The sequence below is a fragment of the Oryza sativa genome, chromosome 9 (assembly GCF_034140825.1).
Source record: "Oryza sativa Japonica Group chromosome 9, ASM3414082v1".
Lineage (NCBI taxonomy): Eukaryota > Viridiplantae > Streptophyta > Magnoliopsida > Poales > Poaceae > Oryza > Oryza sativa.
Window position 1 is genome coordinate 15,686,690 of NC_089043.1, and position 60,948 is coordinate 15,747,637.

Sequence of the window (60,948 nt, forward strand, 5' to 3'; positions counted from 1 at the left end):
CACGCTGCCGCCCGCCCGCACGGCCACACCACCGCTCGCCAGCGCGGCCACGCCGCCGCTCTCCCATCCGCCGCCGCCAGCCCGCCCTCCGCACGGCCCGCCGACTCCAGCTGCCCTCCCATCCGCCGCCGCCCGCCCGCCCTCCGCGCGGCCTGCTGCGCCAGCCGCCGCCACCCGGACTCAGCCGCCTGGAGAGGAGGAGGCGGTGAGGGGTAGGAGAGGTGAAGGGGAAGGAAGAAGGGAGATGACTGAGATGGAGAGAGGAGAGGCCGTGTTAATTTAATGCATGAGAGGGGAGAGGAAGGGGGAGGGGATAAGATCGATGACGACGCCTATCGACCGAGACAGTGGCGCGTGGCTCGGGGTGAAGTTTAGTCCCGGTTGTTTATACCAACCGGGACTAAAGATAATTGGGGCCCTAACTTGTCCCGATATTTTGTTGAACCGGGACTAAAAATGATCTTTAGTCCCGGTTCAAAATTTTTTTAACCGGCACTAAAAATGATCTTTAGTCCCGGGTCCTATTCGAACCGGGACTATTGTGGATTTTAGGCGACCGACCAAAGATGGTTTCTCCAGTAATGTCTGTTCATGTAGGTACACAAATACTACTCAATAACATTATAAGAAACTATCCACCATGCAAACAAGTTTGGCGATATAAATCACTTTTTAAGGGTGTCGACGAACTTTTCCCCTTGGCGACGCAATGCTTTTAACTGGCCCTTGTAATACTCCGACCTATTGGTCGCATGATATCTTTGCTCGCCGAGCTCCGGTAGTGGCTTCACCACTCCAGCGATGCACGCGTCCTGGAACACCACGACGGTAACCCGGTCCTTGTCGGTGTCAACGACCACCCTGTGGAACACGCTCTTGTAGTAGCCATTGGTGAGAACCTCGAGGATCTCGCCGACGTTAATGACGAAGGCACCCGGCAGCGGCCGCACAGGTCGCCACCGGCCGTCCTTGCTAACCTGCAGGCCCGGCGTGTCATTGACTTGCAGCAACAGCGTCAGCCCGAAGCCGTCGGAGTGCGGCGCAATGCCCATCACCTTCTCCGGATGGCGGCAAGGAGGGTAGCGCTGCAGGGCCATCCTCTGCCGCCAGGGGCGGATCTAGAAATAAAAAATTGGGGTTGGGGTTGGGGGGCTCAATTACACAGTTTCGTCAACCTCTAGTTATTTAGGGACTTTTAGTTTATCATTCATAATGAAAAAATTGAAAGGGTGCTATGGAAGGTATCCATGGGTCTTATGGGTGCAGGGGGGACTCGAGTTGGATCCGCCACTGTCTGCCGCTTCCCGCGGAAGGCAGCAAGCAGTGTTTCCTGCTCAATTAACTCCCAGGTCTCTGGCCATGAAGCCGAGTAGTCGCATTGCCAGACACATCTCCATTGCGTATTTGTTAACTGAATTCCTGAACAATCCATAGTAAAAGAAGAACTGATGAATTTGTGAAACTAAATTATTTAAGCTGGAAATTTATAACTAAACAAGGACGGAAGAGGGACCTCAATGTGGGTGGGTTACTAGGCCAAAATTCGAGATTTATTCCCACGACTGGCTGCGTTCTAATGATCAAGTTCTCTGTCCAATCCAGTTTATCGGTTGATGATCTGAAGTGATGGCCGAATCCTTCAACGCCGCCAGGACGGACAGCCACCGCGTTCATGTCCTCCAGGGGTAGCTCGAAGAACTGTACCGTGTTATCTTTCATTTTCTGTATCACTGCTTCATCAACTCCATGGTTTACGAGCTGTAGAAAAGTTGCAAGATTTGATGCAAGAAGTACATTCAGATTTGTTTAAAATTCCAGGAAATAATTTATGATTTTTTAAATATTTCAAATGACTTAAGGCGATGAGCTTTTAATTTGCACATTAGTTTTAACTTGTTGAACGAAATTATACATAAAGATATGCACCATCATATTGAACTAATTATGTATATATATTTATTTATTTCAATTTATTTTATAATTAAGTCGCACACCTAATTCAAGAAAATCTTAAATCAAGGGGGGAAGAAACCTTTACACTCATTTGGTGCAGCCCATAAGTTTGAAAACGTTGGGAATTTTCCAAAATAGACAAAATTAGTGTTTCGCTCATAATTGGTGGATTGGGTTAGCTACTTAGCTTAGCTAATAACCTGGAAGAAACCCCAGCTCCGACACGCAGAGCCAAGCCAAGCGATCTCCTCCTCCCTGTGCTCAGGATCGAGCAGCCTCGCCATGTCTACCACCGGCAGCTCGAGGCTCTCGTCGTCGGCGCCGCCAACGACTTCGCCGGCCGGGACCTCGCCGGCGCGGACGTAGCTGTCCGGGATCTGCAGGTGGGGATCCGCGAACGCCATGGCTGTGGCCTCCGTGATGATGTCCCTGTTGATGATCTTGAAGCCTTCCATTGATATGTCAGCGACCAATCGCTTGACTGATCGTCTACAAGTCTACAACAGCTAATCAAGGTCCTCCAAAGCTAATGGCTAGTTCCGAGATCACGGCTACTATAAATATATAATAAAGCGTAAAGAGTAGTACATAAGCGGGGGAAAATATATAGTGAAAACTTAGAAACTACCATTGGATCGAGAAATGGACGTCCGAGATTCATCCACGTCACCATGAGTTAAAATTTAACTCCACTAAAATTTTAATCATGAGTGAATATGCGAGTTAAATTTTAACTCATGGTGATGTAGACGAATCTCGTACGTCCATTTCTCGATCCAACGGTACTTTCCAGGTTTACACTATATATTTGTTAAATAGTTCCACATTGGTTGTGAAAGGACAAAGGACCTAAGATATAAGTGGGGAAGCCCCTCACCTCAATGGCTCGCTTTTGGGGTGGGAAATGCCCTTTACGATCCTACAATTGGTATCAGAGGCCCGTATACCTGATGGACCGTGGGCCTATCCTGTGGGGCCCGTATACGGTGAAGGGGCGGTGAAGAGCTGAGGGACACTAATGTGTGAAGTGGGAGATTGTTGAATAGTCCCACATTGGTTGTGGAAGGGCAAAGTACATAAGATATAAATGAGGAGTCCCTCACCTCAATGGCTAGCTTTTGGGGTGGGAAATGCCCTTTACGATCCTACAATTCATCTGAAGTGTGTAAAATCAAAGGTGTTTTTTATTATTATTCTGTGATGAACAATTGGAATTAGAAATTATTGGTTTTGATATTTGGAATTTATTTGCGAAGTGGTTTTGGAGATGATTGGAATTTGCAGGTTAATAGGAACTGCTGTATGTGATTTGGTCCAGTCAGACCGGGCTGTGTATGCCGGTCAGACTGGCGGTGATAGAGTGGTCAGACCGTGGATGACGGTGATCGAGCGGTCAGACCGGCCAGCCCACGGTCTGACCGGCCGACGCTGTGTCGGTTTTGGTTTTGGGTTGTTTATTTAGATATCCGTGATTGTCTCATATTTATGGTGTCTAGATGGATACTATGTGTATGTAATACTATTGTTTGCTACTAATGAGTCAAGTTGGAGATAGCTTGGTCTTAACGTATGGTTTCTTTGTTTCATGTGTAGGTGACTTGATGCCTCGGGATAGTATTGCCGGTGATGGATCGAGAGTCGACTTGGTAGTAAGGCGATGTCCGTGATGGTCAGATATCATGCGGGATACTTAGGCTAGAGTTCAATGCATGTGATTGGTGAAGATTCCATATGGCATACGATGGAGGTATCGTGTGCGTATGGGATGCGGAGTCGAATTTAGAAGGAGTCCAAATTTAGTATGATTGGTTATGTAAAGTTTGTTTATTGTACGAGAAGGTTTCCTATGGGGATTAGGACTTTAGTATGAGTTTGGTTCGTGGCTTTAGGCTGCCTACCAGAAGTATAAATAGAGGGAGCGTGAGGCTTCCCGATATCGCTTTTGAGAGCAATTGTGTTGATAGTTTAGTTAGGGTTTCGAGTTTAGTCGAGATTTTTGTAAGGAGTGTTGTTTGTTGCACTTTGTAAACACAGAGAGAAGCAATAAGGTTGTTATCTACTTTGAGAATTTCTTCGATTTGTGTTTTATCATGTTTAGCGGTCTAACCGGCGACATACCAGCGGTCAGACCGGCGGACACACGGCGGTCAGACCAGCGACAGTGACGACAGGGAGCCGAGGCGACTCCCGGGCGGTCGGACCGATCAATCTACACCGGTCAGACCAGCGGCACAGGCGCGATCAGACCGACAGATCAACCTCAGTCAAACCGACCTACATCGAAATTGAGGGTAACTTTTTATTCCACAAAAAGATTGAGTTTTTTGGTATACCAATCATTCACCCCCTCTGGTTGGCTTAGTTCTTGTGTTTCGATCCTACAATATTTTCCCCATAAGCGGGCTGACCCGCAAACCTACTTATAACTTAAATAAGTGGTAGCAAACGAATTTTCTTGTTGTGACTCGGCTTGCCGCGTTTAGAGATGCAATTGGATCGACTCATAAACTCATTGATACATCAAATAGTATATAACCCACGAGTCGATTCGCCGGTTACCCGTTAATTTTACGTGTAAGCGGGTTCACGAATTGGCCCACTTGCTTCTCTGGTCAGGAGGCAGGACATCAACTCAATTCTTTATTTACTCTGAAAATTTATGTACAGGTATATATATATGATGAAAGGTCGATAGAACCGGCGTGATGCATGTTTCCCACGGCAGGAAGGAACCATATTCGATTTTAAAAACTGATTGCATGGAAGATGTAGACGCTTACAAATCATGCAGCACTACATAATACTAATATATCCCGCGTATACGTTCTCTTTTAGAACTTGTTCGATTAGAATCTGATGCACAATAGAAAATCTATGAATATCATTAAACTTATGGTAAAGTTTTATATAGAACATTTCCGAGTGTAAAACTTTATAATCCATCGAAAAACAATTCTTGCCAAATATCCTAATTCCATTTCAAGTGGCTATAGTTATTTAAATTCTTTCCTAGACAGCGTTACTAATCTGTCATGAAAGGTAGATCAACCTAACTAGGTTTGGATTGCTTTCTGCCATAGTGATGAGCTGTAAACGTCTATTTTTATTTTTCAGAAACATACACTACTACAGGATATTATCCTGGATGCCGCCCCTTTTGTTTCCTTGCAACCCGCATGAGATAATAGGGGGGACGGTACTAATAAGGATTATCCCGTGCGGTCGCCTTAAGATGACCGCATGGAAAAATCGATTTTGGCGTACGGGCTTTTTAAGTGGACTGCACAGGAAAACTCTTCCCTCCTTACCCTCCCAACCACTTCAAATTTTTTACATCCTCTCTCTTCCTTTTTTTCCTCTTTTATTATTCCTCAACCACTCCCCTCTCTCTACCTTATCTCCTCCCGGCTTCCCACCTCCTCCCCACCTTAATTAACTCCTACCGGCTTCCCCTCCGATCCTCCTCCCCATCCCCTCCTCCGTCAACAGCTGGTGTCGGCCACGGACCCTTCCGCGCGCGCAGCGAGGCGGAGGCGTTGTCGGCCGTTCATCGTGCACGTTGGAGGCGGAGGCGTCGTCGGCCGTTCATCGTGCACGTCGTCAAGGCGGCGGCGGCGAGCGGGCGGAACCTCTTCCTGGTCATCATCCTCGTTGTGTATGTCATCGCTCGGCTCCCTCGATGACGACATTGTCATCGCGTGCGACGTCAAGGCAGCGGCGGCGAGAGGGGGGCGGCGAGCGGGCGGGCCCCGCCTCGATCCGGTGGCGGCGGCCGTTCCCCGCCTGGATCTAGCAACGGCGGCCGTTCCACGCTCGGATCTGGCGGCGGTGGCGGCCGACACGACTGTGGCAGTGGCAGCCAACGCGACTATGGCGGTAGCAACCGACGCGACTGTGGCGGTGGATGGCGGGCTTGACGGCGACGACGGTCACGGGCTCAGCGGCGGCCGGGGGCGTGCGGTCAGGCAGGCGGCGGCGATTTTCATATTTTCTTTTTATTTTTGGTTTTTCTAGTTCCGTGCGGGTGGTATAATTTGACCGCACGGGATAATCGATTATTCCATGCGGTTGGGCCACCCGCACATGAAAATATTGATTTTTCCAGACCCCTGGTTCCGGACGGGGAAAACCTCCACACGGAAAAATCAATTTGACCGCAGGAAAAATCTGTCCTGTAGTAGTGATAATTTTCTTAATGTTCTTAATTCAGGGAAATTGATACTCTCATGTTTTAAGTTTGCCCATGGCAACTAGGATTTTCAATTTCGATTTTGCCATTTCGGGATTTTTGGCATTTTTTGGACTACAATTTTAACACGATTTAAGTGAACTAGAAAGGTAGCCCGCGCACATGCGTAGGCACCTTCTTATATAATGTGAGTGAAATTTTATTACGAATATTTTTATGCGGGTGGATTTTTATTAAAATATCTTGTATTATGTCGTAAAATAAAATTAAACTTATTTTATGTGCTTTTGACACTGGTTATTCTTTTTATAATTATCCTTGCAAATTCTAAAATAAAATTATTTAAGATCATGCGGTTTTGAATTGATGAGAAAATGTTATGTCAAAACATTGGAGGTGGTTCCTATGAGAAAATTTAGGGTATTTTAACTCGTCAGAAGGATATCATATAACCCCAAAAGAAATCGAATAATATCTTTTTTTTGTTTGATTGTATTTTAAAATTATATATATATATATATATATATATATATATATATATATATATATATATATATATATATATATATATATATATATATATATATATATATATATATATATATATATATTCATTCTAACAGTCCTTGTAAAATATTTGAATTTTTTTATTAAATATGGGTTTTAAATTCAGCAACATTTGTTCAATTTTCAATTTATTTTATGTCCATTTTTATTTTCTTTTCCTTTAGATACTTTCATTCTATGAATCATCCTTGAAATGATTTGATATTTGCAATTTGCGATGGAAATATTAGTGCATATAACTTGGCATGGGGTAAAGGCATACGTTCTAAATTTTCTCTCATAAAATATTGAAGTAATGGTCATAGTATATTTAGCTAATCATCACTAAAGTGGATTGTCTTATAACGAATACATGTTTCTAGATTGTTCTACGTCAAAACTTTACAATGTACTATAGCAAGTTTAACAAAAAAAATTAAAAAAAATGGACATGGTCTTTAATTCCTATATGGAACTGACTTGATTTATTGCTAAGGCCACTGTAATGTTGTTCTACTGTCAAGATTCCTAGGTACAACCCACATGCTTATCACTATGATGTTTAACCAATCACACTTTTCAACCTGTTGAATATATTGCTAGATGAATACCTGCTATGATTAGTGACTTCATAGATCATATGTGTAATTTGGAAACTATTTGGAAACTATGATTGTCTTTCTTAAAAGTATTTATTTATCTCCTAAAAAGATCATCTAAAAGTATCAAGGTTAATTTGTATAGGTATGTAGCCCTCATATGCATGTTAAGAGAAATTAGTTAAGTTGGCACAAAGTCGTTAGATGCCTAACAGGATATAAGTAATAGATGGAGGTCCATTTGTGTTTTTTTGCCCATATGAATAATTTTAATTGTCAAGGAGATAAAAACAGAGAGAAAAGAATGGTGCACGTTGTACACAGGTAGGGAGGGAGGGAGGTTTGGGATGTTTTTCTAAATGATTAATCTAACAACCTAAAATAATGTGTCGGATGTTTATGTCGAAACCGATGGTTGGATGTTTTGTTTTCTTAAGAGCATATATAAGATGTGTAATGAACTTTTAACACCGCATGCCGCAAAGAAGGAGGGAGGGAAGGAGATTTAGGGTGTTCTTTTTAAAAATATATATCTAATGACCTAAAATAATGTGTCAATCCATTGAAAATAATGTATCCATCGATTTATGTCAAATACGATGGTTGGAAGTTTTTTCCCCCAAAATTTCTAAGATTTTTCTTTAATTTAAGAACGTCATATAGCATCTTAAAAGTATTTATAAGATGTTTAATAGATTTTAACACTGCATGGAGGTGGGAGGGAGGGAGGGAGGTTTGGATTGTTTTCTTATTAAAAAAACAAATGGATACCGAATGCTTTGTTTGTTTTTAAGATTTTCTTGTATTTTCTTTAATTTAATAGTACCATGTAGCAGCTTAGAAGCATTCGTAGTATGTTTAGAGTGACAAAGCGAGAGCTGCTAGACCTAATAGGTGGAGGTCTATTTGTGGTTTTCTTAATGTCAAAATAATTTTGATTTTAATTTGTCATGAAGATAGCTTGTTGATACCTACGTGATGGGGAGATTCCGGATGTGTGCTTTTTTTCAGAAAAAAAGATCTAACCTTCTAAACTAAAATAATGGATCGCCGATTTAAATAAAAATTGATGGTCAGATTAGAGTGCCACTTGACAACCTAGGAGTGCTTGTAAGGTGCCACTTGGCGGCTTAGTCGTATTTGTAGGATATTCAATGAACTTTTATTATATAATAGTCTTTTTTTTTGAAATTGCTAAGATTTTATTTAATTTAAGTATGTCAAATAGTAGCTTAAAGGTGTTTATAAAATGTGTAATGGTTTTTAACACTGCAGCTGGGTCGGGAGGGAGGGAGGGAGAGATGTTAGGGATTTTTTTTATTAAAAAAATCTAACAACCTAAAGCCATCAATTTAAGAAGAAATTGAATGTCGGCTGCTTTATATTTTTTGAAGATTTTCTAAGTAGAAATTGAATGTCTGTTGCTTTGTATTTATTAAGATTTTCTACTGTTTTATCTATTTTAATAGCACCACGTAGCGATTTAGAAGTGTTCGTAGGATATTTAAAGTGCCGGAGGGATAGCTGCTAGACCGTCTATTTGTAATTTTTTTTTTTGCCTATAAGAATAGTTTTGATTTTGGTTTCTCATGAAATAGAAAAATAGCGAAGGAAAGACAGAAGGGAAGTACGTACAGTACATACGTACGTTTGTACGTTGGTACCGTATATGTTGGTTTCGGATGTTTTTTTACAAAATAGATCTAATCATAAAAATAATAAGTCCACCAATTTAAGTAAAAATATATGGTTGTATTTCTTTTTATTTATTAGAGTGCCACTTGGCAACTTGAGAGCATTTATAGGATGCCACTTGGCGGTTTGAGAGTGTTTATAGGAAGTTTAATAGACTTTTAGTATATAATAATAGATAGATAGAAGATCTGACTAAACTTTGATCAAATTCACAAAAATTTGAGAAAAATAAAAAATTTCAGTTGAGATAGTGACTAGTCGTGGGGTCCGAAATTACCGAAAATGCAATCAGTGGTTGCAACACGTGGTTTTTTTTTTGCTAACAATAGTTATTATTGAAAAAATACGTAATTTTCCGATTGTGCACAACACGGTTTCGTCCGTCTTCTGCAGCCCGCTCACTACCCGTCGCCTTCGCGAGCGGTCCGTCTGCCAAGAAGAAGCGTGGCTTCCGCATCCGATTCTTCCCACTTACATCGTCAAGCGATTCCCCGTGTACATCGTCCGCGCATTTGCGCACGACTGTGTCCTAGTATTCTCCGAATATATATATAAACTGAACAATCAAACATCTCTGAGTCGATGCAATAAACAGATGAGAGAGCTATAGCTAGAAATTAGGCAGTGGTCATTGGAGAATTCCTCTCAGTGGAACGAATGCCAAGCTTTAATTTGGTGCAGCCATACGTGCAGGTGCATATTCGATAGCGAAGTATAGAGACTGTAAAGCTGATTCTCTTCTCTTTGTACAATTGATGCAAAAAAAAATGCTCTGTCATTTTTAATTTTACTTTGTCTTGTTAACTGTTGATTTTGTTTTCTTGCTTCAAATGCATATATTGGTGCTAACGATAAGGCTGCGATCAAATGCAGTGGCAAATTGGAAACACAGAATATATGACAGGGAACTACCTACTGAGTACGTCCGCTCGATGCTGCCTAATTAAGGTAACAGCGTTCTGAATCTGATTGATTACGTTTCTCTTTAGTCTGTAACTACTTAAACTAGCTACTAGCTGATTAACTAAGCCCTGGATGGATTTCATTAAAGCGGGATTAGATTGAGAATATTTATTTCTGGCATGAGCTGATGTGGATACGAAGCTAATCATATCACATCCAGCTTCACAAAAGAGCAGCTTGGTGCCGGTTGGGAAACTAGGCACCTTTACAGTGTTCTCAAAGGTGCCGGTTTAGAAACCGGCAACTTTGAGGTTACACGATCCAGAAAAAATAGTTCGATGCATCGGCTCGAATCGAGCTAATGCATTGAACCAGCTCTCCATCATCATCAACACCTGTCAACATCATCGCCACCAACCAAACGCAATCAAAATCATCCAAACGCAATAAAAAAAATCACAATCATTGAAATCCCCCGGCCTCCCCATCGTCACGTCTTCGATCTAGCTCCCCACCGTCACGGTGGCCAGCGGCGGAGAGGAGGCTGAGCCCAACTGCGGTGGGGAGGAGAGAGCCGTGGTGGGGCGCCAGGTGAGAGGGAGACGAGGCGAGGGGCGGAGAGGATGAGAATCACCGTCGTGGGAAACCCGCCACCTTCCCTCTCGCCTGATCTGGCGGGAGGGGACAGAGGGAAGGGTGTGGCCGCTACTGCTACCTCTGTCGGCCACCCGCTGGCCGTGGGAGCCCGCTGCCTCCCCTCTCGCTGGATCTGTAAGATGGGTGCCTTCGCCGAGCAGCCGCCGGCCACACGAGCCTGCCGCCTCCCCTCCTGCCGGATCTAGCGGATGGGAGGGCACAGCCGCCGCTGCCGCCTCTACCAGCAACCGCCTATAGAGAGAGGGGAGGGAGAGAGACACGAGGGCGGGAGGCAGAGAGACGCGAGAGATAGAGATAGAGAGAGAGGGGAGGGCGAGAGACGCGAGGGTAAGGACGCGAGCGTCAGGCGGGAGTATAAGTGCTGGTTCTTTTAAAAAACCGGCACCGGTAGTATATTCCATATAAGTACCGGTTCTTCTAAAAAACCTCCTTTAAACGGTTTGATTGAGTTTATGATATACATTTCTGATTTTGTGGTTAAGGGATCAATCTCGCTATGAAGTTGAGCGACCTCTGGTGAACTTATTCCTTTTTTAAAAAGTTCCCTTACATGCATGTTTGTGCCAGTGGGCATATTCAGTGGGCAATGGGCCTCACTCCCAGCCCAGCTAGCCCAACTGACCGATTACCATCCATCTAGCGTCAGCCCAGCCTGGCCCAACCACTCGTTGAGATCCATCCACGGCCGACGCTTTCCCTAGTTCCTCCGGCCGCCGGCGACGGCGAGGCGGCGGCGTCCCAACTGCCTCTTTCCTCGCCGGAGGTCTCCCGTGGCTCCGTTCCAGCCATCACTTGCCCGGTGGTAAGTTTTCACGGCCTTTACCTCGTCGATCTGTGCGTTTCGTATATGCAGTTTCTTGATTTCATTCTTAGCATTTTTCCTCAGTATTTTCGTCTTCTGTTGGTGGCACTTTTATCTAAGAAAAATAAATTGTTTTGTTGTTCTTGCAGATTTATCGAGCTACCCAGAAGGTTTACTGCGCTGATCTGTGCAGGGCGAGAAACACAACAGTTAACAGTTAATGATTGGTAATCAATTTTTAGCTGCATCTAAAGCATCGGCAACAAGGCTGAATTTTGAGAAATTTACGTACCAACATTTGGGTAGACAAACTCAGCACATATATGTAATAGGAGTAATTCCCGTGTACCAGAGATAATTTCCACAACACTGGACAGGATTGTACACAACCTATGCTTATCGAGTTACTGTGTGAAGCATGAACAAAATTACTTATCTGCATCACAATTCACAAACACTTGACCACACTCATGCTCATCAAACAATCAATTTGGAATCCCCTATCCAGTACACGAAATGAAGCAACAAACTCAATCCCTTTATGCTGGAGTTAACACTTATTTGGCAATTCACGAAGGAGTAATCGTATCCATTCCAGTAAATCCAGCGTCAGCAATTTCAGGCTTTGCTTTTGCCTGTATGTCATATTTAGATCTTTTCCTCTGTTCTTGTTCAAATATATCTCTTCTACATTTTGATTTCTATATTAATTATAGGATTCTTTCAATGGAAGTACTGTATAATAAATTTTACCATTACCTGCAGAATTTTCCAGACAGAATGCTATTGTGCGGAACTGTGGATCTATTTGACCCAGGGGCGGATCTACAATTATAGGACCGGTGTCAGGCGACACCGACGACTTTTAGCAAAACCTATAGCGAAACTGATTATTCATATGCTATAACACCATAATCTAAGTATAATTAGCATACTATGACACCGATAGATGCGTTTTGACACCAACGAATCGAATTTCTGGATCCGCCACTGATTTGACCCGATGTTTATCCAGAAGCAAGCAACCAAGCAAACCAACTAAACAAGCAACAGGTATTTAGTTATCTGCACTTACTTGCATATTGGTCCTATCAATGTGCATAAGATAACTTCTATTTAAGTACTGCGAATCATTATTTAGAATTTTCAAGGAACATGCTTATTCATTTAGTTCGAAATGTTCCTCTATTACACTTGCGCATAACCCAACTAAGATGAATTCTCATTTGTCCGAAACCTTCACAATCATAAGACACAGAACACAGCATATGTAGTATGATACATGCAACGAAAAGCAAGCAGTATATCATAGATGCAACCCAACAGAATAGTTGGAGAACATGACTTCAAAATAAGTTGGCCAGTCTTTAATCATCTAGCCAATGGTCCCCAGTTGGCTGATAAATCTGGCTTAATGCTGCCTTGACCATTATCTCTGTGGCCATCGATATGGCGAGCTTCTTCCAATGCCAAGGCATGTTTCAGCTGCTCCACCACTTCTGTCATTGTTGGTCTATCATCAGACACCTCCCTTGTGCACAGCAGTGCTATGTCCACGACCTTCCAGACCGAACCTATGTCATATGCATCTTCAAGACGTGGGTCAACAATCGCACTGATGTCGCCATCGCTAACCTTCTGTTTCACACGCTGCACGACATGCCCAACGCCTGGCACAATGGGTGGTTCACCTGTTACAGTCTCTAGCAAAACCACTCCAAAGCTGAACACGTCACTTCTCATGGTGAGCCTGCTGCTGAAGTAGTACCTAAACAAGAAAAATATGGTTGATTTGAGTATTTAGCCAGTGGTATGGGAAACTAATATTCCATCATGTGCAACTAGTGTTGAACACATAGGAATGTGAAGAATTGTGAAATCATCAGGTCATTTCTCTTTATGATAAAGAAATTGAAAGGTTTTGTTTTATCAGTTTCAATGAAAAAACTTACAGACTGAAGATTTCTTGCTTTATTTTTGTTAGTTAGTTCAAACAGTACTAAAAGGTAAGTAGTTGTGCTTGGTGACAAACTCTGGATCAATGTAGCCTATGGTGCCAGCAGCAGTGACTGATATATGAGTTTGTGCTTCATTAATGTAAGACTTGGACAAGCCAAAATCAGAGATCTTGGCATGCATATCTTCACCCAGTAGAATGTTGTGTGACTTCACATCTCTGTGTATTATAGGCAGTACACACCCTGAATGCAGGTAGTTCAGACCTATATAGAGACTTATACTGTCAAAAAGAGATGAAATATAGCACAATATATATGTTTCAAAGGCATGTTAAAGATAAAATACAACGAAACACTTTCGACCTAACCTTGTGCAGCTTCATGCACAATTCTTGCGCGCTGTAGCCAACTCATTGTTTGAACATTAGCCTTTTTACCTAAAAATAATTATGATTTGTTACTACAGTGATATATGATATAAACAATACCTCTATCTATAGTCTCATGTAAAACAGGAATAGTAATACCATGAATATATAATTGCATGTTAACTCTGTCCATTTATCATTAGAGTTTCATTTTAAAGTTTATATATAAAAATGCACAGCTTTAAAACGCAAGGAGTGCAAACCTCTTATATGATCAAACAGACTTCCATTCGGCATGTACTCGTAAATGAGGGCTAAATGATTCTTGTTTGTGCAGTATCCAATCAACATTACTAGATATTTGTAGTGTACTGTTTTCAAGCTGTCAACCTACAACATGAGACAATCATGTAAGACAACGCTGATCACGCCTGATTCCTATAGTAAGATTTCAAATATATAGTTTAAAGTGAAGCTAAATTTATTGTGCCAATCATCGTACTCTCAACTGCCTTTATGATAATAGTTAAACTAGTAATAGCCCACAAAATACCTGAGATCACTCTGAAAGCTCAAGTTATAGTTACTCGTTGAAAGAACATTAATTAAGTACCTCTGCTAAAAATTCTTTTATTCCTTGCCCATGTACCGATTTTCGTGAACACATCTTGACAGCAACCTGAATACTGCGTTGTAGCTGACCAAGGTAGACAGGCCCAAAACCTCCTTCACCAATGCACTCCGAGAAATTGTTTGTTATCTTCACCAGCTCCTCATATGTGAATTCATGGTCATCGGACATCAGTACGTGACCTTTTATGTCAACATGGCTTACTGAATTTGATATTCCAGTAGGCTGCACACTATATTGGTGGACCAAACCTTCATGACAGGAGAAATATTGACAAATTTCATGTCTTTCTGTTACGAGCAGTGACTAAAACAGATATGCAAACATGACGAGAAAAGTATCCACATATATACCTAGAGTCATTTGTTGCTTTCTTTTCTTGTGGCAGAAACAAAAGATCAGTATGGCAGATACCAATAACACTGCCGCTATGGGAGTCACTATAGCTACTGTTAGGACAGAAATATTTTTCTTCTTTGGTGATTTCCCATTGCATAGATCACCATCGTTGGTGTCATATCTGAAAACAATGTAGCAATTAGTGATATAGACTGGATGGAAGGACTATGCAGATTCTTTTAGAACTTCCTATGAAATAACACATATAAAGATCAAAGTTATTGCTCCCAAAAGGACCATATGCATGTAATGAAAGAAATGACTTTTGGTATCATGATGGTTTATTAGAAGCAGAAGGAACTGTGTTAGTGGAGATCATCCAACAAACCTCAAGTTCAATGACTCTTTTGTGCATAATGCTTGAGGGATTGTACCATCAAAATGATTTCCTGATAAGTCTCTGAAGAAAACAATTATCCCAAATTATATGCACTTATACTAGGTTGTTCTGTCGATGATCAAAAAACAAATACTTACAGAAGAATAAGGGATGATAAGCTTGTTAAAGAATGAGGTACTGATCCATTCAAATTGTTGTATGACAAATTCCTGAAATATAAGTCTTGGTGTTTCCAGGTAAACAATATAATTAGGGTAACCAAATAAGTTAGAATATGATTTATTGTACTCACAAGTATCGGAGTGACTGTAACAAAGAAAAATCAGCAGATATTGCACCATGTAAATTACTGTAAGACAGGTCTCTGTGAAAGTCTATGTTAGTACTTTTAGAAAAAAACAAACTATTCAATTAAAGATTTCAAAATCAAGACAATGAAGTTATCAATATATATTAAACTTACAAGGATATTATTTTGGATTCAACCCCGTCTTGCCTACATTGCAATCCAGTCCATATAGATTCCTTGGGTAGACATGGGTCACCCATCCAGTTCTTCTTCACTTGATATTGAGTTTTAATGGCCATTATGGCATCAACTAGACATGAAATCAATCATTTATATTCCATTCCATTTTGTATATGAGCATATTCCATTATCCAAATATCGTCCAATTATATTTTGGGACGGAGGTAATACATGAGTATGGGATATTAATTCATTGTGGGATATTAATTTATTGGTGTTCGGTGTTCGGTGACGGTGATGCATACACATTTGTTTCCTGCTCCTCATAAATAGTTTTTGTTTTTCAAACACTTTTTTGTTTTTCAAACACTTCTGATCTAACTAACTGTCATCATATTTCAAACTCAAATTTTATCTCAGAAAGAATACATGACATAAATTAGTTAGTTGCTTATGTTTGTGATTATATAGAACCAAATAGAATCTGTGAATACATGACCATCTGCAATTACAGAGAAGTTACAAGCTTGAACATTGAAAGGACAAAGTTAGGTTTTAGAGGGGCATTTTTTTATCCCTTTGACGGCCAAAATTTTTCCCTTTTACAGTAACTTTTATAACTTGTTTATTTGACTTACTTTCTACATATATGATATGCTTGTTAATAAGAGTAGGTTTCTGATCACGGTTAAAAATTTCAAAATGAAATCGAAATTGTTCGCCCTGTTTCTTATTTTAAAGATGAGGGTGTAGTAACATGTGTACCATCGTCTGGAGAGGTGATGGTATCATCATGTGGGATACTGTAGTAGATCTCGATGGCGTTGAGCAATGGTGGCAGCACGGAGTCGTTGGTGGCGACGAGCGAGACGTTGGACAACATGTAAAGACCGCTTGAGCTGTAACTTGGCTGCATGCTGTACAACTCGTAGACCGATATGTTGTTCTGTTTTTTCCACTTGACCTTGCCGGAGTATATTTCGAACTGACGCTGCTGCTGCTCGAAGCTGGCGAAGTGCAGGAAGTGGAAGTACGCCCGCTCGGTTGGAGGCGGCAACTGACCGACAGAAGCTGCATGAACAGTGATGTTCAGATGTACAGAAGTGGCAGACGTCGTGATCGCGGTCCGGAGGACGTCTCTCGGAACCCGGATGTGGTCATCGGAGTAGTAACCCATGAAAGTGCCGTTTGTAGAGATGTTGAGCCACTCCGTGCTGTACACTGGTGTCCACCAGAAGCGGTCAAACACATCGTTTGGGTACCTGAGAAATATTTAATTTGTCAGTACACTGCCAGAATCTTGTGTGTTCTTTGTCTTTTTTTTTCTTTACTTGTTTTTTTTAGAAAATACTACTCCCTCCGTCTGAGGATATAAGTATAGATGGCCAGAAAGCCCGAAGCCCGACGGCCCGGTCCATGGCACGGCGTTTTGGCCCGGGCCAAGCACCGGGCCGTGCCTGGGCCTCTCCCTCGGCACGTTGGGCTGGCCCAACACGGCACGATGGGCCGCAGGACAGGCCCGACACATAAACACTAGGGAGTAAAAATAGACATATTATATGCCACGGTCGAAAGAATAGGGACGTAAGACTTATTTTGGCTATATATATGTCAGCCCAAAGAGGAGGGATGGAAAATAGACTTATTTTCACTATATATATATATATATATATATATATATATATATATATATATATATATATATATATATATATGTCACAACCCAAAGTGGAGGGACGAAAAATAGACTTATTTTCGCTATATATATATATATATATATATATATATATATATATATATATATATATATATATATATATATATATATATATATATATATATATATATATATATATATATATATATATATATATATATATATATATATATATATATATATATATATATATGTCACAGCCCAAAGAGGAGGGACGGAAAATAGACTTATTTAAAAAAGGCACAATGGGCCACCCGCGCCTTCGGGCCGGCCCGGCATGGCCCGACGGCTGGTGGGCCATGCCTGGGCGGGAGGCACAGCCCGTGGGCCGGCACGGCCTGCACGAAGTGCCGATCGGGCCATGCCAGGCGTGCCTTCTGGCCATCTATAGATATAAGACGTTTTGACCGAACTTCTTTAAGTTTGACCAAATTTATAGAAAACAGTAGTAATTTTTTTAACTCAAGAAAACTTTATTATGAAAATATATTTAATTATTGATTTGATGACACTAATTTATTATTATAAATATTACTATATTTGTCTATAAAACTTAGTTAAATTTGAAACAATTTGACTTTCATCAAAGTCAAAATGTCTTATAACATGAAACGAAGGGAATAAGTAATTTCAAAAACAAATCCCCTAATAACATATTTGTAGAATATACGTGGAAGAAATTTATGCCCTTCCATCCACACTACCTGATCCACTAAAAACAGCTGATGGACTAGATACTTGCATCCTGTTTGAGCCTCAAACTACGCTTCCAATAAGGTCAGATTGTTCTCAAAAAAAATAAGGTCAGATTATTGAGGACGATGATTGACAAAGATCGAGTTCGCCCACTCGCTCAACCAGGACTCTAACTGATAGGAGTATCTACCAAGAATAAGTCCACGAGTCTGATCCTAGAAAACGAGGGGACATAGGGGTATATAAATACCTTGTCTCCAGAGTCCGGAGGCGGGATGGGGAAGGAACCTAACAGAACAACGGAACAACATCCAACTATGCCCCACCGAGATCTAAGCCTTCAGCCTACTGAGGCCATTCCCAACCCAATAACTAGAATGGTGTCCATAACATTAAATAAGCTGCCACATATGATAAAAAATGATATGGCAAATGAATAAATGAGAAAAAAGATCGTGTGAGATCTTGCATGAGACATGGTTTTTACATAATATCCAAGACATCGTGTGAGATAAGTAGCATTAAATTTAAGTATGGATTAGTTGTGTTTGCATCGAAAGAGTAGTATCTAGTTCTAGTTTCTTGATGATGTAGAGCATATAGAAACTGTCTAGTATCCTGGGTTGGGAATGGCCTGAGAAGCTTTGCAATCCAGCTTCCACACATGCAACCACCATTTTATCGGGACTCTCGACGAGAGTAGTAGATAGGCTTGAGATAGACACACACACTTCCTTTATACAGTGGCGAAAGCCAGGATTTTTTTTCGCCGGGAAGGCCGAAGTAGGCTATCCGAATGTATTGAAGAAGAAAAAAGTTACAACAAAAACATGACAATGCACCAAAGTGCACGTCCAAGCACCACACCTTAACCACACAAACACAAACAATTGAGAGTGGAACCTAGCTAGCACCAAAACAACCTTCGCTAAGTGTGGTCGATCGCCGCCAGGCCTACGATAATACCACAATGATGAGACTCCGAAAGCGATGCCCCCACGAGGGTCACGACATCAAGGACACCGCCATCGCCTATCTAAGAAAGATGTGGTTTTCACCCAGAGAAACTCGCCAAGGAAAGGAAGAGGGTACCCTCAACAACGCCCCAAGGGGTTACGATGCCCAATGACGTAGCCGCTGCTGGCCCGATGAACCACTGAGCTAGGCTTACGCCTGGAATCCCCATAACCTTCGCTTGTAGTTCGCCGCCTACCAGCTCAGAAACCACCGCACAGGCAATGGCAGCATGTGGCCTCCACCACACCGTATCGGCACCCCTCCGTCGGCCGACTACTAGACTTGCTGCTGCATCCTACCGCCATCCCTGAGAGCTAACCTAGGCCCCCTCCATCCCACCACCTCCACCTGCCGGCCTTCTTGCTAGATTTGGCAGAAGAAGAACCCGGGACTGGATGGCATCGCTTCCCCCGTTGACGAGCTGCCGCCTTAACCCAATCTAGAAACTCCCCACGAAGAAGGGGAGGAGCCCTAGGAAGGGAGGGGATGTTGACTGGTAACAAGGAAGACGACCTTCCACCGCCAGGTCCTTTTCCACAGCCTTTGCTTCCAGCCGCGCTGCCTCTGCGCCTGCCAGTCGCATCGGCACTGGCGCCACCACCGCCGTCCAGGCGACCGGCTGCCTCCGCGCTGCGCCACGCCAGTCCCGGGCCACCACGCCGCCACCGGCCGCCTCTGCGCCGTGCCGCACATTCGGGCCTCCTTCGCCGCAAGACCGGTCGAGCCATGCGGCACCGGGTCCAGGGCCGCCGCCGCACCCTGGCTCTATCGGCCCCCTCTGCGCCACGCAAGACAACCGGTCGTGCCAATCCAGGACCACCATCATGCCATGGCAACCGCGCCAGCCTGATCCGACCTCAGAGGCGCCAGATCCCCTCTCCCCCTCCCCCCCATGCCAACTCACCGCCTCCACCTCTAGCAGCGTTGGTTCGCCAGCAGCTTCACTCCCTCCTCCTCACGCCGAGAAGGGCTTCGCCAAGCTCTTTGGCCTAGGCGAAGCCAGGATTTAAGGTTAGGGGGTGTGGGGTTGGGATAAGCCATAAGACCGAATAACCAATATCAACAGCAAAGGAAGGCCAAATAGTCACCGTCAATAACAATCAATGCATAAACTAGTTCTTTAGAAAAACTTGAATTTTAGCTCTTTAATAACATCATTGAAAGTTTGGAACTAGTCTTTATTGTTAAATCCTTTGAATGTGAACTACTTAATAATCTCACAAATATGTATTTTCTATTTTACTTTGGAAAAAGATGAGAAATCACTAACTAATTTTGTAGATCATGTTTCTTGCTAATATTTGTATTCAAATATGGAGTTTCTTTGTTGTTCATGTGTAGGTGTTGCTTGAGGCCATGGGAGTATAGCCAGTGATGGATCGGGACTAGGCTTGGGAGAAGTTGAGGTTAGGATATAACATGGGATGCTCAGGCTAGAGAATAATGCACGTGGAGGTGAATGTTTCCATATGGCAAACAAATGATGTTGTGTGCATATGGAAGAGAAGTCAAATTTGGATTGGAGTCCAAGTTTAGGAAGTGTGGAGTTTGGAGTTGTATGGGTATGTTTCCCTAGTTTGATAGGTTTCCTATGTGATTAGGAGTCATAGTTCTTGTTGGATTCATGTTTAGGGGCAGCCACGTTGTGGGTATAAATAGATGAGAGGTTGAGAGTAAAAGATATCGACTTTTTGGAAGAGAAAACATAGTGTCTGCTTCAAGGTTTCAATTCTAGTTCGAGAGTTGAGAGAGGAGTGCTTTAGATGCACTTTCTAAACACATATTGATGCAATAAAGTTGATCTACCACTACTACTGGATTGATTTTCCTGGACGCTGCCCCTTTTTGTTTCCATGCGGTTCGTAAGTGGAACCGCACGGAAAAATAGGGGACCGGCGCCGGGCTGTCTCCCGCATGAGAAAATCGATTTTTTCGTGCTGTCCTCTTAAATAGACCGCACGGGAAAATAAGCCGATTTTCCCGTGCGGACCTATTAACAGAGTCGCACGCGAAAAAAAATAGTACTATCTCTTTTCCCTCCTACCCACTTCAAAATTTCCTCTTTTTACGCGTGCCTCGGTCCCCCCTCTCTTTTATCCGGCCGGTTCTCTTAGACCATTCAACTTTTCTCTCTTCTCTCTCCTCAGCTGATTCTCCTCTCCTTACTCCCAAAGTCTTCTCTCTCTCTTCTCTCTCCTCTCTCCTCTCAGCCGATTCTCCTATCCTCACTCACTGCCTCTCGGCGGCGGCGGCGGCGTGGCGGTGGAGGCGCGGGATCCGGCAGGCGGCGGCCATCCCCACATAGATCTGGCGGTGGCGGAGGCGCAACGCAGCGACAGCGACAACGGCGTAGGATCGGGCGGCGACGGCCGTCCCCGCACGGATCCGGTGGCGGCGGTGGTGGAGGTGCGGCACGGCGACAGCGACGATGGCGCGGCGGTGGAGGCGTAGGATCCGACGGGCAGCAGCCTTTTGCTCACGGATCCACTAGCCGGCGGGAGGCTAGTGGTGCGGACGGGAGGCGGCGCCGATGGGAGGTGGCATCGACGGGCGCCGACGATGACGAGGCGGGTGCATGCGGGCTGCCCTCCCGCACGCGAAAATTGTTTGACCGCACAGGAAAATGGGTATTGTAGTAGTGTACTTTGCAAACTTTCATCGATATATACATGTTTTTTTTGGATCCTGATGGTTCGACCGAAATACCACGGGTGGTCTAACCGTCTAACCGGCGAGAAAGTGGTGGTCTAACCGGTAGCAGGCAAGCGGTCAGACCAATGGCGGCGAGGAACAGCAGGTGGGGAGGCGGTGGTCAGACCGGCTGGAGTGGATGATACGGGTTAGACCGGCTGCGAGGTTACGGTCTAATTACCGGTGTGCACGCGGTGGTAAGACCGGCTATACCGACGACTTTATCAAGTTTGAGGGTAACTTTTATTTTCACTAAAAGTTTTTAGTTTTTATTATTCTTACCATTCACTCTCCCTCTAGGTTTGTTTGGTTTTATTCGATCCTATGTAGATTTCGCTGAGTATATTTGCGACTTTGAGTTTGATTTTCATACAGCGTAGTCAAAGGCATATGCTCTTTATTGGCTTTGACTTTGGGACCTTACTACAAAGGAAAAGGTTTGAGGATGTTTAACGATAATCGTTTTGATGGTAAACTTTGTAATAATTGAATGATAGCTTCTTCGTAGTAAAGACCGGAATAAATTTATAATCTACTACTACTTAAAAAATAAGAGGTGCTTCCATCGTCCGTCAAAAAAACCGGGTGAAAAAAAACCGGGCGAAAAAAACCAGTTTGTCCGATCCAAAAAAAACCGGTAAAAAACCGGGTGAAAAAAAACCGGGCGAAAAAAACCAGTTTGTCCGATAAAAAAAACCGGTAAAGAAATTTCCGTTTTTAATTATAAAAAAATTACCCACAAAAATAGTTTCTGTCCGATTCCAAATAAAAAAAATTCCGAGCGACAAAAGAGTTTCCATCTTCCTACAAAAGGAAAGAATAGTGCGAAAAAAAAAGTTTCTATCCGAAGGGAAACACGCGTGAATAAATACCTAATTAAAAATAAATATCTATCTCTAAAAAACCTTCTGTCGTAAAAAAAGGAAAAAAAGGACCGACTCCCGTAGAGAAAAAAAAAGTCCGACTCGTGAAAAAGAGGTTTTCTCGTCCGTAATAAAAAAAAAGAAAAAAAACATCTAACTCAAACTCCGTAAAAAGAAAAGGAGGAAAAAACGACCCGACCAAATTTAAAGTCGCCCCTTGTTATCCGTATATATCTCTTTAACTCTAATCTAATCTATCAATCCAATCTAACTTTTTAGAAAGAGAAGTTTCCATCATCCGTTAAAAAGGAAAAAAATGCGCAAGAAAAAAATAATTTCCAAAAAAATGCGCGGGAAAAATACGGTTTCCTTCATCTGAAAAAAACAAAAAAAATGCTATTAAAAACTATCAGAAAGAAATACACCATTTCTAAAAAAATGGTTTCAAAAAACCACACAAGAAAAAAAAACTGTTTATAAAAAAAAGCCGCTCTGAAAAAACTAACCGATGAAACACTGTTTATAAAATAACAGATCCAAAAAAAACAAACGGACTCAACACGCGAAAAAAACCGATGTTTCAAAATAAGGTTCGAGAAAACCGTCCGACTTAATGCGAGAAAAAAACCATCATTTCGAAAAAAAAAATAGAGGAAACCATCCAACTCAATGCGAGAAAAAAACCGCCGTTTATAAAAAGAACCGCTCCGAGAAACCGTCCGACTCAGAGCGAGATAAAATTGATGGACGCTTGGGTCGGATAAGATCCATCGATATTTTTCCATCTCCTACACATCATTTCCTACACATCATTTGTTTCCTCATCTAATCCCTGCACTTTTTGTATGCAATTATCATTATCAGACTTTTTTTAATAACATATTATATGAAAATAGTATTAAAAATAAACATATTTTTAATTGTTATTTAGAGAAGAGTGCACGGTGACTATTTTGTGTAGACTTGATCCTGAGTGTAGGATTTGATTAACCTATTATTGGTTGCAAGAATAATATTGAAAGAATATTTTTTTATTATATGTATATTGTTATATGAATAATCCAATTATTTTAGTTAAAGCAAGCATTGGTAAAAAGATTGCCATCATCGAGTTTGGGTTATTACATAAAGATGCTCTAATTTTCTAATTGTGTTAGCTACAACGATCCATAGAAACATTATCATTGATATGGGTACGCTTGAAAAATGTCTATTGTCATTGGATTATTTTTTTTACCCGTTGCAACGCACGGGCATTTTTGCTAGTATCTAAAAAAATACAGGACAGAGGCAGACCTGAGGAAGTTGTTTGCGCCCATGTTCCAGCGCCCGAACAGCCCAAGAGATCGGTTCGCCACAGCGCCGGGGTACATGTCGATGCCGATCGGCCTCAGCTCCAGCGACGAGATGAACGGAGTCCCATGTCCGGTGTCCAGCAGGCACACCGACAGCGAGCTGGCCACGGCGACGGCGATCGCCTCTAACGCGTACGTCGACGCGGCGTCGGAGACGGTCACCTCGTACCAGAAGTCGAGGCCGATGTTCAGGTTGAACCTCACCGGCCTCACCGCGAGGCTCTTCCCGCCGCCGTCGTAGTCGCCGTGCATGAACCACGCCCTGACGAGGTACTTGCGGCCTTTTGCGGCGGCGGCGACGGCGTAGCAGTTGCGGCCGCCGGAAGGGAAGCTCCTCAGGCTAAGGCCTGACGTGTATAGCGCTCGGCTTTTGTATTCCGATGAAATCTCGTGCTTCTCTCCGGTTGCTATGTACGCGTCGTCGGAGATGTAGGAAATGTTCGTGCGATCGTCCACGTAGGAAGGCCCACTTAGCCCGCAGTCGATGCTCACGAACCCTGCAGATAGATTCAGAGTTAAACCACGTACGTACGTGAATATACAGTGAGATTATATATACTGGTTTAACTCTGTATCATAAGATATATAGATATTAGATCTCTATATATGCACGTACGTACCTAGATTATCAGGCTCTGCATGTACGTACACATGCAGCAGTAGAAAAGGATGAACAAGCAGCAAGAACTTCAGTAAGAACCTCATTAATTCTACTCGATCGAGATATATTTCTTCTTTCCTTGTTCTGATCGGGAAATATATAGCCGGGCTCGACAACAACCAACCGATCTTATTCTATACGTAGTACTTATGGATATGTTATTTGTGTTTGTCGTCATGTCTATGGTTGTCAACTTAGGATAATTAATACTATATACCACCCTAGCTACTTGATTTCGACTCAATTGACAATAGATTTACCCCTTGATGCTACGTACGTTCAAAATGGTTAGGTCCTGGTTATAAGAGACTCAGTAGCACCTTATGTCCTAGGTTTGACTCCTCATGGAAGCGAATTTTCCAGGATATAACGGTGTTGTGCTTTTAGTGGTAGACGACGTAACCGTCGACAGCGAGGCGTCTGTGATGACTTCGTGAATCTCAAGGATTTACCGGCCCAGTCTTCGAAGATGCTCATGATGCGTCTGTGATGACTTCGTTAATCTCAAGGATTTGTCGGCTCAGTCTTCGAAGATGCTCATTGGGGTAGGGTTTGCGTGTGTTTATAGGAGTGAGTGCGCGTGCGTTGTGAGTGTCTGCACTGTACTGTGTAATTCGAAAAAAAAGTTAGGCCAGGGAGATCACGACACATCAATTTTTTTTTAATTTGGTATCGCGAAAGTTGAAACATTGGGCGCTGTTCGATCACACATTCTTCGTCACTCTACGTAAGTGCACATCATCAATGTACCTGTCAAAGGTATGGCTAGCTTGTGCTGGGTATATACAGCATGAAAAAGACGTGATTCCGTCAGTTCTTACAATTATATCTCCCTGGCCTGGTTTCAACCATATTTATCTACTAGAGCCTAGGTATAGATGGCCTTTTGGCTCGCCCGGCACGGCCCGGCCCAGGCACGGCCAGGCACGGCCCACCAGACATCGGGCCGGCACGGCCTGATTGGCACTTCGTGCCGGGCCGTGCCGGCCCATGGGCTACGCCTCCCGCCCAGACACGGCCCACCAGCCGTCGGGCCGTGCCGGGCCGGCCCGAAGGCGCGGGTGGTCCATCGTGCCTTTTTATAAGTCTATATTCCATCCCTCCTCTTTGGGCCGTGAAATATATATAGCGAAAATAAGTCTATTTTCCGTCCCTCTTCTTTGGGCTGTGGCATATATATAGTGAAAATAAGTCTATTTTCTGTCCCTCTTTGGGTTGACATATATATAGCTAAAATAAGTCTATTTTACGTCCCTATTCTTTCGACCATGGCATATAATATGTCTATTTTTACTCCCTGTTGTTTATGTGTCGGGCCTAGCCTGAGGCCCATCGTGCCGTGCCGGCCCGGCACGGCCGGGCCGGGCCCAACGTGCCAATGGAGAGGCCCAGGCACGGCCCGGTAGTCGGGCCAGGCCGGCACGGGCCCGACCCCTGACGGGCCGTGCCGTGCTTGGGCCGGGCCAAAACGCCGTGCCGTGGGCCGGGCCATCGGGCCTCGGGCCTTTTGGCCATCTATAAGCTTAGGGCGCGCCAATGGCGTGCCGCCTGTAGGCAATGATGGCGAAAATGTAGTTGACAATCAGGATAGGTTAGTAGATTGTGAAACAAAAGGAGATACTTGCATGCCTCAATGGTAGGTATTGTTATCTCAAGTTGGCTGAGGACGAATACAATGGTTCGATTACACATTATACTCACATAAACTGCCGAGTGATTATACACTACGAGGCAAAATTAGCAAAAGTAACAATCAATTTATGAGCCGTCTATCCTTTGTAAAAGAAAAAAAAACTCTTTTAATGTCAAAACATTTAGCGACTCGCTATCTACTGGATCATCTGTAGAGCAAAACAAAAGCAATCGTTAATTTAAGTAAGGGAAAACACATGAACACTATAAATGTAACCCAACAAAAAATATATCGTTCAATAGCATCTTGAGACACGACAAGAATTGAAACAAAGCAAAGAGGAAGTTCTCTGTCCATAATAGCACGCCAACAGAAATGAATTGGCAACATCTGGACAAAACGATCGATTTACCAGCACCATAATACTAACGCAAAATTTTATTCGGTAAAAAGTCTTGCGATTAATCAAAGGAATTTTTAAAACAAGTCTCTAGAGATATAAAATTAATGCGTAAAAACACCGATAACTATACTCATATGGGTCCGTACAATAAATCGCAGTGATTATCACAATGATCAGTAAAAGAAGAACACAAAGTCGCTATCATGCACTAAACAAGTCGTCTTATCGAAGAATAAAACACCAACCTAGCATCTTGAGTTGATTAGCCGATCTATGCCAAGCTGCAGCTGAAAACGCATTGCCAGTTTGCCAGTAGTATGCCAGTGCCTTGAGTGGTAATAGAGACCAGTCCATATAATGAGAAATGGCCACCATACCCCTATAATTTTTGTTGTATTTTAATATTAGCAGGGTTCTTTCAAAATTGAGTTAATTGCAATGGTGATGCAAGCCACTGGACAATCTCCTTCATGTACTTTCCTTTCTAGCTAGTTAGGTTAACTTTGAAATGTTTCTCCAATTTTCACAAATAGCAGCCACACATGAGTCCATTCTCAAGAAATACAACAACCTGACAATTCAGTATTATGCCATGGCAACTCTGTAAGAGCATAATCTTTTCATGTTAAAACACGTTCTAGATCCTGAGATGTAAATGTCATGATAATTCAGTATGGTCAAATTAATGGCAAGCATGCTATGCGTATAGATCGAAGGCTCATGTACCAGATGCTAACATCCCATAGGAGTATATATATAACTATTATTTAGCCCAAACTGAATATAAGGATAAATTGCACTGCAAGGAAATACTACCAATATAGGCATGGAAAGGAACTGAAGTTGAGACTAATAGAATAAACCCACCATTTGTGGGAAACAACAATAAATATATGCTATGGTACAACTGATTGTAAATACAAAAGGTTTGTTAAGATCAAACTTTTCATAGTTGTGGTAAATTGATTATATTTACAAACTTTTCATAGGAGGTGCCGACCTCCTCTACGTCCTCAGCCTCCTCCGCAACTTCCGCGGAGGCCTCGACGGCTTCCTCCTCATCATCATCATCCGCTGCCTCCTCCTCAGCCTCCGGTGCGTACCCCTCCTCCTGGTAAGACTCCTCCGGCATGTCGGACTCCTCGGCGGCGCCGGGCTCAGCGAAGTCGAGCGCGGCGGCAGAGGATGAAGAGGATTCGAAGGAGTCGGATGTGGCGAGCGGCGCGAGTGGGAGGCGGCGGGTGGAGCGGATGTGGAGGCCGGGGTGGACAGGGAGAGGAGGAGGAATGGGGCGGAGGAGGAGGGGGAGGGCTTGGGGAGGAAGGAGTAGCCGAGGAGGGCGAGGCTGCGCGCGAGACTGGGCTGGGCTTAGTGCGGCTAGGGTTTTGTCTCGTCATCTGCTCAAAAACGATCTGGAGTGTCCAATATGCTTTCGCCGATCGTATGGCTCACGAAGAGCAGCCACATGAACGGCCGGATCGATCTTATCCCCGCGATCGAGTGGATGATATTAACTCAAACCTAACCGTGATTAACAGCAAAAGAAGGTGTTTTCTAGAAAAATAAATGACGTGGCATGGCTACCTCTCCACCATTCCCATAGCTTTTAAGTAAACCTATATTTCCAAATTTTATATTTCCATTGTTTGGGTTGTTTGGGAATGGGATATGCAATCCTGCTAGATTGAGGGGTGGATAGAGTGCTAGGTGAAATTACCAGATGGCAGATTGCCCTCACCATTTTGACCCATTTAATCCATTGATTCATCTATCGCTTATTGCAAGGAGGGGTAATTTGGGTATTAGTCTAGAAACTTCCATTTCCCATCCATCAAACCAAACATGGGATATAATTTCCCTTCATATAATCTACCATCTCATTCTATCAGGATACCATTTTCATTTCCCAATGGGCATAACCCATTAGCCAAACGAAGCCTAAAGTATAACATTGTAGCTGTGTATGGCACGATAATTACTACTCTCCCCATTTCATATTATTAAGTCGTTTTCACTTTTTTCCTAGTCATAACTTTTAAAATTTGATTGTGTTTATAGAAAAATATAGCAATATTTCGAACACAAAAGAAACATATTATAAAAATATATTAAATGATAGATTTAATAAAACTAATTTGGTGTTTGCAGATGTTGCTAAATTTCTCTATAAATTAGATTTAATAAAACTAAATTTTTGACTAGAAAAAAGTCAAAATGACTTACAGTATGAAATGGAGGGAGTATAACTCTAAACCCTAAAATCATTCTATGGCTATAGTGATTTTGTGTGGTGCTGTGGAATCGGTACATATAACATGACACTTCAAATCACGACTATAAATTAGCTGCCCCTATTTGTTGCTCTCTATCGTACGGAGTAGTCACATGCTACACTATATAGATCCCATACGGATCCACTCAATCTTACGTGCTTTCTCCACATCGACATCACATCGTTCTTATTATTTTTAATTTTTTTGAAACACACATCGTTCTTATTCTTTTATTCTTTAATTAGTTCAGACAGAGATGACTTAACTTAGAGCTCTTTTTCCTATTTTTATATTCCCTCCGAATTGATAATACTTGTTATTTTAGACAAGAGCACGGTCTCAAAAAAACAACTTTGACTATTTTTCTATTATAATATGTATAAAAGTGTTAACAAATATATGATTTTATTAAAATATTATTTTAAGACTAATCTATACACGTAGTCACCATATTTGAAAGACAAATATTTTAAAAATGATTCATAATCAAATATTCTAAAGTTTGACACCACCCTAATCTAAAACATAAGTATTATCTACCCGGAGGAAGTATCTATAAATGGAAGCGGATCACTTATTGTTCTGTGTTTTAGGATTAGTTGTATGAATTAAAATATTCCAATATTGGCCATGTTAATTTTCTTTACACGTTGGCCATGTTAATTTAATACTAAGCATTCATGTTTTATTCCTATCAACCATCCCAAAAAACCATTCCCGAGTTTCTCTTATCCCTTATTTTGCACACGCATTCATATGCAACTCCTAATTCATGTGATTTAGAAATCCATCGAAACGAAGTCCTTGGTCAGTGAGTCTAGCTAGGAGGAGGGTAACCACATGTATTGTGTCGATGTATGCACCGAGGCAAGGATTACGCCATTGATGTCAATGTCATCATGTCTAGCGACGTGTAACGCCATTACTTTATAGGCAGGCACATTGACTTTCTTGTTTATGCGCCTTCAAAGCTTTCGCTACCGACTGAAGCGGCGAAACCAGAAACACTAAAATTAATTTGTTAGACACGGGACCAATCATTTAAAATTTTATATAAGCTGCAGTAGATATTGCGCGATTTTAAAAAGATTGAGGGAGGCCAGAGGGCAGAGGCCCTGTTCCCCCCTTCCGGGTTCTGCCCCTACTAACATCACCGATCATCCCCGCTAAGGCCTAATAACTGAATTGTTGTTGTGTTTGCGCTTTCTCAGCGTCACAGACATAGTGGTCCCCATATTGTCTACAGTAACAGTACCATGGCGGGAGGTCGAGCCCACCCTCTTGCCCACCATGGAACATCCCATCGCCGTTTTTTAATATATAACACCGTTAACTTTTATTACAGTATTTGATCATTTGTTTTATTCAAAAATTTTGTGTAAATCTTAAAAATATAAATAATGCTTAAATTTTATTTAGTGATAAATAAAAAAAAGGCATTTACTTAATTTTCTTTAAATAAGATGAATTGTCAAATATATATAAAAAATCAACGACACCATATATTAGGGAGTAGCTAATTCAAAGGAAAAAAAAGAAAGACAGAAGCTAGAAAGCTTACAAGAATCCCCACCTACCGTGACACTATCACTATCGATGGGCAATATCCAACATAACCAAATACGGAGAACATTGTGTTCATTGGTGGCGGTTTAAGTCTATAATCTTGTTTGTTTTCTTCTCTACATTCTCTCAAAAACAAGTCTTTTTTATGTTAAGTTGGAGCCCCCCAGAGGTAACAACCATACTCCTGCCATTTTGGATTACTGAGCGAGAAAAATCAACACACTCTCCGGGCAACCCTTACTACCCGATTCATTCAAAAGAGAAAATAGAAAGTATTGTGCATAATCATGACTTCCTATACCTTAGTTGTGAAAGAGGAGTGAAACTTTGGAAAAATAGGATAAGAATATTATTAATGAAACACATTGGATTGGATTAATTAAAACCTAAAGTTTGGTCCCTAACTCTTGTGGGTCATGTAGCATAGTGATTGTAGTGATATGATTAGTACCCTCTAGGGCCTGAGTTTAAATTTTTATAAGAGCGAATTTTAGATTGGGTTATGTGAGGGCTATGTTTCCTATTTGATAGGCTAAGTTCCTAATTTAAAAAGTATACATATATACCAGGTAGAAAATACACTTCTCTAGAAAAATTAAATAAAACTATCATCCGGTTGGATGTGGAGAGGCCGGGTAAAAAATAAAAAAAATCTTTCGTGGGTCACCTATACCTTCTTAAAAAAATAAAGAAAACTTTCGTGGGTCATGTACAGTCAGGCGCCCTACACCTGCCAATATACTGACTTAAATTATCCCAAATATTAAAGGAGCATGAGACAATGAATTCTAAAATGGCAAATGCCAAAAAATAGAATATAATAAGCATTACAGCTTGCTAGTTAAGGCCATGTTTGGAACACATAATTTTCACATAAGTTAGTTAAATTCCCATAGGAATCAAGAAAAACATCCATGAAATTGAGGGGAGACCTGGTCAAAAAAAAAAATTGAGTGGAGGCCTAACTGTGTCCTATAGGTAGATTTACCCGTGACTATTCACAAATAAAAATGTGAGGATGTACACGACTATGTTTAGTTACATGACAAATTCAAGAATATATATTTTCTAGCAAGGAAAGTTCGATGGTTTATTGAACTTGTTCACTTCTGTTTGCTTTTCAATAACGAAACTTTTTCGTTTTTCTTAAATTTATTCTACCACATTGTCGAAACAATATTTCAGCAATATAAAGGGATAGCGCACGAGACCTGAAAATGGATGGATGCGAAAACAAAAGATTTAGACAGGTTCAGGCCCTCTCAATGAGAGGTAATACCCTACTCCTGTTTGGGGATTTGAATCCGCCGGGTGTATTATAGATCTGACGATCTGATTGTGTGTCATACCCCTAGGGGGACTCCTGCCCACACTACTAGAAAAAGCATTTTTCCCAACGTAGGGGTCTTTTTTTCGCAGGCGGACATGACACTTATAGCCAAATGACCGCCTACAAAAATATAAATCGGGGTGAAGTTCGCTGTTCGCAGGCTAACTACTTAAGCAGCGCCTGCGTAAATAGATTTTCGCAGGCGAACCTTATGTGGTCCGCCTGCAAAAATCGTACCTACCCAAAAAAGAAAGCCACCCTTATCTTCTCCTCCCACCCCTCCACCACTCAACTATCTCTCTCTCTCCCTCTCCCTCCACTGACTCAGTCTCCTCTCCTCTTCTCTCCCTCACTGATTCTCCTCTCCTCTCCTCTCCGGCAGCGCGGCGGGGCCGGCGGCGACGCGCGCAGGGCGGCCGACAGCGTCTCCCCTCGCCCCCTCCCTCCCAGATCTGGCCGGAGGGGGAAGGGGGGAGGCCGGCGGGGGCGACGACGGCGCGGGGCGACGGCGGCGTCTCCCCTCGCCCCCTCCCTCCCGGATCTGGCCGGAGCAGGGAGTGGGGAGGCCGGTGGGGGCGACGGCGGCGACGACGGCGCGGGGCGGCGTGGAGCGGCGGCGGCGACGATGACGGCAGCGATGGCGCGGGCCGGCCAACGGCGTCTCCCCTCCCTCCCTCCCTCGCAGATCTGGCCGGAGGAGGGAGGGGGGAAGCCGGCGGCGGCAACGACGGCGTGGAGTAGCGGCGGCGGCGGCGGCTCCCCTCCCCTCCCCTCTCAGATCCGGCCGGGGGAGGGGGGCAGCGGCGAGGCGCGTGGCGGCAGCGGTGCAGCAATTTTTTTTTGTTCGCTTTTTTGCATTTTCACAGGCTGGCCGTTGCCCCGACTGTGAAAATCATCGATTTTCGCAATCGTTGTGTTGCAGGCGGACCTCCCTCCCACCTGCGAAAATTAGTTTTGGCCGCTTGGGAAAATTGGTTTTCTAGTAGTGCCACCTTATATAGGATGGGAACATGATTACAAGATAGAAACCTTAACCAATATATTATCGGTTTCCTAAATCTACTTTACAATATTATCAAACCAGGACTTTAGGCTGTTCCATAATATACAAGAAAACGTAATACCCAAGTCATGATCTGTTACATATTCCATAGATATAAGTTATCCCCTATAGTTAGTCGGATAACCATGCCGTGTAGGTATGGGGTACCCATAATCTCCACTTTAGCCCCTGAGACCTTCACAGTCGAAAAGATAATCTTCTCTCGAACTATATTACTCCAAAGCCGAGTGCTTCAATCATCTTCGCCATGACGTCCCAAGTACTTTTACCAAATCAGAAGACTGTGGAGGGCTGAAAAATAATTGAATACATACTTAGGTGCATCGACTAGATGCACCTAATAGGTGTAGCTCCCGACTATGTCGTTAGTTGAACAAACTGAACATATAGTCAATTAGTAAATAATCCAACCAACTGAGTGGTTTCTGATAATTATAGTCAAACAAGTGACTTGATATTAATATATAGCATATGCAGTGTGAATCCCAGAATAACATGATCCAAGTGATATACCGACTGCTTTATAAAAATATGATGCGTGCAACCTAAAGTTGACTACATCATTTAAAATTCACATAACAAAACAGCTATAAAAAAGCTTGTATGTTGTGAATAAAGAAATTTCCAAAGTATTGGACATACACCTTGCGCACACTGCTTTAACAAATGTGCTTAAGTCCCTAAAAGACACATGGTTTCACCACACTTGGAAATATATGGCATATGTGGTATAAAATCCGAGTAAATAAACTCATAAAGAATTTACCAATCGCTAGAAAAATGACCAAAATATATAATCAGCCCAAGCCATAATATTGGTCAATAAAAGATGCACACTTATATGGCAAAAAAGCAACGATATTGTATCCAATCGATTGCTTTATAAACCCAAACAGTGCCTTGACTATATAAAAAAGTCAGCGGGGCAGCTATGAAAAACTTCACTGCTTGGCACCTTTTAAAATGCATTGTACCAACTCCTAAAAAATTGAGCAACTGCAGTATAAAAGGATTTTAAGATATTGGGCACTTAATCATGCGCACTTTTGCCTAAGCAAAAAATGCCTAAGTCCCTAAGAGAACGTGATAGGCCACACCTGAAAATATGGGCTGCAGACATTTTAGGCCTAGACCTAAAGTATGTCTACCGATGCCCTTAAAATATGACGTATAGAACACACCAATTAATATGATCCTGAGTGATAAATATCCTGGGTGATGTAGATCAAGCATATCTCATCTGAATGGCTTATGATCTGAGTAATTATCCCTCATTGAGAATACCAAAGTAGATGTGATAATTGAATCCTGACTGGCGCGGCCCTTGTGGGGAATAATAAATAGTCCAGTCTTTGAGCATAGGAAATCAACTCATGACTATAAATTCATGTTGCATGTATCCGGAACAAGTCCAAATTGAAGATATAATCCTCGCTCTTGTGTTGATGAGCCCCTAAGCATGTAGCTTATCCTTCTGTTGTAGTCACAATTGTCCATTGATAGTAGCTGACGCAGTCGGCATGGAGACGAAATGACCAACATGAAGATGATATCAGCCATCAAAGTTGACGAAGATGTTGGTGGTGGTAAAGACAATGACACCAATCAAAGATGATGAAGTCGCATAGTCATGGAGGCGAAGAAACCAGTCGACAGCAGACAATTCAGCTAGCAGTAAAGACGAAGGTGCCCAGCAACGGTGATAGAGTTATGCAGCCATGGCTGCAAAATAATCAATTGCTGACAGACGAGGCAGTTGGTGAAGAAGATGAAGACGCCCATTAGCGGTGGCATAATAAGCCAGCCGTGAAGGCGAGGATACCAGTCGGTGGCGACGAAAGCAAGCTGACGATGAAGACGTAGACGCGCATCAACAACTATGACGAAATCCACCAATCATGAAGACGAAGAAAACTAGTCGGCGATGGCAAAAGCAACCGACGGTAATGACGATTAGCAGCAACAGAGATGATCGACTATAATGACGAAGTTGCCCATCAATAGCAGTAGAGTAGGCTATGTTGAAGAGGCATGGTAGGATGTTGATGAAGATGATGGTATTGTTGATCCAGTCAATAGCAGTGTAGCAATCAATGATAACGATGAAGTTTCCCATTGGCAGTTGCGTAGCAGGCCAACCGTGAAGACGAAATAACAAGTCGGCGATGAAAGTCGGTGATGATAGAAGCAACTGAAGGTGAAGACGTCAGGACCGATGAAGTAGAGGTGCTGATGATGATGTCAGTGACAATAATTCATCAAACTGTTGAGAAGATATCGAAGCTCGAGTAGTTTCCTTGACGCTAGCGTGTTGCATAATGTAAATTGATGGAACGCCTCTTGATTTATGAAGATGACAGTAGAACTTGGTGTTATAGCTGTTGCATATGCTTCACTTAGAGGAAAGTAGATGATGTTGTCCAACTCGTTGAATCGGTGAAATAATTGGAGTTGATGAAGTAGAAAGCTTGCTCTGGAGCAAAGACAAAACTTATGACTCCCGAAGTAGATTCCATAGAACTCGTTGGCTGATTAGTTGATTGCTTCATCTTGACATAAAGCTTGTCGAATTTTGAGAGTCTTGTATTTGCGTAGCCCCCGACTCTTTGGTTAGTTGGGAAACAACTGAACATAGAGTCAAAGACTGTAGCTTGTCGTCGAGTAGCCATTGCTTGAATGAAGATACGTGTTGAAGATGTCCGAGTAGAATTCTTGAAAATTAGAGAACCACTTGTAGTAGTAGATTAGCACGACGTCAAATTTCATGACGCATGCCGAGATGTCGAGGCTCATGTAGACGTCGTGGTTGGTGAAGTAGCAAAACTTGCAAAGTAGCGGCAATAGAGTTTGCCGGTGCCAAAGATAATAAAGATGAAGTCACTCCACCATGGTGACAAAGTTGCATAGCCGTGATGAAGTGAACACGAGTCAGCAGCAACAGAAGCAAACCGGTAGAGAAGACGCGTAGTTGTGAAGATAAAAACACCGGTCGACGGCGGCATAACCAGTCAGCGATGGAAGAAGTAGAATGATAACGAAAACGAAGATGTCCTCTAACGGTGGCAAAATATGCCAGCCATGAAAGTGAAGACACCATGGCCGGCGGCGAAGGCAAGCCGGCGATGACGATGACGCTAGTCAATGATGACGAAGACGCGCAGCCGTGGAGGTGAACAAGCCAGTCGGCGTCAGACAAGGCGGCCAACAATAAAGACATTGATGTCCATCAGTAGTGGTAGTGGTATAAACCAGCCATAGAGGCAAGGGCACTAGTCAGCAGCAGAGGAGACGACTGGTGGTGAAGACGATAAGGCCAATCAACACTGGCAGAATCATGCAGTCATGGAAGTGAAGAAACCAGTCGACAGCAGACGTAGACAGCTTGCGTTGAATATGATGACGCCTATTAGCGGTGGCGGTGACGTGGCCAGCCGTGAAGACGATAGCACCAGTTGGCGTCATACGAAGCGGCCGGTTGGTGAAGATGTAGACGTCCAACAACGGCAGCATAATAGGCCAGGCGTGCAGGCGGAGACATCAGTCGGCGGCGGCGAAGGCAAGCCGGCGGTGAAGACGTAAATGCCCAACAACGGTGGTGTGACCAACCAACCATATAGGCGAAAACACCAGTCGGTGGTGTATGAGGCGGTCGGTTGGTGAAGGCGTAGACGCCCAACAATGGCAGCAGAATAGGCCAGCCATGCAGGCGAAGACACCAGTCGGCGGCAACGAAGGCAAGCCGATGGTGAAGACATAGACGCCCAACAACGGTGGCATAATAGGCCAGCCATGCAGGCGGCGACACCAGTCGGTGGCGGCGAAGGCAAGCCAGCGGTGAAGACGTAGACGCCCAACAACGGTGGTGTGACCAACCAACCATATAGGCGAAGACACCAGTCGGCGAACAAGGTGGCCGGTCGGTGAAGACAACGACGCCCAACAACAGCGGTGTGACCACCCGACCGTGTAGGCGAGGATACCAGTCGGCGGCGACGACAGCAAGCCGGTGGTGATGTTCTGACTGATCCATTCCTGGAGCGTAGGAGATAAGCTTAAAGCCATGAATCCCTTTTATGCATATCTGGATCTGGATCCTGCAGAACAAACATATAGGATGAGTAGTATCTGATGTAAATATAATACTCGAGGAAAATTTAAGTATTTTAAAATGTTTATAAATATGTATTTCTCCTCTTGTCAATTTTGATTTCCCCGAGCAGATGACTCCTTACGTTTAAACACTCTACCCGACTAGTCATAGCCCCCAAGCACCGGGAGTCGGCCTAGGCACTTCTCAAACATGTATATGAGTGACATGAGTTCGTCATTAATGGAACAAAGTTTCACGAATCAGAATTTATTACTCGGGTACTTTTGCAATTGTTAAGAGCAGAAAATAAATTTATCTTATCTCTATGCTTTTGATTTATTTCGAATAATACTTAGCACCTTGCATTACTCGGTTCATCCAATGAGCCCCCGGGTGCTAGGAATCGGCTCAAAGACGACTATCCATCGACAAACCAAATGGAAAACATAGGAAGATAGAACTCCATAACTCGATAGGCACTTTATTTTTACTCGGATTATTTCGCAAGCAACCAAGATAGATATTATAAAAAATTATTATTGAAAAAAATATGATATAGCATATGTAGCCCCCGACTCACTACTCAATGGAGAACCAATTGAAGTAGTGAGGCAGAGGAAAATTAAAGGAAAATATCATATAAGGAATAAAATAAATGATGACTTAGCTTTTAGTATTCCCTTTGGTGACGACAAAGGTGGCCGATTCAAAATCATCCATCAATGGCAACGAAGACACCAACCATGGAAGCAGCTGACGCAGCCGACGGTGAAAACATAGACGCCCAACAACGGTGGTGTGACCAACCAACCGTGTAGGCGAAAACGCCAGTCGGCGACGGCCAGTGGTGATGACATAAACGCGCAACAACGGTGGTGTGACCAGCCAACCGTGTAGGCGAGAACAGCAGTCAGTGGCGACAAAGGCATGCTGGTGGTGAAGACGAAGACACTCAACAACGGTGGTGTGACCAACCAACCGTGTAGACGGAGACACTAGTCGGCAGCGATGAAGGCAGGCCAGCGATGAAGATGTAGACACCCAACAATGGTGGTGTGACCAACCAACCGTGTAGGCAGATATACCAGTCGGCGGCGATGAAGGCAGGCCGGTGGTGAAGATGTAGATGCCCAACAACGGTGGCATAATAGGCCAGCCGTCGGTAGTAGACGAGACGGCCGGTCGGTGACGAAGACGTGGACGCCCATCAATGGCAGCAAAGTAGGCCAGCCGTGCAGGCGGAGACACCAGTCAGCGGTAGCGAAGGCAAGCCGGCGGTGAAGACATAGACGTCCAACAACGACGATATGACCAACCAACCGTGTAGGCGAAGACCCCAGTCGGTGGCGGCGAAGGCGAGCCGGTCGGTGATAAGGCGATGTCGCCCAGGAACAGTGGCAAAGTCATGTTGCCACGAAGGCAAATATGCACGAAAGGAGCAAACCAATCTGGTTAGTACCAACAAACATAATAGTTATAGATATATAGAAAAATATATGCCCCTGTTGGCATGGGCGATTATGTTGATAGCGCCATGATTAGTTAATGCGTGCTGACATGGATTCCGGCCGAAACAATCGCTAGGTGATATTCGTGTGACAGCACAAGTAAAAACGGTCACGCCCAGCCACGGACAACCGGTTGATCTCGATCAGCATATACACACATGCAAAGAAAGCGATTAGTACATTAATCTATTATCAAGCATAGAAGCGTATATAAGCATATGTATATATCATTATATCAATGTATAGCTCGGAGCTCCTTGTAATCGGCTGCTCCTATATGCTCCTGGTAATCAGAAATGTTTCTCGCGCGAAGACTGCCGGTTGACCTAGCTATGCTGGCGTGTAAATCAGCACAAAGCGTGAACAGAGTTACATTAGCAGGACACAGTGAGGTTGCCGATATGATTGTTTCGTCTCTCACTTGGCATATGAACAGCCACGAAAAATCAGGAGATCAAATAGTAATTAAAAATTAATCTCATAAAAGTTTGACTAGAACGGCAAACCCGAGTAGAAGATTGAAACCGTCGAACTCATTGAGATCGATCTCGGCACATCTCTAGAAATTGATTCCATCGTACTTCTCGATGGAAAGCTCGACGCACCCCTACCTGGCGCGCCAACTGTCGAAACAATATTTCAGCAATATAGAGGGGTAGCGCACGAGACCTAAAAGTAGATGGATGCGGAGACAAAAGATTTACATAGATTTAGGCCCTCTCAATAAGAGGTAGCACTCTACTTCTGTTTGGGGATTTGAATCCGCCGGGTGTATTATAGATCTGACGATCTGATTGTGTGTCATGCCCCCTAGAGGGCCTCCTACCCACCTTATATAGGATGGGGACATGATTACAAGATAGAAACCTTAACCAATATGGTATCGGTTTCCTAAATCTACTTTACAATATTATTAACCAGGACTTTAAGCCATTTCATAATGTACAAGGAAACGTAATACCTAAGTCATGATCCGTTACATATTCCATATATATAAGTTATCCACTATAGTTAGTCGGATAACCATGCCGTGTGGGTATGGAGTACCCATGATTTCCACACACATTCTTACACAGTTTATGGGTTTCGAGTAGGTATAGGCCTTGTGCAGCATTTGGTCAAGTTACTTCACTTTCAACATCAACCTCAGAAATAAAGTGGAAACGTTTAATTTCCATGGTCCCATGGACCCCGGGTGCTAGGTTAGCCACAAGCTGAAGTGTCGCTTTCGCGACGACTTGACCTACGGCATCAACTAGCCTCGCTCCCATGTCATCTGCTGTAAAAACATCACCAGGTCACGAGCGTGTCATCTGGGCATATGCTCTCTTTATATGTGAGATCTAGGAAGAACCCTTGCTCGATCAGGTATTCCAAGTTCTTCGTGATTTATATAGCGATACATCCCACCGTGTAAATAAGCGAGGATCTTGGACAGAATGCCCTGCAGTCCGCCATCTTACCTGTTCATTATTGTCACTGGTGTACTGCTTGTGCTTGTGCACTCCCAGACCTCCTTAGGTAAATCATTCTTTTCAGCTATTTCATACTCCTATGTTCTATAAAAAAACATAACTGATACTACAACATATCTTATTATCTTATATTAGGTTTGTTTTCTTTTTGAACCGCACTAAAAGGATATGTCACATTCCGTTCTATGTTTATTTTTTCTGGAACGAAGAGAGTATATTCTAGCTTCTTTTGTTCTTATATGTCCATCATGGCATAAGACGTACTCACTTTATCACAGAATATAACAATTTTTAGCTACAAATCTAGATAAATACATGTCCACTTGTCTAGATTCACAGCTAAAAGTTACTGTATATTTTAGGACGAAGGTACTACATACTTACTCATGTAAAATTAAGAAACAATAAAAACATGCTTAGGTGTGATATTGCATGCTTGACATCCTTCTGACAATTTCAAGAGCACAAACAAACTTAGTTCTCGAGGAAATTAACCCTTTTCAAACATGCATGAAGCACTTATTTGGTTTGTTACCAACACTTGTCATGCCAAATACCTGACAATGCTAATGGAGCTAGATGTTCATTTGCTTTGCTACTAAAATTTTGGCAGGCAATCCACTCAAAATGGCAGGCAAGAACCAAATAACCATTATTTGCCCCCAAAAAATTACTGGTGCCAAATCTTGCTATGACCAATATTTTGGTAAGGTATATATTGGCAAACAAACCCAAGATTCTTCAAATGAAATAAAAGTAAAAGTAGCAAATATAAACCTTACCAAACTATTGGTCATAGCAAAATATCTATTCACTGATTTGCTATCCTACCTCAGAATTTAGTGGAGTGAAAAAAAATTAAAGAAAGGGACACCGCTGCCAAAGATTTCTTCCAAGTACAGGTGGAATCTGAAGACCTCTTGGATTTCACCTACTCCTAGTTCCCAAACCATGTCTACAGTACAGATGTTTAGCTTTGCCGTAGCTGCAACTTTTGTGCTCCGATAAATCTCGGGGCTCTAGCTATAACATACACCCTTCATCTCAAAAAAATAAATTCCTAGCTACGAATCTGGACATAGTCGAGGGAGTATGTCCGGAAGTCCTAATCTAATAAGTTAGGTTGATCTGTAGCAATTCCTAGCTTATAGTTACAGTTATCTTGTGCCGGATTAAAGAAATTAATAATACTAAAAAAATCTCAAAACATCCTTAGTCAATTCTGCTCAAAATACATGCTGTACTATGAGAGGAACTGACTACCAGAATCATTGTTTCTTCTGAAATTGGCTCAAATAATTGAGTTTCTGGTAGTGACTGATTTTGTCACAAGAAAGCAAATTAAAGTTGACCAGAGAAATAATTTGGGAAAACAAAGGTAGCCTAAATGATTTCCGTATGTCAGTTTTGGATTAGTATTTAGGGTCATTTAAACAAAGGAAATGGATTCTGGCAGTAAAAATACATGGGTTTTTCCATTTTGAGATTCTCGAGGCTTTGTATTTATTTTAAACATGAAGTTTCTATTTCTCTGGTATACAGACTCTTCTCAAATGGTACTTACTTCCATATATCTGTAGATGAAGACTTTATAAGCATCGATTGTGGCCTTCCCAGTGGCTTTAGCTATGTGGATGAGAAGACAAATATCACATATATTTCAGATGATCAGTACATAGACACGGGAGAAAACCACAACATTTCTTCACAACTCCAAGGGGCAGAACAATTCAGATCAGGTTTAAATCTCAGAAGTTTTCCTACAGGAGGTAGGAATTGCTATACTCTTTATCCTGCCATAAAAGGTCAGAAGTATCTTATAAGAGGAATGTTCATGCATGGGAATTACGATAACAAAGGCCAGGATCTTGTAAGCTCACCAGTGACATTCGACATCCGCATCGGGCTCAACTTCTGGAACCGGCTGAACATAATCAATGCAACCATGACTTACACATCTGAAGCTATCGTAGTTGCCATTGTAAATTCAGTATCAGTTTGTTTGGTTGATAATGGAGAAGGAACTCCTTTCATATCATCGTTGGAAATGAGGCCAATGAAGAGTTCAAATTACCCTGCAGCAACACCAAATCATCCCCTTTTGCTTCAGGATCGACGAAGCATGGGCGCAAGTAGAATAATTAGGTGATCCTTCTTCCACAACTAAAATGTTTTTATGCAAGCCTAATACATACTTATTCTGTTTCTACATAAACATCTCATAATCTCTACTACCAGGTATCCAGATGATCCCTACGACCGTGTATGGTGGCTGCCACAGATTACATCTGGGTTGATAAAGATTTCCACAAGAAGCTTGATCAGCCGCTACACTGATGATGTATATGAGGTGCCAGTTGCAGTCCTGAAGACAGCCGCCACAACATCATCGACCTCTACCGCCCTGAATTTCTTGTGGGCTGCTCCAACAGGCTGGGACGCAACACCTGGATACTTGATTGGCTTACACTTCACTGACTTCCAGCAGGGGCAGCTGCGTGAGTTCGACATATACTACAACAACGACCTGTGGAACTATGATAATAAGAAAACAAAACCGCCCTATCTCCTGGCTAATTATATCAATGGCACCACTCCATACACGTCTGACAATTATCTATACAACATCTCACTCGTTGCCACCAATGCATCTGTGCTGCCCCCCATGCTCAATGCCATTGAAATATACTACCAAGTCCAACAAGATGAGAAGATGACCTACTCGGAAGATGGTATGTGTTCTAATGATTTACAATGCCATATGCAGATTATTGCAACATGAAAGATTACATGCAGAACTTACTATCGTATTACCTAAAACAATGAGATAATACAAATATATGTTATGCATGGGTAAATATACATAACAGTTTGATCTGTGTAGCAGCTAATTGAAAAATCCATCCTCTCTTTATTACTTGACAAGTTGAAAAATAATAAAGAAAATCCACTCTATGCCATCACAAAGACCATGTTCCATAACACCGAATAACATATGCTTCTTCCCTCTTTGTCATTGTCGTTGCCTGATGTTTGAGAATAGTTCAAAAGACTGAACTAACTCTTAAATATAGCTCTAGGACTAGCAATGTTGGTAACTTTGTGTAGCCACATAAACTTGTTTACCTACAATTTTCCTCTTACCAATTTTCAGTAGTTTAACAAAAAAATAAAGATTCCAAAGAAATAACCACTGTTTATTGAGCCTAGATAAATATGACTTATATTAGATTTGGAGTTTGTCAGTGTCAAATTATAGAATATGTTTTTTTTTTTTGATGGCCCATTGGCCTCATTTTCCCCTTTTTGTTTGTGTACTAAAGCCAAAGCAAGAAGTCTTGCCTTGCTTTTCTTATTAAATAGTTTGTCATCAGTCCATCCACCTTTACACTATCGCTTTTGATCAGTATAGCATCTTTAGAGAGCAAAGAAAAAGAAACAGAAACTTTAGAAAGTAGTACGCATTCCATATATATAGCACTCAGGAAAGGTTACTGCATAGCACATATGCACATATACACACTATAAACCATGGTTCTAATTTATTATTTCCGTTCTTTTGATTTGAATGTGGTTCTTAGTTGAAGCCATGATGACTGTTAAAATTGATTATCAAGTGAAGAAAAATTGGATGGGTGACCCATGCTTACCAGAAAAGTACACATGGAGTGGCTTGAAATGTAGAAGTCAAGGAGTTACGTCAAGAATTATATCCTTGTAAGTGCCGATTCAAGGGATTTAGGTCTTTCATGCACTTCTTATTAGTAGATTGTTTGCTCTTCAATATTAACTACTCTAAAATTTGGCAGAGACTTGTCCAGTAGTGATTTGCAGGGTGCAATATCTGAACAATTTTCCATGCTCAGGTCACTCGAATACTTGTGAGTATATCTATCTACCAAACTATAAACTCATCCACCAAACAATGTGTGGAACACTGAATTTCACAGTTTCTATTTTCAGGAATTTGTCGAACAATGATTTAACTGGATCACTACCTGAATCCTTGACAAACTTACCAAATATCCATGTTCTGTATGTGTGACCCTATCATTTCAGGAGAAAAGTCGCTCAGTTAAGTTATGCAAATCAATAAGACAATTCTTTGCTTAATTTTTTTTATGCAGAGATCTATCAGGAAACCAACTAAATGGTACATTCCCTGAAGCATTATGCAAAAATCGAGCGCTCACATTGAGGTATAACACTCTGAATTTTTTTTTCTAGTTCACTATAACAGTATTAAAATCCTGGAAATCAACATGTAATGTGCGAAAATAATATTGGAGGCCAAACTAATGTACTTTTTCCGCAAGAGAAAATCATAAATAGTAATCAATACATTTATCATGACTGGACTGTTTCATGGAAAAAACTACTCATATATCGCATAGTTCATGTGTTCTCTAACTGATATTAGCAAATTACATTGCATAGTCTCAGGAGAAAGGTAGAGTACAATACAGCATAATGCATATAAATCATGATGCAGTTCTTTCATTTGGGCCCATTAATATGAGAGTTTTGAGATCTTAAAAGTGAACTCAGTGCCTCTAACTCTGTTTCCTGTAATTTTTTATTGTGCATTGGATCAAGCTGCACAGCTAAGTTTTCATGGTTTTAGGTATGACACGGCAAATGGAGATCCATGCAGTCCAAGATCATCAAAGAAGAAACATAAAGCAGTCTTAGCAGTTGCTGTAGTGGTTCCAGTGGTGATAGTAGTTATACTTATATCTGCTATGCTGATGCTACTTTTCTGGAAAAAGCAAGGTAGACATCTCTTTTTGTAAATTCGTAACATAAAATACATCTATATCAATAACCGTATAATACTATCACCAGTTCAACACAGATATTTTTAAAAAGTTTTCCTACCTTTCGTTTTTGACACCTATTTCTCTTTTAGATTGTGTAGTTGAACATGAGTTCCATCTCTAGCCTACCCCAACATGGTAGTGACTAACAGGATGATCCTTTTTTTGTGTCAAGATAGTATATCCCAGGCATTCTGCAGCTTAATTCTAGTCGATACAGGAGTTCCAAAATAATGTACACTTATTTGTGGGCATAATGAAAACCTATCTTTCCATGGAAAGATGTTTTCTTTTATGAAACAATTGTATTCAGGTTCACAAACTTCCAACATTTCATAACATCTCATATTTTAATGAGTTCAATCTTTTGACTTCAATTTTCTAGTGATATGGCATGATAAGGTTTGTTGTATTCAAAGATGGTTTGGGTAAACAAAGATTCATATTGCAAAATTATATCACGAACTAGAATATTACTCCATCCGTCCCAAATAATTATAGGGCACCCTCTTTTTAAGAAAAATCAAACCCGGTAACTTTTGACTAATAATCATACTAACCATATCTATGCTAAGTATTATGCATGTTATCTCACTATATTCATATTTTAAAGTACTTTCATGTGATGCTAATTTCATATTCGTTGGGATCATAACATGGAATAAATTAATGGCCAAAGTATGTCACTGAAGACAGTGTAAAAAAAATATGTCTTATATATAATTTGTGACGGAGGGAATATATCGGAAGTAAATCAAACAGAAGGGAGTAGACAGAAAACATTATTTTCAACTTTTTTTGCATATATGGATTACTTGTCTTCCTATGCTACTCTGAGTGTGCTTATTGTGGGTGCAGCCATTGTGAAGTCTAGAGGTCAAGAACAATATGGAGATCATATACATATTCCTGAAAACCGTGAGTTCACATATGAGGAGTTAGTGAAAATTACAAACAATTTCTCAGTATTCATAGGTGAAGGCGGATTTGGGCCTGTTTTTCATGGTCAGTTAAAAGATGGCACTCAGTTGGCTGTTAAGATGCGCTCTCCGACATCAATGTCAGGGAAGGGAATGCCAGAGTTTTTAGCTGAGGTACTAACTTTCATCTAATAGAATTTAAGACAGGTTTGAAATTTAGGATATCAGATGACCTTGACCCTAAGAATACCTCATATCAACAGGTTTTATCTTCTGCAGGATTCATTACACAATGATATTGTTCTTGTACAATGCTCTGATGAGTTTGTTTGCAGAAACATAACACTTTGAAGTGTATTTCGATTTCCTTTTGTAGGTCGAGAGTTTAACAACTGTACACCACAGGTATCTGGTTTTATTGGTTGGTTACTGCACTGACCAGGATCATTTAGGTCTTGTTTACGAGTATATGCCTAATGGAAGCCTTTATGATCATTTGAGAGGTAATTCTACATTCCAAGATTTATGAACATTTAAGTCTCATGCTATATCTGCACACATAAAGAAAATACTCTCTGATTTGTCAATGTTAAGAAGAGTTGGACAGCCAGCCAGGAGCATTTTGATTTTTTTTTTCTTGCTGAGCCTGGCTCAAACATTTTTTTTCTGAATTATAACCATCATGTCTCACATGAATGTCACACAATTTGCATGCTGCCATTGAAAAACTTTAATCTTGCACAAGCATCCCCTCTTTACAGAAGACCATGATGATTGATACCCACAGATATATAAGCAATATGTTTTCATGGTCATTTAGGAAAAAATGCTATTATCCAGAGATTAAGTTGGCAACATCGAGCAAAAATTGCACACGAAGCTGCCCAAGGTATGATTTTGAGTTTACCAAAACATTTTCATCAGTTTCCCTACTCTTCTGTTGCATGTTTGAATTTCTATTCATCATGTCTTTTGGCACAGGTCTGGACTACCTGCACACAGGATGTGTGTTGCCTATAGTTCACAGAGATGTTAAGTCACACAACATTCTTCTAGGGTGTGACCTAACTGCAAAAATATCAGATTTTGGATTGTCAAAGTCATATCTGAATGTTGCACAGAGTCACATTACAGCCACTGCTGCTGGCACCCTAGGCTACATTGACCCAGAGTTAGTTCTTCTATGCATTCAACATTTCGATTGTAATTCTATGTTCACACCAGATGCAATTGATACACTAACTGTGTATGTTTTTTCAACTATTCTTATGCAGGTACTGTCTTAGTGGCAGACTTACTATTAGCAGTGATGTCTTCAGCTTTGGAGTAGTTCTGCTAGAGATTGTAACAGGGGAGCCTCCCATCATACCCACAAATGGACATATTGTGCAGCGCATAAAAGAGAAGGTTAATATGGGAAATATTGAGGCAATTGCTGATCCGCGACTTCATGGTGAGTTTGATATCAGCTCAATTTGGAAGGTTGTGGACATAGCGCTGTTGTGCACAAAAGAGGCATCTAGTGAAAGGCCAACGATGAGTATGGTGGTAGCACAGCTAAAGGATGCCCTAGCATTGGAAGAAGCCCGTTTAAGCTACAGTACCAGTGACATTAGCCAAGGTGGTGCCAATGCCGAATTGTCAATCAACTCCATGCCAACAGCGAGGTAATTAAGCCGAGAACCGTTAAAAATAATAATTAAGAAAACAGCAATGGATAAAGGACATGTATGTCTGTCCACAGTGTTGCAATAGATTTTCCAAATCCTATGTATATTTCCAAATTTCCAGCATTGTTCTGTAATGTGTGTTAAGAGGAACATTTAGAACCCAAACATAGCAAGCATATAGTATCTCTCAGTAACTATGTAACATGAATTTAATTTTTAAAAGCTTAAGTAATCTGGAGGAGTATGCCAAGAAAAGCCTACTACCAGCGGTTGCGCTTTTTGCACTTTGTTTGCATGGTGTTTCGGATAAGTCTGGAGATATAGCAAGCACATAAGGCACTATTTCACACTTCTAACAGATTAGAGAAATAACAATTAAGACGATCCTACATCCCGAACTGGCAAACATGTAGATTGTAGAACAAATGTAGGACACACAAGTATAAATGAATACAAGAATGGAGAAATATGGGTGCTAGAATCCTAGAAGCATGTTTTAAGTACTAATGTACTTTTAGTTAAGTAGTACTTTACAGAGTTAAACCCAAGTGTATTAACTATTAATGAAATAAGCATATGGAGCTGTGTGGGTTACCCTCTGGAGTTGCAAGTTGCAACCGTATTTGCTACTGGAGGGATGCATCGAAGACATAACTTAAAAAAATTAAATCAGCAAGCAAGCAAAGCTTGGCAACTCATTACCATGATTCCAGCTACTGGAATGTGGGGATTTCTCCTGTAATCTGGCATCTGGAGTAACATGCGCAGCGTCCTTGCATAGCATAATGGTGGATTCTCAGAAACAAATCTGCACAAACTGGCAAAGCAGATGCAGCGTCAGTTTGGATCATAACAGCAAACTCATATATTACGATGGAAGCAGTAAGCAAAATCGTGCTGAGCGAGAGAATATCTGGAAGGGACTAGCATATTCCCACAAGGACACAAGTACCTGAAGAACGCTTGACCGCCCGCGCGGACCGTACTGCGGCGGACGGCGGTGGCCCTCAGGACCTCTGGGACGGCGATGGCCTCCGATGGCGCCGAGGTCGCGGTGGGCGTCGACGTGAGCGCGCGGTGGCGGCGGCGGCAGGTGGCGGAACTAGGAGGTGGCGGCGCGCAAGCTCGTCGGACTTAAGGTGGGCCGGACGGCTGCGGCTGACTCATGTGGGCCGCTGTGGACTGCGTCCAACGGTGTTAGCCCATTCTAGCTAGTTGGGCCGGAGCGGGTTCGCCGCTGACGTGCGGGCCTTATGTTTGTAGGGTGCATGCATGGCAGATTAGATGCTGTTGAAAAAAGTCTAAAAAGTAAAACATTTTGCCATGGTTGCGGTTGATGCTGACCATGCAGTAGTGGAGAAGAAGGTTTTTGTCAAATCTGAGTGTAATTTTCTTTTTTACGGTCTTTTATGTAATGCGTAGTATAAAAAAATCCAACAAGTTGCTCTGAGCCTAAACAACCCAAAGCCCAGATTAGTTCAAACAGAGTACGGATTATCTGATCAAAATAAGTTTCTCTACTTATAAAAATCTTGCTTTGTGTCAGTAGTCGGGTTCAAAATACACATGAGTCAGTTGAATGATAATGTAACAATATGGAATATACCTTTCCATCGTCAAACCAAGTTACATCGTTGACAATTTTGCGACATCCTACATCTCCACTAACTTTTAAAACTCAACATATAAGTGTGTCACATCATCACTCACTATCAATTACTCCCTCCGTTTTAGGTTATAAGACGTCTTGACTACGGTTAAAGTCAAACTGCTTTAAGTTTAACCAAGTTTATAGAAAAAAATAGTAATATTTTCAACCCAAGACAAATTTATTATAAAAATATATTTAATTATTAATTTGATGGAACTAATTTAGTACGATAAATATTTCTATATTTGTCTATAAACTTAGTCAAACTTGAAACAGTTTAACTTTAATCAAAGTCATAATGTCTTATTACCTAAAACGGAGGGAGTACTATCTAGAGTATTTTAAATCACATGCAAGTATGTGACATCATCACTCACTAACAACTATTATCTAGAGTATTTTAAATATCATGCAAATATAACATATCATTTATTCTATCTATAAATATATGCATGATCCCCGAGATTTATATCTTATCCCGGAAATATCTCTTTTTTTATTTACAAGTGTGCCGCATGGGCCTAGGACTCTTGGCCCACCCTATGCCGTACGGCCCAAAGGCCTCTCCTTGGGTACCCAGATACCGTGTATCCCACAAAACTTTTATAGATTCTGACCGAATCCAAGTATTAAATGTGTCCAACGACTAAAACAGTGCTAATACATCTCCACAACTGCGAAACGTGGGCGCTATATGTAGGCTGTGTTTAGTTGATGGCAAAAATTAGATTTTGGTTAAAATTAAAGATGATGTGACTGAAAAGTTGTGTGTATATGACAGGTTGATGTGATGGAAAAGGACTGAAATTTGAATCCAAAATTTCGATCTAAACGGTTGTGGGACAAAATCCAACGAGCGTGTGTGTATGATTTCTGAATTGAATGCCCCACTGCGAGCAACGTTTACACATTTATATAAGGCCGGTGTACAAGGGGAAATTACGTTGCTACCCACATTACTAACTAATCTAAGTGATTGGCTGGTGGGCCAGCTTGTGGGCTCTCGGGTAATTCCCCTGGTGACAGGAGGGCTGCGTCCATTAAGGAAGCGACGTTAATTCCCGAGGGCGCCCGCTATTACCCGGGTAATGGCACGCTCCGGGTAATAGCGTGCACCGTCTTGCCCTCGTTAACGGTGTCAGAGGCGGTTGGCAGGCGTGTAGTGCGGATTTATGTCGTCCCACTACACGCCTGATCCTCTATCTTATGCCCAGGGCTCTTGAAGCCCTAGCTTCATCCGGGGCCTTTGACCAGCCCCGGAAGCCTTGAACGGTTCCGGAGCAATAGATGGCTCCGGAGGCCTTATTCGGCTCCGGAGCCCTTGAACAGTTTCGGAGCCTACGGACAGCCCCGGAGCCCTTGGCTTCCTTCGGAGCCTACAAATAGCTAGCTACGGAGGCCTTGGATGGCTCCGGAGCCTAGATTAGTAGATGCCTCCGGTCATTCTCCTGGGATGGATGGCTCCGGTAGGTGCTGCATCACATGACGGAGGCTCTGACTCCGCTACCCGGAGCCATTCCCCTAACATAGGTCAATTATTAACACCTGCCTATTCTCATTTGCCTATTATATTCCAAATTGGTATGAACTGTGGCCGGAATATTCCATGTGCTGGTGCAACCTAGTTTTTTCTTCCTACTATTTGATCTGGAACACGTTTGGCCCGCAATAGCTGGGCGCACATGCAGAGTGCAAGTTGTACTAACAATCTCAATAATGCGCTATACCCCCTCCATTCCAAATTGATCTACATATTTCATAGGTACACCAAGACCAAGAAAAGATAATAACTCTCTTATACTATATAATTTACTCTAGCAACAAACTCGATGCATGCACCATCCCTAATATTTTCTAGCCAATAGCAAATCAAGATATTGCATGTGGGTTATAAATACTTGTGTGCATGGATGCATCAATGTCCATTTACTCCAATGCACAAATAACGAATAGACTCAAGAAATGAACACAAATATATAGATCATTTAAGAAAAACCTAAAAATAACTATATGTAGATCAATTTGAAATGAAGGGAGTAATACACAACAACAAATCTGACCTTATGTGAAGGTTTCCTTTGACCTTCTGTGAAGGTCGTTTTCCCTTGACGAACAGGCAAAACATTTACTCCCTCTGTTTATTTTTTATCATTATATTTTACAAACACAAAAAATCATCATATTAGATGGGGCTGTGGCCGAAATGCTTCGTACGCTGTGTTGCATGTATGCCTTGCAACTTCATTAGCAGAAATTTTGGTCAAGCACTTAATACAATCATAACTAATTGAGCACTCCATGAGACATGCAAAGATATAAAAAGTAAATAGTTCTAATTGATCGATGTTTATCTTGGTATTGTTATACAAGCCAAATATGATCATAAAAAATGAATGGAAGGAGTATTTATCTACCATGAACGTCTCGCAAAGTGCAGCCTCGACCGATTTCAATGATGACTTGAGTTCAGAATCATAAAAGAGATCACAATGGCAATCACAATCGTCACAAACACTAGAGTAGGGCTAGCACATAGTGACATTATTTCTGCCATAGAAATAGAACCAGGGGCGGGTATTCGCTCAGACTGAAAATTTTGGTCTCTGTGTTCGGTCTTTCGGTCAGTTCGGTCATTAAAAAAGTGAAAACGGAATTGTGCTGCAAAAATGTCAGCACCAATCTTTTCGGTCTCGCCCTCGGTCCTAACCGAAATTTGGCAACAGTTTCATAAATGCAAAGAAATCATAGAAATTTTCAACACAAAAATAAAAAAATATCGCAAACACATCTGAGTAAAGACTTTTATTGGGTCGCATGCCTAGAAGGAGTAGGAATGTGAAAATTAGAATTTAATCCTATTGAACTTAGTAGCTTGTAGGTTGCATTTGGAATTTTTTTTTTGGTTAAATCAGTCTTTTGGTTAACTAAGGAGACTAATTGAATTGACAAAAAATCGATCTTTCACTATCTAGGACCGAATTGATAATCGAATTTCTCGGTCTCGGTTCTTTCGGTTCGGTCTTTTTCTGCCCACCCCTACCAACGCCGATGCTTCGCCTAAAGCACGATTCACTCTAATGATAGTCCTTAGCGCTAATGAAAATAATTAGTATTAATTTTATTTTTTAAAAATAATACATAAATAATTTACTTAAATGTTTTTAAAAAATAGTTAAAAGATTTTGAAATTTGAGTTGAATTTTTTTTATGTTGAATTGAAAGTTTTGAATTTTGAGTTGAAAGTTTTGAAATTCGAGTTAATGTTTTTATTTTTTAAAAAAAGTTCAGTTGAGGGTTTTAAAATTTAAGTAAAGTTTCGAAATCTAGGTGGAGATTTTTAATTCTGGGTTAAAGTCCAGGTTAAAAGTTTTAAATCTCCGTCGAACGTTTACACGATTTTCATGTACTTTTAGAATACATTCAAAAATAATTTAAAAGCAAAAAATCATAAAACACTTGGTTGGTCCCAGCCATCGTGGGCTTTCATGCCTGTGCCAAAAACACTCGGTCACCGCCGCGCCCGTCCGATCGCCCGCTCGTCGCCAGCAGGCCGCCTCCCGAGGAGAGGCGAGGAGAAGAGGAAGAGATAGAGAGGAGGAAAGTGAGAGAGAGAGTGTGTGAAATAAAAAGGAAAGGAAGGGATTGGAGGTGTGAAAATTTTGAAGTGAGTGAGAGGGAAAAGTATTTTCGCTTGCGGTCCACTTAATATGCCTGCACGCAAAAATCGATTTTTCCGTGTGGTCCTCTTAAGGAGCCGCACACGAAAATAGACTATTTTCGCGTGTGGTCCACTTAAGAGGCCCGCATGTGAAAATCGATTTTTCCGTGCGGTCCTCTTAAGGAGCCGCACACGAAAATAAAGCATGATTTTCGTGGACGTTACCAGTTATATTCAGCACGGGAAAATAACAGGCTCATGTACAGAAAAAAAAATCATTTTTTAAAGTAGTGATAGGATATTCAACATGGCACCACATATGTTTTGCATAGTTTTTAGAATATATTGCGTTTTAAAGGAGCCCGTATTGATCACTCGTATTAAAGTTTCGTGGCACACCATCCTCTCTAATTAATATAGTATAGTTCAATATGGGAAAATATGTATATCACAAACATCATATGTAGTAAAAACCTGGAAACTACTTTTGAATCTAAAAATGGTCCATGAAATTTTTTCACCTCACCAAAAGTAAAAAAAAAAAGAGTACTCGTGATTGAATTTGGGAGTAAAATTTAGTTGAGAGTGATGTGGACAATTTCAACCATACATTTTTAAATATAACGGTATCTTTCTTGATTTTTGCACTGTATATTTTTCTATTCTATATTGAGCCACAGTAGAGCATGGCACTTTCATTTATATATCATCACCAACTATATCATTTATACTAGTAATATTCTAGCAAAGCCAACTGCTTCATCTCACAACTTGGTCGTCAACATGCACCATGGTCTCAGAACCGACGTAATCATGCCTTTTTTCATGCAATGTATACCACCGTATACTAATCATTACATTTTGAGCATAATGCATAACAACATGACGCGTACTGAGGCAGACAGTGCGAGAATAATAATGTGATCGAACCTCCACGAGTTGAAACTATAGCCCGCTCACTAATCTATCTATCTATCTAAAAACTAGAATATTAGGGAAGGACCTAATATTAAATAATTAGAAGGGGTGAGGCTTTAAACTCAGGTCGTCTAGCCCACCACCTTATGGAGCTAGCCGAAAGACCCCTGGGCATTTCTCATCTATCTATCTATCTACCTAGTATATAATATCTATCTATTATATACTAAATTCATTAAACTTCCTACAAACGCTCCTAAACCGCCCTGTGTCGCTCCTACAATCACTCCTAGATTGCCAAGTGGCGTTTTAATATCTAACCATCGATTTTACTTTAAATTTGGTGGACCCATAATTTTCTACCGTTAGATTTGCTAACCACCCACAGGGCTGTCCATATACGTGCGGTGCATGTACGTATATGGTACACCACGTCCGGCCTCTTCTCCATGCTCCCCTATATTTTGTGATAATAAATTCTAAATAATTATACTATCTAAATCATATAACTAATATTTTATCCATGTACAATATTGGATTATTTACCATAAAATTTATAATTCAAAGACCCAAACTAACTATATTTAATAAGTAGAAAATAAAACACATTTATAGGGAAAATCATATAGATATTTTAACGATCTATTTAACAACACATCTTTAACTGGATATTTTATATTTATAGTATAAGTCTAATTTAACTACGTATATTTGCATAAATTTATAGAGTAATATATTTTATGTCAACAGTATTACGTACTTAAGATTTTTTGGCTTTATTTTTTTCTATCATATATAGTCTTTTTTTTCTTGCGGCAAACAGTAGGTAAGTTTAGTACATCAAACTTCTTACATACACTCTGTCGAGGGAAGACCCCCAATCACGGGGAGTCGCGTGACCCCCCTTTCGTGAGTTCGGCCGGGGGCAGAGGCTCGTCTCCCGGAAGTCGCGTGTTCGTCCCTCAGATCCCCGGTTAGCTAGCACACAATTGGATTATACAGGTTCAGGCCGCTCTGGAGCGTAATACCCTACTCCTGTGTTTGGGATTATCAGTGAGTTTTACAAGGCTCCCCTTGCTCCGGAAAGCGCTCTCCTAGAGTTCAGGTTTTTCCTCCCTCTCTCCCCTCTTCTTCCCTCTCTTTTTTTTGGTGGGCAAGGTCGTCTTTTTATAGCTTAAGGGGATACCACATGCACCGTCTCTACCCTCCCCCTCCATCGGAAGGAAGGGGGGGCCCTTCTCACTACTGCGACCGGGTTTCAACCCGTGCCTTCTGCTGGAAGCTAAGCATCGATCGGTCCTTGAGTGGGGCCCAGCGCCGTCTCCCGCCTGACACGGGGGACAGCCCTGTCATTCCCTCATAAACGAGTGAGGACTTGCGGCAGCCCTGCTTCGAGCGGCGTCCGGATGTGACGGGGCATACCTACCGCCACTCCGCGGAGACAGAGGCGACGTGGGGGCACGGCCGCCCGCCCAATCGGCTATGACCGGCAACGGACCGGTCACAGACCGGTCGCATCCGACTGACAGGGGTCAGTCGGGCGCGCCGCACGTCTGCCCTCGTCACATTAAATGTAGCGAGGGACGGTTGGGGCGCTGCACACTTATGGCCGTCCAGCCTGGATCCCCCTCTCACACTCTCCCCCTGCCACGCGGCCCCCGGAGGGGGGCCTCGGGGTGAAACAACGGGAGAGCCCGAGGGGGTGACGTCACCCCCGAGGGGGTGTCGTCACCCCCGAGGCTCTCCCCATCGCCTTAGCGATTCATGAGGTATGTGAGTGGGACCAGCTCGCAGAGCCACGTGGCTGGAAAGGAAAGCACCTCTCCTTTACTCCACATACCCCCGGGCCCATATCTCTGACAGTAACCCCCGGCGCCATGTCAGACGTGGGCCTCCTGGGATCGGTCTGACATGGTGCCTCACGACCTCCTTAGCTGGGGTCGTGGGCCTGGCGGGGAGTCTAAAGGAACATTGCCGAGCGGCCAGATTGGCGGGCCAACCATAGCGGCGGTTCGGCCGCCTCTGACCGCGCTAATGATGAGGATGCTTGGGACGCGATAACCGGGGGATCGGTTAGACCACGCCTCGATTACTTCGCCCGCTATTCCTACGGCGGTTGTGGTGACGGTTCGCTCAGCTTGTGCTCATAGCCGTTGCGCATTCCACCTCGAGTGCGCCGCTGACAGGCACACTAAAGGTGGGACACGGACAAGATGGGCGACGTGGTGAGCGGGCGTGAGAAACGGAGAGACAACTGCGGGTGTGGGGGCAATTATGAGGGCGCGAAACGAGGAGGCGAGCGCGGATGAGGCGAGGATTAAAAGGGAGTGGAGGCAGGGACCTCTCCTCCTTCCTTTCGCCAACCGCCGACTCGTCCTCTCGCTTCTCGAACCCTAACACTCTCGCCGCTCCACGCAGCTTTGCGCGCCACGCCTTCTGCCATTGCTCCGCCGGCCACCATGGCTCAAGACGCCGGCGACACAGTGCTCCCTTCTTCCCGCATCACGGCAGACAGACACCTTAGCCTCCCCCGCAAAATCATGCCGGACGGTGCCATCGTGAGGGCGGGGGAGTCACGGCCGTGGCCGCAATATCCGGAGCGGTCCGTGCACCTCTTGTCCTTCGCCATGGCGGGATTGATTTCGCCTTTCTCCCGATTTTTTCATGAGGTTCTGGACTTCTACGAAATCCATGCCATGCATCTTGCGCCCAACGCCGTGATGACACTGAGCATCTTTGCATACCTGTGCGAGATGTTCATCGGGGTGCGACCGATGATGCGGTTGTTCCAGGCCTTCTTCGTCCCGCAGCTGTTACAGGGTGCGGTGGTGGGGGGATGCTACTTCCAGCCCTGACCAGGCACGGCGGGGCAGTACATCGAGAGCCACCTCCGCAAGAAATGGGAGGACTGGAAGAAAGACTAGTTCTACACCGCGCTGCTGGATCACCCACGACTTCGAGTTCCCGCCGGTCCTCCCGAGAGATCCGCCGCATGGCTGGCGGCTTCGGAGCTGGGCGAAGAATATGACGCGGTGTGGGATCGTCTCAGGGGCCTGCGAAGCTTGGGCCTTACGGGGGCAATGGTCTTCGGCGACTACTTTCGCCGCCGTATCGCCCCTCTCCAGGAACGATCCCGTGGCGCGTGGGAGTATACTGGCCCCAACGACCCCATGCGCACGCATGCGGGCGAGCGTTGGGACTGGGGCGAGGAGGACGCCAAGATGGTGATCCGGTGTGTGCTGGGCCTGGACTCCGCCGAGCAAACACTGATCCCGGATGGGATCCTCCCCCTCTGCTGCGACCGTGACCGGGAGAGCATCTTAGCCGTGATGTCGGTCGTCGGTGCTGGCAGGGGCCGACCCGGCCGAGGGGGCGCCAGCGGTAGCGCTGGTAGCGCTGGTGGTGGCGGCGCGTCCGTGGGCGGGAGCCGGTCAAGCGGTCCAGGCGGTGGTGGCGGTTCATGGGCGCCCGGCCCGGGCCGCGGATCCGGAGATGACCCGGCCAGCGACCCGAAGGGGAAGCGGAAGGCGGACGAATTTCGGCCGCCCTCTCCCCCGCGCAGAGGAGGCGCCGAGCGCGCGACAGATCTTCCACCGGCGGGCCACAAGCGACCTGCCGAGCCCAAGACCGGACGGAAGAAGAAACGGCTCTGGAAGATAGGGCAAATGGAGCCGTGCCGAGGGAGCTTCATCGAGCCCCCCAAGTGGACCTTCAACCGCCCCCCCCCCCCCCCCCGCAGGTACAATCGCTGGCGCCCACTTCGGTGCTCTCACCTAGCTCGGCCTCTCGTTCCCTTATTTTCTTTTTCTTTTGTTAACGCGATTAGGGTTCTCTTGTAGCGAGATTCCTTCTCAGGGGACCTCGGGGTCGGACCCCTCGCGGGGGACGAAACCCGTACAACCGGAGAGGTTCGGGCCTGGCCAATCTAAGGCCGCGGGGTCTTCGCAACCTCGCGGTGGGGTCCACAGGACGCGTACCGGGCCCGATCCCGAGCGACCCTCAGTCGGGACTCGACCTACCGTGGGTGACGGTGGCGACGATGCCCCTCCCGGGGGCGACTCCGAGACCGGGGTCTATGCGGAGCGCCACCCAGGATCGGTTGGTGAGGGTGGTCATGAGCCCGAGGTTGAGGGCGAGGCTGGGGGCGGTCCTGAGCCCAAGGCCGAGGCCGAATCAACCAGAGGACTGGAAGCGGGGGGCGAAAAGGACAGCCGCTCTCCCTTGTGCTTGGGGCGCCCTCGGGGCTGGCCTCGCAGAAGGGGGGCCGAGAGCAGCCCCTAGTCTCGCGGGGGGTCCAGCAGCACTCCGTCGTCCCGGGGGCGAACCGCGGGCTTTTCTTCGACGTCCCCGGCGAGCATGGAGCCACTTCTGCAGGTGCTCGCCGCCGCCGACTCCACTATCCGGGAGGGGCTCAATACCCAAGTTCAAGCCCTGGCGGAAGAGCGGATGGCCCTGGATGCCGAGTGGGCTCAACTCGCAGCGGACCGCGCATGAGTCGACAAGGGGCGCCGCGCCGTGGAGGACATGGTGAGGGTGGGGCGCAAAAAGCACCAAGCCCACCTAGCCGAAATCTAGGCCCGCGAGGAGGTGCTGGACTCCGTCATGCGGGAGACGGAGGAGGAGCGGCAGGCGGCGCTGATCGCCTTAAGCGCCCTCGACAAAGCGCTGGGCGACATCCACCTTCAGTACGAGGCCCATGCCAAGGACCTGGCGGAGAGGGTCAGGGATGCGCGTGGCATCCTTGACGTGGCCGCTGCCCACGAGCGGCGGGCATCGGAGGCCGACGCCTCGTTGCGGGCCTGGACTGCGGCACTCGAGGCTGAACGCAGGGCCCTGGACGATCGTGCCCGCTCCGTGCAGGAGTTTGAAGCAATGATCCGTCGGCGGATTGAGGTCCTTGATCGGAGCCAGCGCGAACAAAACACGCGCGGCCAGGAACAGACGCAGCGGGCCCAGGAGCTGGAGGAGCGAGCACGCCTGCTGGATCAGCGGTAGTCTACCTTGGCCGCCCACGAGAGAACGGCGGCGGAAGCGGAGGCCTCCCTTCGCCTTCGTGAAGAGGCCGCGGCTGAGCGTGACCGGATCACTCTTGCCGCGGAAGCTTCCGCGGACCGCCGCGCGGAAGAGCTACGGCTGCAGGAAGAGGCGTGCCGGGAACGGGACGCCGCACTCGCCGAGCGCGAAGCCGAGGTAAACCGCCGCGAGGTAGCCTTGCGCCGGCTGGGCGAGCGGCTCGCGAAATGCGAGGAAGCTGTTGCCGGGCGCGAGGCCCGGCATCTGGAGAGCGCTCGCGCCGAGCGCGCGGCGATAGCGGCGAGGGCTTCCGAACTGGAGGCCCGGGAGAAGGACCTGGCAGCCGGCGGGCCACCCGGCGGCGCGGGGTTAGCGGGCGAGCTCGCCAAGGCTCAGAGTACCCTCGCCGACCTGGAGCGCCTGGTGCAAGATCAGGCTGGGGGGATTGCGGCCCTCCGCCTCACCAACGAACTCGGGCCCAGGCAGCTCTCCGATGCCGTCGCCCGGCTGGAGCGCGCGGGGTGCCGAGTCGGCGTCTCCGTGCGCCGGTATAGCGGACTTCCACCCACACAGCCAGCGCTCGCGCTCCGGCTGGACGGGCTGGCGGCGGGCCTGGAGAGACTGGAGGAGGAGGTCGGCGAGACCATAAAGTCCTTGTCAGCCTCTTTGCCACGGGCCGCGGTGGAGCTGGTTCTTGCAAGTCATCAAGCGCGCGACCCTGACTTCATGCCGTGGCGCACACTTGAAGATTTTCCCCCGGGAACTGAAGCGAGGGCCCGGGAGCAAGTTAGAGAGGCAGCCAACGCGATTGTCTCGGGCTTCGAGGGATCGGCCCCCCGCTTCATCTCCGGGCTCGCCTCGGACGAGGAAAGCGGGAGCGGGGGTGACGATAGCGACGAAGACTGAGACGACGTCGTCAGCGGCGCCGGCCTCGGAGGGCCGGGCACCCCGTGACTATCCATGCCTTCAATTCCCTTTTGTTGCGTGCCCGCAGCGGGCACTTCTTGTATTTAGGCCGTCGTGCCATCCTGTCTTGTTTTGCAATTGAAACTTCCTTAGCTCCTTTTCCCCTTTTGCTTCTTCTATTCATTGCTTCTTCCACTGAATGTCTGTGATATAGAGAGAACAAAAAACCAGGGGAAAAGGGTATAATCAGTCCGTGATCGAGACGCCGCTTTGACCCCATCCCCCCTCGGGCTCGTTCTAGCGAGACGGTGAATCCGCGTTTGGTCCAGGGCACCTAAGCGGTGATGGGCAAGACCACTGCTCCGAGGGAGCCGCTTAGCGGGACTGGCCAGACCGAGGCCGCGTCGACCGGGGGTCGGGGACGGCCATGTGTAGGCCCTTCCGATCCTCCGGGGTTCGGCGCAACCCGGGGCACGGCCCGCGTTCGTGCTCCCTTTCGAGGTTTCCAGGCCGCCTCACAGCACTTAGGATTCAGAGCAAACGCAGATTACCCCTTAGACCAGGACAAGCCAGAGGAAGGGAAAAAACGGTCTTTGCGTAAAAGTATACAAAAATTCATTGCTTGTAAGAGGAAAAAGGATACACAGTGGTAGCCCCCGCCTGACACGGGGGATAGCCCTGTCATTCCCTCATAAACGAGTGAGGACTTGCGGCAGCCCTGCTTCGAGCGGCGTCCGGATGTGACGGGGCATACCTACCGCCACTCCGCGGAGATAGAGGCGACGTGGGGGCACGGCCGCCCGCCCAATCGGCTGTGACCGGCAACGGACCGGTCACAGACCGGTCGCATCTGACTGACAGGGGTCAGTCGGGCGCGCCGCACGTCTGCCCTCGTCGCATTAAATGCAGCGAGGGACGGTTGGGGCGCTGCACACTTATGGCCGTCTAGCCTGGATCCCCCTCTCACACTCTCCCCCTGCCACGCGGCCCCCAGAGGGGGGCCTCGGGGTGAAACAACGGGAGAGCCCGAGGGGGTGACGTCACCCCCGAGGGGGTGTCGTCGACCCCCGAGGCTCTCCCCATCGCCTTAGCGATTCACGAGGTATGTGAGTGGGACCAGCTCGCAGAGCCACGTGGCTGGAAAGGAAAGCACCTCTCCTTTACTCCACATACCCCCGGGCCCATATCTCTGACACGCTCCTAAGGTGTCATGTGGTGCTCCTAGAAACGTTCCTAGACCGTCACGTGGCGTTTTAATAAATCCTATAAATTCTAAGAAAAAACAAAACATTTAATCATCCGTTTTCATTTAATTTGGTGGACCCATTATTTTTAACCATTAGATCTTTATTAAAAAAAATACCAAATCAATTTATCTCTTAAATAATCCCACGTCACTTCATGTCCCGGTGTACCTTTGCGTACGTCTATCTCAAAGAAAATAAATCTGGTATCCCTACCACCAACACCTTATGTACATGAGGTAAAAAAACACCGTACGTACTCTTTCCACACTTCGAATCTCCCCTCTTCTCCTATTTTCTA

At 44.0% G+C, this 60,948-nt stretch overlaps 5 protein-coding genes and 1 long non-coding RNA gene across 6 annotated transcripts; 3 read left to right on the forward strand and 3 right to left on the reverse strand.

The window, feature by feature from the left end:
* Positions 1–594: 594 nt before the first annotated feature.
* LOC4346830 (S-norcoclaurine synthase 1) lies at positions 595–2,523 on the reverse strand. The gene is made up of 4 exons (XM_015755884.3): positions 2,154–2,523; positions 1,514–1,758; positions 1,344–1,419; positions 595–1,118 (listed from the first exon to the last, which is right to left on the reverse strand). Exons 1-4 carry the CDS (start codon positions 2,406–2,408, stop codon positions 666–668), a joined length of 1,029 nt encoding a protein of 342 aa, XP_015611370.1. The 5' UTR covers positions 2,409–2,523; the 3' UTR covers positions 595–665.
* An 8,682-nt stretch (positions 2,524–11,205) lies between these two features.
* LOC107278929 (uncharacterized) lies at positions 11,206–11,946 on the forward strand. Its single transcript, XR_001539855.3, has 2 exons — positions 11,206–11,344; positions 11,494–11,946. It is a non-coding gene; the product is annotated as an uncharacterized lncRNA (long non-coding RNA).
* A 517-nt stretch (positions 11,947–12,463) lies between these two features.
* On the reverse strand, positions 12,464–14,546 carry LOC107276752 (receptor-like protein kinase At3g21340). The gene is made up of 5 exons (XM_026020206.2): positions 14,284–14,546; positions 13,934–14,060; positions 13,671–13,739; positions 13,377–13,566; positions 12,464–13,112 (listed from the first exon to the last, which is right to left on the reverse strand). Exons 1-5 carry the CDS (start codon positions 14,470–14,472, stop codon positions 12,716–12,718), a joined length of 972 nt encoding a protein of 323 aa, XP_025875991.2. The 5' UTR covers positions 14,473–14,546; the 3' UTR covers positions 12,464–12,715.
* A 9,078-nt stretch (positions 14,547–23,624) lies between these two features.
* LOC136351700 (putative leucine-rich repeat receptor-like serine/threonine-protein kinase At2g19230) lies at positions 23,625–24,553 on the reverse strand. Its single transcript, XM_066303970.1, has 2 exons — positions 24,469–24,553; positions 23,625–24,345 (listed from the first exon to the last, which is right to left on the reverse strand). Exons 1-2 carry the CDS (start codon positions 24,551–24,553, stop codon positions 23,756–23,758), a joined length of 675 nt encoding a protein of 224 aa, XP_066160067.1. The 3' UTR covers positions 23,625–23,755.
* Positions 24,554–39,670: 15,117 nt separating this feature from the next.
* Positions 39,671–47,512, forward strand: LOC4346832 (senescence-induced receptor-like serine/threonine-protein kinase). The gene is made up of 13 exons (XM_015757124.3): positions 39,671–39,896; positions 41,431–41,995; positions 42,089–42,582; positions 43,432–43,567; positions 43,660–43,731; positions 43,814–43,885; positions 43,978–44,049; positions 44,475–44,623; positions 45,526–45,761; positions 45,964–46,090; positions 46,408–46,476; positions 46,569–46,758; positions 46,862–47,512. Exons 1-13 carry the CDS (start codon positions 39,815–39,817, stop codon positions 47,256–47,258), a joined length of 2,661 nt encoding a protein of 886 aa, XP_015612610.1. The 5' UTR covers positions 39,671–39,814; the 3' UTR covers positions 47,259–47,512.
* Positions 47,513–58,086: 10,574 nt separating this feature from the next.
* On the forward strand, positions 58,087–59,403 carry LOC136351701 (uncharacterized). Its single transcript, XM_066303971.1, has 2 exons — positions 58,087–58,377; positions 58,501–59,403. Exons 1-2 carry the CDS (start codon positions 58,087–58,089, stop codon positions 59,401–59,403), a joined length of 1,194 nt encoding a protein of 397 aa, XP_066160068.1.
* Positions 59,404–60,948: the final 1,545 nt, after the last annotated feature.

What these genes read in the sequence shown, in the direction of transcription:
- LOC136351701 (XM_066303971.1), top strand. Translation starts at nt 58,087, where the DNA reads ATGCGGGAGACGGAGGAGGAGCGGCAGGCGGCGCTGATCGCCTTAAGC. An exon ending in TGATCCGTCGGCGGATTGAG is followed by an intron (nt 58,378 to 58,500) that starts GTCCTTGATCGG and finishes GCCGCCCACGAG; the next exon opens with AGAACGGCGGCGGAAGCGGA.
- LOC107276752 (XM_026020206.2), bottom strand. Translation starts at nt 14,472, where the DNA reads ATGTCCGATGACCATGAATTCACATATGAGGAGCTGGTGAAGATAACA. An exon ending in TAAAAGAATTTTTAGCAGAG is followed by an intron (nt 14,061 to 14,283) that starts GTACTTAATTAA and finishes CTCATGTTGTAG; the next exon opens with GTTGACAGCTTGAAAACAGT. An exon ending in TGTGCATGAAGCTGCACAAG is followed by an intron (nt 13,567 to 13,670) that starts GTTAGGTCGAAA and finishes GTCTCTATATAG; the next exon opens with GTCTGAACTACCTGCATTCA.
- LOC4346830 (XM_015755884.3), bottom strand. Translation starts at nt 2,408, where the DNA reads ATGGAAGGCTTCAAGATCATCAACAGGGACATCATCACGGAGGCCACA. An exon ending in GGAGCTGGGGTTTCTTCCAG is followed by an intron (nt 1,759 to 2,153) that starts GTTATTAGCTAA and finishes ACTTTTCTACAG; the next exon opens with CTCGTAAACCATGGAGTTGA. An exon ending in AGTAACCCACCCACATTGAG is followed by an intron (nt 1,420 to 1,513) that starts GTCCCTCTTCCG and finishes TGGATTGTTCAG; the next exon opens with GAATTCAGTTAACAAATACG.
- LOC136351700 (XM_066303970.1), bottom strand. Translation starts at nt 24,553, where the DNA reads ATGAGGTTCTTACTGAAGTTCTTGCTGCTTGTTCATCCTTTTCTACTG. An exon ending in TGCAGAGCCTGATAATCTAG is followed by an intron (nt 24,346 to 24,468) that starts GTACGTACGTGC and finishes ATCTATCTGCAG; the next exon opens with GGTTCGTGAGCATCGACTGC.
- LOC4346832 (XM_015757124.3), top strand. Translation starts at nt 39,815, where the DNA reads ATGCCCTGCAGTCCGCCATCTTACCTGTTCATTATTGTCACTGGTGTA. An exon ending in CCTTTATGATCATTTGAGAG is followed by an intron (nt 46,091 to 46,407) that starts GTAATTCTACAT and finishes ATGGTCATTTAG; the next exon opens with GAAAAAATGCTATTATCCAG. An exon ending in CTAGGCTACATTGACCCAGA is followed by an intron (nt 46,759 to 46,861) that starts GTTAGTTCTTCT and finishes ATTCTTATGCAG; the next exon opens with GTACTGTCTTAGTGGCAGAC.